The 72,089-nt window shown below is 36.2% G+C and overlaps 4 protein-coding genes across 4 annotated transcripts in view; 3 read left to right on the top strand and 1 right to left on the bottom strand.

The window, feature by feature from the left end:
* The window catches only part of LOC146159109 (ceramide glucosyltransferase-B-like), an 11,175-nt gene extending 357 nt beyond the window's left edge, over positions 1–10,818 (top strand). The window contains exons 2-8 of the mRNA XM_083384372.1: positions 237–375; positions 1,304–1,406; positions 2,587–2,801; positions 3,952–4,133; positions 4,584–4,670; positions 6,090–6,279; positions 8,617–10,818. Of these exons, the coding sequence (XP_083240498.1) occupies positions 237–375; positions 1,304–1,406; positions 2,587–2,801; positions 3,952–4,133; positions 4,584–4,670; positions 6,090–6,279; positions 8,617–8,790 (1,090 nt within the window). The 3' untranslated portion in view covers positions 8,791–10,818. The remainder of the gene's footprint in view (positions 1–236; positions 376–1,303; positions 1,407–2,586; positions 2,802–3,951; positions 4,134–4,583; positions 4,671–6,089; positions 6,280–8,616) is intronic.
* A 9,171-nt stretch (positions 10,819–19,989) lies between these two features.
* On the top strand, positions 19,990–31,453 carry LOC146159108 (CUGBP Elav-like family member 1). Its single transcript, XM_083384297.1, has 13 exons — positions 19,990–20,120; positions 20,532–20,598; positions 20,980–21,165; positions 21,412–21,494; positions 22,166–22,312; positions 23,987–24,097; positions 24,247–24,381; positions 24,624–24,681; positions 26,626–26,772; positions 27,524–27,727; positions 28,686–28,733; positions 29,539–29,682; positions 30,263–31,453. The coding sequence occupies exons 2-13, from the start codon at positions 20,580–20,582 to the stop codon at positions 30,388–30,390; spliced, it is 1,410 nt and encodes a 469-aa protein (XP_083240423.1). The 5' UTR covers positions 19,990–20,120; positions 20,532–20,579; the 3' UTR covers positions 30,391–31,453.
* Positions 31,454–38,263: 6,810 nt separating this feature from the next.
* LOC146159107 (2-acylglycerol O-acyltransferase 2-A-like) lies at positions 38,264–46,010 on the top strand. The gene is made up of 7 exons (XM_083385390.1): positions 38,264–38,354; positions 39,739–39,923; positions 41,314–41,518; positions 42,161–42,241; positions 42,937–43,030; positions 44,076–44,275; positions 45,859–46,010. Exons 1-7 carry the CDS (start codon positions 38,264–38,266, stop codon positions 46,008–46,010), a joined length of 1,008 nt encoding a protein of 335 aa, XP_083241516.1.
* Positions 46,011–47,307: 1,297 nt separating this feature from the next.
* On the bottom strand, positions 47,308–71,235 carry LOC146159106 (uncharacterized). The gene is made up of 15 exons (XM_083384863.1): positions 71,094–71,235; positions 69,281–69,456; positions 66,443–66,605; positions 64,855–65,037; positions 63,752–63,997; positions 61,940–62,032; positions 60,835–60,959; positions 60,227–60,283; positions 59,476–59,569; positions 56,627–56,721; positions 53,585–53,724; positions 52,902–53,033; positions 51,197–51,351; positions 49,580–49,731; positions 47,308–48,377 (listed from the first exon to the last, which is right to left on the bottom strand). The coding sequence occupies exons 1-15, from the start codon at positions 71,233–71,235 to the stop codon at positions 48,186–48,188; spliced, it is 2,145 nt and encodes a 714-aa protein (XP_083240989.1). The 3' UTR covers positions 47,308–48,185.
* Between the last annotated feature and the right edge of the window lie 854 nt (positions 71,236–72,089).

Genomic DNA, 72,089 nt, shown 5'->3' with positions numbered 1-72,089 from the left:
AATAGCTCAATTTTATCAACAAAAAAATACTTAAAAAAACATCTTATTTCAACCCAAGTCATTTGTCCAAACGACTTAAGTCAAGTCAAGTCATTTGTCCGAAAGACTTATGTCAAGTCAAGTTATTTTCCCCCAATGACTTAAGTCAATTAAAGTCATTTGAAAATGGTGACTTAAGTGCACTTAAGTCAAGTCGTTGACTTAAGTCATGACAACACTAGCTTTTATGTTTTCAGGAAATTTTACTTGAATCAACGGCCGCCGGAACTGATGAAAGCACAAATGGAAGGAGTCTCGCTTCTGAAACCCCTCAAAGGTGTCGATTCGAATTTGGAAGAAAATCTTGAGACCTTTTTTCAAATGGATTACCCTCAGGTAAAAAAACAATCCAGGAATTATAATCTCTCGTGTGTTTTAGCCAGCCGTAATTTGTTACAGAAATGGTTTACCGTAGTATGAATATCAAATCCCATGTGACATTTTAAACGTGTGTTGAAAGTGAACAAAGAGATATTCGAAATGTTCCCAATTCTGTTTGGGTTTTGATACTCCTATTACGTCTAACAAAAACCTCCAACCATTATGGCCCGGAGTGGTTTAAATGTTCGCCGACATTTTGTTCGCTTCTAGTTTTACTTTTTCCCGGTAATATCGCATATAGTAGGGATGTCTGAATGCTGTCATATCGGACCCGACACCCAAAAGTTTTTTTGTTTGTTTGTTTATAGGAAAGGCTCGGACGACAATATTGGGTTATACCGTGTCGATCCGATACCCAAATAATAGGAGCGTTTTAGCAATGTTAAGACAATTAAATGTGTCTTTTACCTGGAAAGTTTTTGCAATAAATCGTTTTTGGGCAAATATGTCGGTTCTTATCTTTTCAACAAAAACGGTTTGTCGTGGTTTTCACCTATATTTTAAGATATTTGAATCTTTGAACTTTGATTTTATTTTGGTTATTGATTGACTGTTTTCAATCAGCGGTTCTTCAAGTGGGGTCTGCGGACCCCCATGGGTCCGTTTTGGGGTCTACAAAGTGTGGGTGTTGTTTAAATAAACTCAAACGCTAAATAGTTTTATATTTTAACACCGACAGGTATAAGTTGATAAAAAAGGTTTTACCATCAACTTAATAAATCTCGATAACCACTGTTGCAAGTAATAAAGTATTATAGCATTAAACCAAAAAGGCCGTATGTTGATAACGGATACAGGGTTTCGGGCTTGAATTACAAAGTATCCGGCATTTGTATACCGAACTGATATGTGATAAGGCTAAAGGCTTTTGTTTTTATGACAGTTCGAAATGCTGTTTTGTATACAAGACAAAGAAGACCCAGCAATGGAGGTTTGCCGGAGATTAATACGAAAATATCCAAACGTGGACGCAAGAATAGTAGCAGGTAAATTTTCAAACGATCAGAAAACTGCTTCTTTGGTTGTTTTTATACACTGTGCCTTTCCAAACCTCTTAGTCGGTCATCTCTTCTAGTTTATAAAAAAATTTCGCCATCCTTTGTTTTAAAATACCTGCTTTTCAAAAGTGGGCCTAATGCGAAAGTCAGTAGGAAACTGTGTTTTACTTTCGTTTCAACTTTAGCTTATCGCCAATCAGAAAGCGTGCAATTTACATATCGAACAAATATAAAGGGTTCTTTTGATACGTTTATTTTAAATCGAGCGCTTGCCTTTGTTAACCGAATTAGCAACCTGCTCATATAATCTATTGTCCTATACCACAAAGTCCTATTTTATTTCAATTCTGTATTTGTAAGTCAAGGTCTGTTGTTTTTACTAGTTTACTGCGATAGAAAAAGAAAACTGTAATAATACTATGAAGGGTGCCTAACCTATTAATCTCTTCTGAAGGTTGCAGTTCAGATAATGTTTGCCTAAAAAGGTAGAAGATGGGTTGGGTCGCATACCATGGCTTAAGTGCAAAAAATAGGGGATCGGCAACGACAAGTCTAATATCGTAAGAATAGCGATGCCACCATTAGGATTCGGTTATAATCTAAAATTATGGGGTATCTCTTTAAACGGACTCCATCCATAAGACAGAAATAAGAACAACATCAACGTCGGAATAAAACACAGTTCGGAATAAGACCAAAATAGGAATAACACATAATGATCATAATAACGTTTAAATCGGAATAAGTCCTAAATCCTTCGGAATAAGACCAAAAAAAAACCCGGTGCCAAAACAGCGGCGCCGGTCAAACTATAGGGCGTCCAAATGTCGACATCAAAACGGCCGATGCCAGACCGACGGCCCCCGATCGTTTAAGAACATTTACCTACAGTTTCAGGCTTTATTTTGTCCATAGGCCTTATTGCGATGAATTTAGGACGTATTCCGGCTGGTTTAAGTCTTATTCAGACGTTTTAGATGTTTTTGTTGTGACGTGGATATTACTGTGTATTTGGCTTTATTATGTCGTTGACCCTAATACTATGCTATCAAAGATTATTCTTCTTTAGATGTTGTTGCTTGTGGGTCTTATTATGTGTTCCGTTTTTAACATTCGCAGACAAGTCATACGCAAATCAAACAACAGTCTATTCTAAATACGTTAACAGGGGGCGAAGGCATCGGTGCGAATCCAAAGATTAACAACATCACTCCGGCCTACAAGACCATGAAATACAACTACTTTTGGATCTGCGACTCGGGCATTAAGGTACGACCTTTGACCTTGCGTGACCTTGTGTCGAAGATGACCGACAAGGTCGCCCTCGTCCACGCCCCACCCTACGTCACAAACAGAAAGGGACTGTCCAGCGCCGTTGAAAAGGTTAAGATTAATTTTTGTCGCATGCACTGCTTGTTGTGTTGATATGATTGGCACTTTGTGTTGATAATAATGATTGGGGACAATCTAGGACAATCTACCTGAAAATAACTTAAATATTTATTCTGAAAAATAAACAAATATTGCAAACACAATGTCTTTATATTCTCACAGAAAAACAACAATTTATTCAATACCACACAAAAACAACCTCTCAGAATTAATACATCTTTCAGCCTTACGCAAGCATTTTACATAAATAAAACAAAAACAGCGTAAGATAAGATAACTGTTTACTTTTTTGCTACAAATGCGAACACATGAGCGAACCATAAAATAGTTATCGAGTGAGAATTGCAACAAGACTTATGTCTTAAATCAGGGGTCGGCAACCTTTTTGGCCATGCGGACCGGTTTGAAACTATTTTTTTTCCGCGGACCGGCCTTAAAAAAATACAAATGTTCAATAAAGTTAATGTATTACAACATTATTTTTTCAGTGAACCAATTAAAATGCATACGTTTGTTTAAAAAACTTTCCTGCCTGAACATCAAAATAATGATTCATTTTGCAATGCAATTCATATGTCCACTGCACACTGGTTTGAGATTTTTATTATATCAATCAACCATGGAGTATGTTTAAACGAAAGTTAATGTGTTTTGAATAGAAAACTAGATTTAATTTTAGTTTTTTTTATGTTTTTTTCTTTAAAAAATTTTAATCTGGCAACCCTGCAGCGGACCGGTAACGAACTCCTTGCGGACCTGCGGTTGCCGACCAGTGTCTTAAATGACACATAAATATTAACATTACTACAGTATCACAAAAATACTACTTGTTTGATTTTCCTCAAAAAAAATCAAATTCGAATTCGGACATTGAAGATGCTTTTAGTAGTGAAATATGTTTTTTATTTATAACATCCAAACAAACTGATTTTCGGTTTACTAAGTTCTGTAGTTTATCATTGACGTGCAACCAGAATCGTTGGTTTTTACCATTCGGATTCAGGTAGATTCTGTTATTCATAAAAAAAATTCTGATTATTTGAAAGGGGTGCGAGAATTGGTTGGTGGTTTGAAAGGGGTGCAGCAAGGAAAAGAAAGGTTAGAAATCCCCTGTTTTTTTTAAAACGTTCAAACATTACAGATCTACTTCGGGACGCAGCACGCGCGCGCTTACATATGCGCCAACCTACTGGGCATAATCTGCACAAGCGGGACTTCCATGCTGCTCAGGAAAGACTACTTCGAGCAGTCGACCGGTGGCATGGAGAACGTGTCGCAATACATGGCCGAGGACTATTTCATCGCCAAGTTTTTGTCGGACAGGTTCGTCAAATTTTGTTTTGCTTCACCTGCCCTTTTTTCAATTTGTAATAGTTCCAAAACTCTTCTTGGTGCCTGATGGGAAGTAATTACTCACGAATATGCGAGGTTGCATTTTAAGTGGTTATTAGGTCTATTGACTGTGCTTAATAATAGTACAATTTGTGAGTCATGCAGTGATCAACTTAAAATGTTATTTTAAAAGAAAAGTATTTAGTTCTACCCGGTTGTGCTATTATTGCGTGATTGTAACAAAATTACTGTTACATTTCAAAAGATAGGAAACTAACAGAAAAAAAAGTTTGATTACCGCTTTAAAACCTAGCGTAATATAATACATCGGTTCTATTTTCCCTGTGCATTTTATGTCTCATTTACTTTAGTGTATGTTGTGTATTTTCATTCTCAGTGCTGTTTTTTTGTGATTCGTAAAACTATGGTTAATTGTTCTAGCGGGTTCAAGACAACCATTTCATCGTACCCATCGCTACAAAACTCTGGAAACTACGGATTAGGAAATTTTGTGCAGCGTTCGGTCAGGTAAAACAAGCACTTCACGCATTTTTATTTTGTGTCAATTTTAGCGTTAGGCTACCGTATACATTTGGAAAAGATTGAGTGATAAAATATGGGAACCTGACAAGCTTTGGAGTCCAAATCGGCTGGTCAACTATGTAAAATTACCAAAATATCTCATCCACTTCAAATAACCTAATTCGGGTTTTTTTAACGAATACGATGCTACTAGCTTGCCTCAACCGTACACCTTTTCCACTTCTAGAACGTACGGTGAACCTAGTAAGCAAACTTTGTTTGGCTTATTACCGAACCCAAGCCGAGCTAGATTATCTAAAAATATCAATATATTTACCATAAACTGGACACTTTTATTTTACTTTCATCCAGGTCTGAGCGTAATTCAAACCACGAAAAATGTTGTGAACCCCGAAGTTGAAAGCAGATGTCACTTGAAATACAGTTAATTTGTTCCTATAGTAGGGCTAAATTATACAGAACACGAAAAACAATTTTTGATGTGGCGCTTAACCATTAACCGAAAAATACGATGCTTCCGAAAACGTACATTAAACGATTGCCGTTTTTTACGTAAATACCAGTGTTGACCTAAGACCAAGTCAAGTCTTTTGCAAAAATAACAAGTTCATTGCCTGTCCGTCATCGGTTACTCAAGTTAAATCCCAGTCAAGTCATTGTGGGAGCAAGTCAATTTCAAGTCATGTCATCGACATAACAGTAAACTGTTAAACTATTACAACTGGTAAACTCGTCTGATTGTAAGCAACAATTTAATTAAAAAATAACACGAAAATATACAGCAATTAAAGAGATTAATGTGCAAAACTTGAGATAAAAAACACTTAATTTAATCCCAAGGTATTTGACAAATTGACTTAAGTCAAAGTCAAGTCATTTGTCCAAAAGACTTAGGTCAAGTCAAGTCATTTAAAAACAGTGACTTCAGTGCACTTAGAAGTCATTATAACACTGATGAAAACCATAAAACAAACTTCGCAGTCAAGGTGATAATTTAAATAAGTTCAACAAAACCCAAAATGAATTTTCAGCAATTCGAGACTTGAGTTAATGCTTCTTCCTTATTCCGCTCCCATGGGTGGATGAAAACGTAAACTAACGTTTGCCCTTTTTCACTTATTTAATAAATATTAAAGTAAACCTTGCAGTCAAGGTGTTAATCGAAATATATTTGACAAATCCCAAAAAACTTTTAGCGATTTGAAACTTGAGTTTCTTCCGTGAAAAACGTACGTTAAACGATTAATTTTGTTCACTTTTATTTCACAAATCTCAAGAAATAAACTTCCCAGTCAAAATGATAATTTAAACACTTTTACATAAGTTTAACAAAACCCAACTTAATTTTCAGCAACTTGATTGAATTTTCAGCAATTTCTTCTTCCTTATTCTGCTCCTATATAGGTGGATGAAGATGCGACTCTTCATGGTTCCTCTGGTGGTGATTGTTGAGCCTCTGTCTGAGTGCTTCCTGGCCGGCCTGCTCTTCTCCTGGTCTTGCCTCCACTTTTTCGGCTGGAACATGCTGGCCGTCTTCCTCTTTCACGTCATGCTCTGGTGTATGTTCGACTACATGCTCTGCAAACAGTTCGAGGTGACTTTTGTTTTTCGTAAGTCGCTTCTGCAGAACTTAAAAGTAGAGTTAAAAACGATAGAAGTTGAATGGGTTGTTTCAGTTCAATTTATAGTGACATTTCAGTGAAATACTTAACGAAAATTCCAGTCGGGGTGCCGAAATTCTCTTTATTTTTTGGGGTGCCTAAGCCATGAAAGATAATCACTGCAATATAACGTTTTACCGGTGACACCAGCCGGTTTTCCACTTAAATCGATGCAGTGCTATCGGTAGGTAAATTTAGAGCGATATTTTACTTTGAAAATGTTATCTATAGCCGCTAGTTCAGGGTGCGGCAACCTACGGCCCGCGGGTAATTCATCCGGCCCGCCGCCTCTTTGACAAATTAGACACCATTTCACATACTTTTTGACTATTTTAACTACGTAAAGCGTATTTAAAAATATTGGACATATCTTTGTTAAGATTTTTTTATTTTTCATTTTAGGCAATGTAATAATAACTTGCAAGAAATTTAAAAGAAATGTCGGTAGGAAAAAAATCGCGCTCGCTTCGCTCGCCAGGTGTGCCTTCACTTCAAAACGTTTACAAACACAGAGCTATAGATTAACTTTAAATGTTATCGCGTTCCCCAAAGTAGTTTTATTTCACTTTTCATTAGTAGTATGGATGACGACGTGTGAACTCGAACTTTAAACCAAACAAACGCTTTAATCGCGCTTTGCACCAACACTTTACTGTCTCCTTAAATTTAATTAAACACGTTTTTTCCCGCCTGATTCACAGTTGTTCGAACATGTTAATAACACAATTTTAGTTAACATTTTGTGCGGCCGGCAGAGACCTTTCTCAGTTTGGTTTTGGCCCGCGACAATAAAAAGGTTACCGACCCCAGCGCTAGATAATACTAGCGTTTCTATGAGAACAACAATATTCCTATTTTTGAACTTTCAAAGTGACAATTTGTTTCATTTTTTCGTCGGACTGATTTAGGGCAGTGTTTGGGAAAATAATATCGGTCTATCGCCACTAAAAATGCAATGGCGTGGAATTTTACATGAGTTTATACAAATAAGCGGTAAGATATGGGTTGAGATAGTATCTCGCGGGGATCCACAGAGTTATTTGAACATTGGCATCGTTGTCAACAGACGAAAGTGAGAGGAAAATTCCTGCCTTGAGGCATTTCTTAACAAATTGATCTAAAAATTAAAAAAAAAATCAACAACATCAGTTTGCGAGGAGTTGCGCTTAATGTGAAATTATATTTAAATTAGTTGTAAAGCTGTGGGGAAAGCTTTGGCGCTTATTCTTGTATTTTAGGACTTATTCAAGACAAGGGGTCATCAAAAGACGGCCCGTCGGTTCTATTAACTGGCCCGCGGCATATTTCCTTTAAAATGAAGATGAATTACAGCTAAATTGTTGTCGAGTGCAATTTAAACTAATTTTGATAAGATTTTAAACTGGGCGACAACTCCTAAAGGCTTATTACAGTTTTTATTGCATAATTATTTATATTTCTTCCTTTAACAAAAATAAAGCTTATTAAGTTCGCCAAAAAATGTTATATCCAACCCGCGGTCGTAAATCCTTACAGTTATCAGGCCGATTAAAAAAAAATAGTGCCTGCTGTTTGGTTAGTGTTATTTCCAATGCTGTAAATAAGTCGTTTTAAAATGACTTAAGTCCCAGTCAAGTTATTTGTGAAATAACTTCAGTCCAGGTTAAGTCTTTTCAAAAGATAGCAAGTCAAGTTCCAGTCCAAGACTTCCGTTGCCAAAGTCAAGTCCAAGTGTTGTTTTTAGTCATCTCCGAGTCAAATCACTAATATAATATTAAAACGATAAACCATTAAAATTGTAAAACTCCTCCGATTATTATGAACAATAATTCAACTAAACAATAACAATAAACAACACGTAGCAATCTAATGCTTTCACGTGCAAAACTTAAGATTAAAAGCTCAATTTTTATGAAATGTTAAATATTCAACCCAAGTCAAAGTCAAGACAACTGTCGAAAATACCTAAGTCAAGTCAAGTCATTGAAACATGCACACACATATGTGTGTTTACAACTGTGATCTAGCCCTTCTGAAGCTGCTTTTTGACCCTGCCTTTTATTAGAAAAGCAACTAGCCTGCAGTGAGGTTCGAACTCAAGACCTCCGGTCATACTGGGACTGTCGTTCTTGTCAGTCAAGTCATTTGAAAACAGTAACTTAAGTTCACTTAAGTCAAGTCATTGGCGTAAGTCTTTTTATCACTGGTTATTCCAATATATTTGTCTTATATTGACGGCGTCTGATGGGGGTTACTATTATTTTTAAATCTTTTGCGTTTTTTCTTCACAGAACGGTCCAATGCCGATAAGCAGGAGCGACTTCCTTGCGGCTTGGCTCATCCGCGAGTCCCTTACTCCCTTGATCCTCGTCATGGCAACCTACGACCCCACGATTAGCTGGAGGACCCGGAGGTTTCGGCCTCGATGTGGTGGCAAAGCGGAGGAGGTGGTCCACATCGTTTGATCGCACTCGCTCCTTGAGGAGTTTTTTTGAAAGATGTTCCCTTCGCTTACTACGAGGTCGCGCCTAAGATCACTGTTCAAACCAGAGTTGGATAAATTACATTTGTTTAGTTCAATTACAATTACAATTATTCCCTTAAATGTTTCAAATACATTACAATTACAATTACATTAAAAACTCAATTACAATTTTTGATATTGAAACTTCAATTTTATGTCAATGTATTGTGTCAAAACTTTAGCAAATTACAATTACAATTAGAATTACACAGAATGAAAATGCCTTAATTACACTACAATTACATTAAAACTGTAATTATTTACATCTATTCAGTTACAAATTACAATTGATCCAACTCTGGTTGAAACCTTTTCATTTTTTTTCATTTTAAAAGGAAAACCTTCTCCATCTCAGGATGTAGTCTACATCAACTTTCAAAGTATTTCAATGATCTCTTCGCGTGTATCAGGTTGTCGCATTTTCCGGTTTGGTTTCATTGTGCTTTATTTATAAAGGGGACACTCCCAAGAATGTATATTCTACTCGCATCTCCCGAGGTCACTTAAAGGCCTTGTTGTTTTCGAAATCCGAATCTTCTTCAATTTTTGCAGATCATGTCTTCGATTGTTTTCTAGTTCTGATTAAAACATTCTTATTTTTGTGATAAAGTCCACGCTATTTAGCTCATGGAGAATTTCCGCAAGTCTTTAATGTCCTTTTATGTTTGCGATACTTGAAATCCGAATCTTCTAGATTTTTCTAAACAGCTCTGTTTTTGTTGTTTTATATTTAGTATGGAAGACTTATTATCCTTGAAATGTGGTCAACATTTTTATTTTGGTCTTCCAAGCAACTTGCAGGAGGTTGTTTATGTATAGAGCATTTTATCTTTCAGTTATTTGCGCATCTTTTACTACCTATCAAACTTTTGTACAAGATTCTTGTTGAATTGAAATTCCTTTCTTCTGGAAAAGATGTTGCACATCATCAGATCTACTTAACTTCTTTTGGAACTCCTATTGTAGTTTTTCAGGAGATTATCTCTAAATTAGAGGGTTATCAACTTAGCAGAATGTATCACTTTATCCTCAGGTTTGATTAATACTCAGAAGCTTTAAGCGTTGACAAAGGTCGCCAAGACAATGGTTTCCTTTCTTTATCTTTGTTTTACCATGACCCCTTACCTTTTGAATATGCAATCCATACCAAAATGTTATGGTTAATGTTCATGTAAGTTCCAAGATGTAGTGTTAACCTGGTGTTAGTAAGTAAATGTTACTATATTACCTTATAAGGCAAGCCGTGTTAACTATGATACATTTGTTACCTTGAATTATTTTGTACTGGTTTAAGTAGCGTCTATATGCAAACCCATCACTTCTTTATTATTTTACCTAGGTATTTTAAAATGACAAAGATCCTGTTTTAATCCTTTAAAGGTCATGCGTTTATTACACGATATTGTTTTCCTTTTATCCCAAAATACTATTTTTTACACATGCATTCGTTTGAGAAGGTCGAACTACGTATATGACATCTTCTCCTCCTCAATCCATTTCAGTTTACTGTCACCCTTTGAATCAGGGGTTCTTAATTTTTTTTTACCGCGGACCCTTAATTTTTTTTTGCTTTGCATGGACCCCGGTAGGCAAGAAATGCTCTAAAATGACGTCACAATGCAAATAGATTTCATAACTCTGTTTATTTCGGTCCGAAAAATGTGAAAGTTAAATGGAGTCTAACTATACATTCAGTGCAAAACCGTTTAATTTGTAATTAAAGTGTTTTCTTTGAAAAATTAATTACTTCTTAAGTATACCTTAGTTGTTTAATTAGGCCTTTATGGACCCCCTAAAACTAGTTCATGGACCCCCAAGGGATCCATGGACTCCAGTTTAAGAACCCCTGCTTTAAATGAATAGGATTTTCAACGCCCGAACGATGGAGTATCCAGTACTTTATCAATGATTGAGTATCCAGTACTTTTTTAATGATTGAGTATCCAGTACTTTTTTAATGATGGAGTATCCAGTACTTTTTTAATGATGGAGTATCCAGTACTTTTTTAATGATGGAGTATCCAGTAACGCGTTTAATTCGTGTCGGATCGCAACCGATAATACCGGTTGGTATCGCGTATCGTATTCGTTAAACGGGCATTTTCACCAAGGATATGTTGGCTTACAGCAGAATTGCAAAGCCCAGTATAGTTAGATATACTTTCTTGTTTTAAACGCAAAAGCGTGTGAATTATATATGTATAAGTCTAAGGTCAGGTCAAGTATTCTGTGAAATACAAAAAACAGAAAACATAATATTTTTTGACTTACCCTCTCTCAAAAAGTGTCATTGCTGTAATAAATTAGTGAAATTAAAGAAATTAAAAATACCTTAATACTTAAAAAAATTACCTTTAGGTTTTTGGGCAAAAATTTCGTTTATTCACACAGTTTGGCGTTTTATCGAAACCTATACCACCTCTTGGCATGGACATCGGTTCCGACCCCATATTATCGGAAACGCCTAGCCGTAGGTGTTTCAAGTCAAAAGATTTCGCTGGGCTTTTATAGTTGGCCTGTTTCTATTTTTGCACCAAACGATTTACCTCTGGTATGTGGGTATATGTGGGACAATTGCGAACGAGTGTGTGTGTGGTGCTGTTGTTATGCATAGTATATGGTTCGGACTTGAATTTTCACTCGCAACATTTTGGTACACAGTTCAGCTGAGTCTATTCACTTCCGTTTTTTTTCAATTTTTAACATCCCGGGCATTCGATATACATATCCACACTGTTACATATCGACGCATTTTGACCAATTTAGCCCGATCGCATTTTCGTTTTGATACACTTGTCTACACTTTGTCACATTTGTTTTCCTTTGTCGTTTGTGACGGTTTATTTTCATTTCCGTGTAGGCTATATCGCGTTTATTATTGCGCGACATGAAGCCTAAACGATATTATATAGGCTGATCGCTTTAATACTTGTATTTCGTGCATTTTACGCTCTATTGTAAAACCGGCGTTTCTCACAAAATCTTTGTCATAAATGCCAGGTAGAAACCTTTGAACTCTACAATTTAATTAAATATTTCACCGCCAAACAATATGTGCCGGGCAGCAAAAACGGCTGAATGTGTTCAAAGTACAACTTTAATTTTTGCAAAGCTAACAAGGAAAAACGCAAGGAAATTTAGCTTTTCGCAAGGAAATGTAATTTAATTTGTTTAAATTAATAAAACCCTATGTCCTATATGTTAACAACGTTTTTTTTTTTTAACAAAACGAGTGCTAAAGAAAAAAAGAGACGAGACCAAACACATGTCAGAAAGAGACGATTTAGTAGGGAGGCATTAAAATACAGCTGGGGATTCGGGCTTACGTGTACTGGGCTTTGAAAGAGCCCTGTCCGCTTGCAGAGAAAGTCATTCACTTTGTTATTTTTAGTGGCGATAAGATGTTCCGATTTTCGGACCGATTTGACCAAACTAAGGAACATATTTAAATAAGGCACGGATTCGGCGTAATTACAACGGTAAACTAGACAAGGTGTGCGGTTTTTGTATATTTTGCTAGGGGGGTATAGCGCGGTTCTACTATATTATACCAGGGGGGTATAGCGCAGTTCCGCTATACTTTACCAGGGTGAATTATACCTTGGTTATTCTATATTCTTTAAACGGGTCTTATTTGTCAGTGTCCATATACTCCCAATGTTGTGCTTCCAGTTTCGGTGCTTTAGCAGGCAAAAGCGGATGTGGCCCGAAGTTGCAAAAAAGCGGATGTGGCCCGAAGCGTGTTATAGGTTGGACATGGTACACTTTTACAAGATTGATTGCCAGTGGTCTTAGTATAAATTTTGCTGCGAAGCAAACCTAAAACTTCTCTTTATAATTAAAAATATTTGACATTTTTATCTTGCACGCCTCTCATTGGGGACAAAAGTCAATAGTGTGACGTAATCGATTTAGGTCTTAACAGCTATCTACTCCAATCTAGCGGCAGAAAACCTTCAATAGAGAATTCGTTCATATCGCTTGCTTTATTCTGGCCGCGAAGCGGCTGGCTCCCTGCTGTGCTTTTTTTGTCCAACGCGTGCAACATTCATTGTGCAAAGTGTCTCGTCTTAGTGAAACTAAGCGCGTGCGACTTGCCTTTTAGAAAGAGGCTTCTCTTATTAAAATAACTTATTGATCTTACAAAACAACATATTTCACCGCCGCAAGTTTAAATGAAAAATTTGCCAGGCAGTGTACACCACTCTGCTTGCAATTTTTTTTCCATCAAAAAATCACTTTAATTTCTATATTTTTGGTTAATTATTTTCCCCCATGTGTTAATTATTTTGAGTTGAACGTCAAAATTTTGCTGTGAAGCAACCTAAAATTTGTCTTTATAATTGAAAACTATTTAACAATGTTTTCTTTAGTTTTTAAGATACCTCCAAACACAAAAACGGCCGAATTTTAATTTTACCCCTCTAAAATACTCCCCCTTTTTCAAAAGGTAAAAGTTTATTTTAACATCAACTTTAAATGGTTCTCTAACATTTCTGAAATATCAGATTTTTATGTCATTTCCTTCCAGTGTAAATATATCATTGAAATTTCCTAAAGTGTTTTGCATTTTGACCCCCAGGATGGACAGTTCAGGGGTAAGGTTTAAAATTTTGTTACTTAGTATTGTATATGTTATGTATCCATCATCCGTAAATAGATCAGATTTTTTTTACATTTTTTTATCTCTGAAAAGTGCTTAAAACCAAAATTAACAAGAAATGTTTTGCCCCCCTTAAAAACCACCCCTTAGAACCGGGGCAAATTTTTTTATATTAAAAACAACTTTGGTAGGGTATTTAACAGTTGTGAAAATTTCATGTTCCAACTATGTTTTTTTCCTTGTCAAAAGTGAGCCACAAAAAAATTGACAGGAAAAAAAAAAAATTTTTTTCGGGCCACATAATAACGAAACGCGCACACAACAACAAACTATTCAATAGAGTTTCTGAATGTTCCGCCGCAATACCAAACAATGGATTCCAGCCATAAGACCAAAAGAACAACGTCAGCGTTAGAATAAAACACACTATAGCACTAATACCAAATAGTCGTAAAAAACATACGGATTAAGACCTAAACCTGTCGGAATAATACCTAAATTGCCAGAATCAGGCCTATACAACATTTTACCTAACAGCAAAACCCACCCTTAAGTTCATCACTAGCTCCCCTAATATTTTTTACGACACCAACCCATTACCCAACAATAACCCCAAACAGCCCAAAATATCCGGTGCCAAAACAGCGGCGCCATTCAAACTAGGGCGCCTAAACGTCGACACCACAACGGCCAATGCCAGACCCATGGCCTCCGATCGTCCCATACCCTCTTCCTACAGTTTCAGCCGTTATTTTGGCCTTTTAGGCCTTATTCCGATGAATTTAGGACTTATTTCGCAGACGATTAAGTTCCTATTTTGTCACGGATATACGACGTATTTGGCATTACTCTCGTTAGTTTTAATAATATGGTTTTATAGATTTTTCTGCTTCAGGTATTATTGCTTTTTTTAGGTCTTACCGTGTGTTCCCCAAACAACATATGAACAGAATACGGACTACGTTTAACACAAGTTTTACCGATATGTTAAAAACGCTTGATTTCCGGTTAAACTAACAACATATTTCGAGCGACACCCTACAGATAAATTTTTTTTGACAAAAACAACATGTTTACTTATTTAAAAACGTTTCGTGTCATGTAGGATACATATATGTATAGTGTATAGCCAAATGATGGACCATTTATGGTTTATTCAACACCCGACTAGATCTATCTATGGTTCCAACAAATGACTAATAGACAGCAAGCCAAGTTAATAGCAAGTTTTATTTTATGTTTAAAACCCGAATTTAGTAATTAGGAGTATTAAAACGACGATAAAACGAAGTGAGCGTACTTGGAGCTGCAAATTTGCTCAAGTGTAATTGAAACACATAAGACTTTACGTTGTAAATTTTTGACACCAGACCCAGGGATCACAACGAAACTAATGCAAACGCATTTGATCGCCACTATAATACCGTTTTCAGCACGAAAAGCGACTTTAGATCCCAAACATATGATCTCAAATTTTTAATCCTATCACGTGAAGGGTAAGTGTGTCTATTCATTTAAGAAAATTCCATATAGCAGCTCATGCCTTACTGCGCTCGAAACATATTATAGATAATCGATAAAGTCGCTAAGACAAATTTAAGCTGTTCGTTATTGCATGTAACTGACGGATTGCATGTTTGAAGGAATAAACCAGCAGTGAAGGACAACGTTATTGGGACATGTTTGTAAGAGATTTCCGACTTTTACGAATCGTAAGGCGAAACTCGATATAAATTCTCTCATATTGGTAGTTGTCAGATACAACGTTGGTGTGGTTTACCAAACTGCTATGGCCTAGAGTAGACCTAGACAAGGGGTTCCCAACCGGGGGTACCCGTACCCCTTGGGGGTACGAGATTGAACATCAAGAGGTACGAAGATCCTTGGGCCACAGAACAGCTTTTCAAACAAATTTCACAGTACAGTTTTATTTTGAAATTGTTAATGATTGTATGCCATTATAATATAGGCTTTAAAAAATCAACAACAATTATCTACAAATACTTGTTGTTATTTAGTAAGAAATCTCATTGTTTTGTAACAATGCGTTTTTTACCTGCAGATGATTTACGCGTTGCCTTGAGTATAATCGAACCATCGTTTGAGCGAATTTTATCAATGAAGCAGCAACAAATATCTCGCTGAGAAGTGACAAACAAAATAACTGCATTTAATTTATTTCTGATTTTTTTGAATTGTTTAGTAAAGTACCAGTTTAACTTTTAATTGAGCTATAAAAGCAAAGTCATTTAGCACTAGCCTATATAGCTGAAAAATTCCATCAGAATTTTTTTGGGGGTACGAAGAACGCTCTGACCTGACAAAAAGGTACGAGAAGCCAAAAAGGTTGGGAACCCCTGACCTAGACATTTCAGGCATGACGTGCAACAAACCGAAATATTTGCTACTTTAAAACATAACAAATTTGCACTCGGAGGTAGTCACTTAACATCTTTATGATATTGCAAAATGTGGCTCAACAAACGGATTAACATAGTTTTTGTACGCTTCAGTTATATTAATATAGCGATTTTGTGAAATTAGCCTACTTGCAATTTTAGTTTAGCTGTAAGCAGGGATGAACGTAGATTCGTAGAATAACTTTCTTACCGAAACGCATGGAAATTTTTTAGAGATGACTTAATGCAAGTAAACTTTACTTAGCAACTGAAAACTAAAGTTGCTTTTTTTAGTTTTTACCATCTTGTTTTACTAATCCTGGTTGGTCTGGTACAAAAGCATTTTTGTCCACGTTTCAATAACCGGAACGCCGTTTCAACAGCAATTCTTAGTACCAGAACGCTGTTCCGTACGGTTACACCGTATTTTCGCCACTGGATATAAAAGAATAGCTTCCTGCCTTAATATCTTTTTTTCTTTTTTGTACATAGCGCTATTCAGTTTCTTTGCATGGCTGAAAAGAATGACAAATTCAAAGCCATATACCTTATGTGGGTGTTTATTTTCTTTAACCAAACCAAGAGTTTTGTTTAACGGATTTATGGTTTGCTTTTACGAGTGACTGCTTTTTTCAAAATACTATATTGGAACATAACACACTTCGGCCTTACTTTTACCCTGTTTCAACTTGCTTAATGAATCTAACCAAACTGAAAATCGCCCTCCAACCTCCAAACTATATATCTGACTGGTCAAAAGTACATTTGTAAAGAGAGCTGGTATGTTTTATTTATGGCTTCTCCAAAAGGCTGCAAACCTCTATTGGCGTCGAATTTGGTACCTCTTGGGATCTGTAAAATTGTCGGACAGTCAGGAATTTGAATAACTTGAGGGCCTAATGTACTCTATATATAGACAGTAATTGAAAAATATCTACAGATTTTGTGCTTGCAGACTGTTAAAGAACTTACACGGACTGTAATGATTCCGCGGAAATTCATGAAAAATACACAACACAAATAAAACCAAGCTATATAAATATCTACTAGATTTACGGAAAAACGAAAAACAACAGAAAACGACGTGCCTGCATTTTCCAGAGGACAATACAAGCGGAGATACACACGTCTCGGGCAAGCAACGGACACAAAACGACAGGTCGATGATAAAAGTGAAGGCTGCGAGAAAGATAGAGAAAAAGAGAAAGAGAAAGAAAAAAGGACGGTTTGTGGGAAAAAGTTTGCCTAATGAATATGGAGGAAAAATTGAGGGTCAGGGTTTCGGGGATATATATAGATAAAGAGCATTGCTATTGGAATAAGGTATTGAAGTCAGTTTGGCCATTTCGCGTAATCTCATAAAAAGAAGTAAAAAGTATGTGGACCGGGTAAAATTTCCTCTCGCGAAGGCTTTAGCTACTTAGCCAATCAAAACAGTCGGTGAATACATATATTTTTTACGACATCGCAGAGGTAAAAACGAAAAAGAACACGCCGCCTTTATACGAAAGAAAATCGAAAACAACAAACGAACAATCAAACGAACGCCGATTAAAACCGAAAGATAAACAACACCGCGCTTGTTAGTGTTTGGGGTTTGGTGAGATTGCAAAGCGAAAGAATAAGTGGTTTTCGATGTGCCAAGAACGCCGCCGATAAACCGGGCTTATGCACCAACTGACAAAGTGGCTTGAAAGAACTGCCTTTCGCGACAGACGAGAGAAAACGTCTGCACACACACACTACAGTGACCTGCTTGGAACGAGGCTTTTAAAATAAATATTACAGAAACAAATGTTAGATAGATAGAGATGAGATATATGTATATCGCTCTGTATAGATAAACGGCTAAATTTTTTTCTGCACGTAGAGTATAGTAGCATTAGTGGGTTGTTTGCAAAAGTTAAAGCAAGAATGAAAACAATTTTCTACTGGCGGAGTCAAACACACAGAGAGATACACGGGAAATTTCACTACGAACAAAAAACGATAAAACCAACCACACTGAAAAGAAAACTATAACGCCATTGATGCAATATCAAACCGGTAAAATAAAATTGGGCCATATTCAGTGACGCGTGGAGATTTTGTAGGGAGCTATAAGAAGGCTGCTGACCCTATAGACGAGGGCCGACGGCTGCCTAAGTCTCTTACAAATTCTTAATCCGACACCAAAGGAGCAGGCCGCTAGAATACCTGTTAACTTCTTGTACTCTAGGCAAAGACAATCCACTCAGTAGATAGTTGCTCTTTGAGTATATTCACAAATCTCAGAAACACAGCGATAAACAGAGCGGTGATTCAAGCCGCTAATCAGTAATACGTATAAAATAGAATGAATGCGAAACGATCAAAGCGCACGATTCGGCGTTAGGTCACGCGTCAGTGGACAACGGTCACGTGTATAGTGACGTAAAAGTAGGCTAACTGCTACATTCAGATTGCTAATTTTCAGTACTCAAAGAATTATGTAGCTATTCATTATCACATCTTTTTTTTAAACGTATAGCAGTACCCAATCGCATCTACATAAAATGGGATCTTTGGTGTCAAATTAATGATAAGAAGTTCTTATTCCTTTTAAAATAGGAAACAATTTGGTAAAACCCGAGCGCATTCGGAAAAGTATACTTTAAAAAGCGTTTTTTAAATCTAAATCTAAATCGGATATTTAAACAAATTTTCCCTATAGATCCAATTATAAGTCACGAATCACTGAGCAGAAGTGTACTGCTATCAATATCCTTCGGTGCCTGTCGTGTTTATAATAATTTTGCTACAATAATTGGATAAAGTGTTTAAAATAAACAAATAATTAAGAACATCATATTACAGCAATTAATCTCAATATAAATTTGGTTTAACTTCTTGCATTTATCTGTTTCTTCATTTCAAATTTAAATTTAGTATTTCGAGTTTTCCGTTTCTATTTTTCCATTGTTTCGCAATAGAGACTTCTGTTAGTGATAATTGTTGGTAATGTTACCTTTCTGTGGAGATCACCGTCAACAGAGCGTAAAGAGAGGAAATAGTGTCGTTTTTGTCCAAAACAGTACACTTTTTGTGATTTAGTTCTGTTCCAATACAACTTAATGTCGTAAATTTAAAGTAAATTCGTTCTTTTCATGTTTGTTAGTTGCTTGATTCAGTACGAAAGGTCTTTGCGGCGACAGCCTTCCTGCTTAGGTGTTGAGGTCAAAGTTCGAAATGATAATCTCAATATGTATTTTGATAATTCGAGATAAGTGTTTCGCCACTTTGCAACAGAACCTAATGTATACATCTTATTGATTTGCAGAAAACGTTGACTTGGTTTTAAATCAATTTTTAAATTTTATTTTGAGATAATTAAGATTGATTGAATGTATGTCACTGTGGACCTTAGAGTATCTTAAAACTAATATTTCAGGTTCTGAAAAGCTTAGTATGAGACGTATAAATAAAATGTTTTTTTATTTAAACTGTGGTTTGCCGTGAAAATTTTGGAAGGTTACTTTTAATACTCCTTGGTTGACATACTGTAAAGAACACCAAATATATGCAAAATACCAATAAATATTCGTGGTCGTTTTTTTTTGCTAAGTGCCTGAACATTGTTTTGCCACTTTTAATTTAGATTTATATATTGTAAAATGTTGTCAATTTTGCACCCAGATCCCTGAACTATATTGTATAGTGTAAATTTTAGTTGATGCTATCAAAAGTCACCCAAAAGCCCTCAGCCTTGTAACATTAAATTGTAGTGGTGCAGTCTACATACTTTGGCGTTTTTATGGCCTTGTGCAAGTTTTTTTGTAACAAATATACCAGAGTTGTTTTAGCTGAGATTGAGGTGTGCAATTACTAACTCCACTTTACACACAAGTTTATTTAGAAAAATATGCAGGTGTGTACCTGCCATATAATGTAGACTGGGTAATTGGGGTGCACACCTAACAGCTTGGCTAAAAGTGTTTTAAGAAAAAAAGACTGAATGATGCTCATGTTTTAAGTACAATTTGTATTGCATATATATATATGATTTAAACTTAAATATTAATAATAGTCAGTGCTATTGGATTTTATGTTTCTTATTTCATTATAAGGAACATTAAATAAACTTAAATAGTGTCATTGATTGCACAAATATGTTCTTTCAGGGGTAAAGGTTTAGTTTTGGTGTCCTTTTTTCTGACTAGTTCATTATGGATATGGCTGGACTTGTTTAGTAGCACTTGGGCCTAAATGAAGCTTACATCCCTACTGTGTTCAATTATCAAATAAACCCAGGTGTGTATAAGTTGTATAATTACACCATTGAAACCAGTGTTTGTTGATTATAGAAAACTAAATGCTTCTTGAAGATTTAAATTTAAAAAGCTATTTTATAAATCTTTTGACCATTTAGACATTTACTATCTATAACTATTTATGAAGTCAATTAGTGTCTCCATTCTGAACTTAAAGAAGATTGACAGACTGACAGTATATAAAAAATTGACTGTACAGATTTGGAAATATGATGCTTAATAACAGAGCGCTTACATGACCTTTCCCTAATGAAATAATTTTTCCATATTTTCCCTCTGAGAGACTTTCTCTACGAGAAAAAAAATTAACCTTTGCTTGATAAAATTTAAAAATTACATATATATATATATATATATATATATATATAAATACTATTATTTTAATACGCAGACTGATCAGCATAAAATTCTACAACAAAGCCCAACAAAAAGCATCATTATGATGAATGGTCCTTCAGGTGATACATTTATTAGTTCTGCAAAAAATTGCTTGTTTTGCAAAAAGAGATTATTTAACAAAAGATCAAGAATTGCATAAATAAAGTCCTTTCTGAAATTCAATAAAAGCTATTATTTATTGCTTCATTTACTTTCCGCATTAAAAAAGCATTGTTATGTCGAAACATAAGCTCATATAAAAATAGGTATATATATATATATATACATAAGACTTTTAATCAAATAAACAACATTATTTGTAATTAAAGCGTTCTAATTTTGTAATTCATCAACAGGTTTAAAGTCTATATATAGGCAATCTATATTTAAGTCACTGGAAAGTAAATACACTGCAAATAATAAATTCAAATAGTAAAACAACCTGTTTGTTTTTGGGCCAGATTACCTAAACCAGGGACCGTCAAATGCAGCACACTGTGACCAACCTGACCCTGACGCTATCAAAATGTTCATCGGCCAAATTCCGAAAGCGTGGACCGAAAGTCAAGTCCGTGACCTTCTCGAAGTATATGGACCTATTTTCCAGCTAAACATTCTACGCGAGAAGGGCAGTGTGCTTAGCAAAGGTAGGCAAGCTAACTTTTTATACTTTCAATTGCAAGTTATGCGATGTAGTACAGAAAGTAACTTTTTGAAGTCGCCCCTTTTTTGTTTTTTAAGAAAAACAATAAGGACAATGTTTTTCAAGATGGTTATCAAAAAGACAATGGTTGTATCCCCTTTTTTAAGGTTTAACAGTTTATCATGAGATATAAAAAACTATAAACAAACATTCACAACTTGTGTCACGTTTATGAGTATGACTTTTCTAGGATGCTGTTTTGTTACATTTTACACAAGGAAGGCTGCATTAGATGCACAGAATGCTTTACACAACATCAAAACTTTACCTGGTGTAAGTAAAATTTAATATTTTATAGTCAATCTGTATTACCTCATTCCAATCTGAATTTTGACTTGTAGATGTTAAGCATCAAAAGGTTAAGTGGTTTTGTTATGAAAAAATGCAGATTGCTTGTATTGACATTTCTTAATTGAAATAATGTATCTGAAAATAGTAATTTGTTTAGATAATGGATCCTTTTAAAGCTGTGCGTATCCTGTAAAGGTTTATGAGTTCAGTTTAAAGCACTATATCAATGTCTTAGTTAAATTGTTTTATTGCAAAGGGTCTTTATCAATGCATTTACTCAGCGACTATCGTAAATTAGGTCAACATTAATACCAGCATATAACTGTAACACTTAAATGCATATGGCTGTTTTACATTCAAAGCAACGGTAAATCACTATCTTTTGTGCTGATTATTTTAGCGCCGCACAATGTACATTTAATCTTATTGCATTCTGCTAGATATTAAACTTGTCAGTAAATTTTATTTAGGATTCTATATGTTTTCCCTTTTACTGAGATACAGTTGGTGTTTCTTATTGTCAAAATCTTTTGTTTCGGTCAAATGAATGGTTAGTTGTTTTCTGAGGTTTAATCTGAAACTAGTAAGGAATTAAGGTATAAATATAGTTTTTTTATAAAAATAGAATTTAATATGATCCTTTGATTAACCAGATGCACCACTGTGTACAAATGAAACCGGCCGATTCGGAGAACAAATGTGAAGATCGAAAGTTGTTTGTGGGCATGATAAGTAAGAAGTTAACTGAACATGACGTTCGGATGATGTTTTCACAGTTTGGAAATGTTGAAGAATGTCGGGTAAGGCTTTCAGAATTTTTAAGCTGACTTTGCCTTTTTAAGAGCTAGTCATTATTATTATTTATTTTCAATTTAAGTGATGTAATTGCTTTTAGGTAATGATTTACAATACAAAATACAAAATACATGAAAAGATCAGTTCATAAGTTTAATGGTGAAAATAACGGCCCAAATAGACATAAAAAGTGACATGCTTTATTTTCAAACGTTTCGGCAAATTTATTCGGGCCGTTATTTTCACCATTAAACTTATGATCACTGATGATGGCATTAGAAATTGCCGAAACGTTTGAAAATAAAGCATGTCACTTTTAACGTCTATTTGGGCCGTTATTTTCACCATTAAACTCATGAAAAGATATATTTGCTTATCTGTTGTAAATTGTTATATATATATTATATACAATTATCCAGTATATATTTTGTAAAAACATACTTTGTTTGGTTGGTAGAATACATAAAAAAACATTTATCAAGTCTTTAAATTATGTTTTATAACCTGCAATGAAATAAAAAATAAGTTAGTATTTTGTACTGGACATTACAATAGTACCATCGAGCACACATTAGTTTTTCTAAAAAAGTGATTGCCACAAGTGTAAATATTGTTGTAAAAACACTCCAAGGAGTAAGGTGGTGGTCCAAAGTGCAACTAATGAGTAAATAAATGGGTCAATGTGCAAGTGATATCCACCAATCAGCAGAATCAGCACATGGCCTGGATGTCATTTAACACTTCATCTGAGAGTAAATTGATTTTGCTGCCTTGTCGTTGTGGCATTGTAGTGCTGGTTTTAATCATATCTTGTTGGTTTTAAGACTAAAAACATATTGTTTTGTTAAATTATATGAAACACTATTTTGCTTGTCATTTGTCACAACAGGAATTTCAATTAATGAAAAGAAAGTTCTGAATTTTGCCCCTAGCTTATGCAGAACTATTTATATTTTGCAAAATGTGCAACAAATTCCCTAACTAAATTTTGTTTCAATATTTTTGTTAAAAAATTATACATGTTTATTATTGAGCCAACTTCCAGAAAGCAAATATTTTGTCATTTAAGAAAGTATATATATACATATATATATAATGTAAATGAAAATTGTTGCTTTAAAAAAATAAAGGACATTTCATTTTTACTTTAATAAGTAAGAGCTAGGTTTTTGTTGAACTACTAGCAACTACAGGCCTGACATTTTAAAATATTAATTAGCCTTTCTGGTTGAAACAATTTTGAACATCTTCTACAGCCATTGGACTCCTATTAGGACAAACAAATTAGGGATTTAGTATTAGACTGCCTAAAAGCTTTCCATTAGGGTTATTATTTGTTCTTGAAATGATTCAATTTTTCACCATGATTTTTTAATTGTATCTAGACATTGTCCAAATTAAATTTGCATGTTGAATATATATTTGATTATGGTTAAAATAAATAAAAAACTGAAACAACATCTACTACTTCGGACTCGGGAGGCGGACTCGGGTTATTTTTAGCAGACTCCACAGCCCTGATATATACTATAGGAATGGTGTAGAAATTTTGTTAAACATGTTTACTCATTTTTCTTGTTTGGCATTACTTGGTTTATTTTCAATACTATTTCCAAAAAGAGTTGCCATTAGTGAGATTCATATTATAAGCCTTTGATCATTTTTAAATAATCCATCAGGTTTTGGTCAGTGCAGAAGGCATGAGCAAAGGCTGTGCATTCGTGACATTCAGCAAACGAATTTCGGCACACAACGCAATGCGACACATGCACCAATCTACAACCATGGAGGTTTGATTGTATTTTTAAACGTTGCTCGCAATCTTAATATTATTACATAACTTTCACCTGAAAGAAAATATTAATAAACAATGTTTTACCTGTATTCGTTTTGAAACATTTAAAGAGACATAACAGATTTTCTGATTTTGCCATGGTAGGGTTGCTCTGCTCCTATCGTTGTAAAAATCGCTGACTCACCGAAAGACAAGGAAAGAAAAAAAATGCAGTCGCAAATGGCTCAACAGCTCAACCAGTTCTCTAATCAGTTTAAAAACCTTGCTGGTATTGCTGCAGTAAGTGCTAACAATAATGCTGTATTTTTTCCCATACTGTATTACTGTAAGTTTTATTTCATTATCATTGTTTAATATTGATATTCAAATTTAGATTGGAAGTGATTTGTTACAGTGTCAGATATATTTTTCAAGAGTTATTTTTTTTTTTTGCTTAACTTTCAGTAATTTTGTTGTTAATGTAGAACGTAAACTTCCACACTATTATAATTCCAAAAGAATCTTTGTATTTTGCCTTGCAGCTTTTCGCATCGTGCAGTATTAGTCCAAACACCCCTGGTATGAACCATCACCCACCTAGTAAGTACTTTCACTTGGCTTTTCCAATGTGCCTACCTGCTAACACATTTTCCCTATGTAAATGTGTTTAAGTTTTACAGCCGAAATAGATGGTAATTTTGCACCAAGTCGCAGTTTTGTTGTTTATTTGGCAGCTAGGGATATCTGGTACATTTTAACCAGATACAGATCCCCGATAGTTTGGACAAAAAGAATCGCGATCTGATCTGATACCAAATGACACCCTTGCTATACAGAAACAAGTAAACTCGACTGAAATGTCCAATGTTAATTTTCCCAGGTTATTGAGCGAAACTTTGCTTTAGGGTTCAGAAGTTTAACCAGCTCAAATTGTTACCTTTCTAGTCCAGGAACAACATTAATACCACCCTTGGCATCGTATCTGATCCAATATTATTGAACATTCCAATTTACATGTTAACAATTAAACTGCAACATGACAGATTTTCAAAAGTAAATAATACAAACTTTAAAAAATGGTTTGGATAGGATTTAAGTTCATGATGTTAGTTTGGCTGCACAAGATAGGCAGATTGTTTATGATAGTATTATCCAGGGTTGGGATTTAAACTCTGACAACAACTGATTTAGGCTTAAGGCAGTCACTAGTCGGGCGAGTGGGCGTCAATCAGCAATCGCATAAAGCTAATGGACTCGCCTGCTTGCAAATATGAGTGCAATTAGCTTTATGCGAGTGCTGATTGACGCCCACTCACCGACTGGTGACTGCCTTATGCCTAAATCAGTTGTTGTTAGACTTGTTGGACTAAATTTGAGACGAATTGTGATAACTGCCGCAAATTAAAGGCCAATTATTTCATCAATCGCTATGATATATGCTTCGCATTTAGAGAATTGACAAGTGTATCGCACATGGTATAAGTCCTATGCAATTATTACTCTGATGTAATTATACCCAAATAGAAAAGCAGGTTAAATTATGTTAGAAAAACAATTTGGTTGCACAAAATTCTCAAATGACATGCCAACATTTGGGGCGGATGTAATAATGCTCAGGCAAGTGCTGATTGGTTAAGGTCGTCCGCCGACGAGTGTTATTTTGAATTTAAGGCCAATCCTGTCATCAATACTTATTAATATTATTATAATAAACATTCTATTACCGATAACAATTGCGTCCCATCTCTTATAAGTGATGCTTAATGTGCTTCTCAGCCACATCAACTGAAGATGATACAAGCTCGTATCTAAACGTCTTAAATCAAGATGCTGTCGATCTACTCGACCTTTTTGGCTTTGCAATTTATTATAAAGCTACATTACAGATCCGTGCATAGTGTACCCAAACATTCTATTTTTATATCAATATAAGACTAAACACATCGGATTACTTTTTGTACTTGGTCCAACCGAATTTACTGAATGTGCAACTAGAATCTTTTCACACAATGCGGTGTTTTTGGAAAAGTAATGGATCCGATCCGATACTGAAGTCTTTATCAGTGTACAGAAATTTATTAAAACACAAAGGCTTACAGAAGTGAACTCTTGTCCTTAATTTAAATGAATACAAAACAATGTTATTTAAACAGAAACAGCAGCAGTGTAAGTTAAACATCATTGCCAAACACATACAAATAACTATGTTTGGCTGCTGCAAAAGTGAGCTCCTACCACGACAAGGTAGTAACACCAACTGTCGAAGCGACAAAGTTACATGTCAAGGCACCATGTGCTCAGTGACCTTTGACCGTATAACCGCAAGTAATAGAATGCTTACACAATTAAATAGGTCATAAAGCGCTTACATCAATATTAGGTTTAGCAAACTCAGTGTTAATCTTAACATTTTTTATTTTCAAAAACTTCTGTAAATATGTTAAGGCCCTGCAAAACAAAGCACTGCAATAATGGTGGCTCAAGCACTTAGTTAATCTCACAAGAACCCTGGTACTAATCCCCTGGTTTTGCTTTGCAACATAGGCACCCTCACACCGTCTCAGATCCAGCAAGCACTAGCAACTGCTCTGTGCAGCAACAGCCTTCCAACTAGCAATAACATGCCCTCCCCCTGTCCTGTGTCTAATTCATACGGAATGCCGTTCAGCTCCAATCTGAGTTCGAGTCCTTGTAAGTAAAAAACAACCATATGTTATCTTTCAACGTGTAGTTTCCAGTCGTGTCTTAGTTTTTTTAAATTTTAAGATTGTTGATTGCACTTCCTTTGGACGTGGCGTTTGCAACTAGCCTTATATCAAATAGAATATATTTTAAAAATAAACTGATGATGCCTATTCAAAAGGTGACATGTATATTTCTGTAACAATTTTAAGAAACAATTTTTTGTTTTATACCTGTTTTTATAAATAATCTTAACATCATGTGATTCTAAGGCGATGTTTTATTTACATTTTACTGTCTCGGTGGATTTCTTACTTAAAAAGTGTTTTAGAACATAATATGTTGAACTTAGCTTAAGCTTCTAAACAAAGTGCAATGCCGACAGATTTTTTCCACACATAATTTCTTACTTGTTAGGTAAAGTGATTTAAAGCTTGAAAAATAGAATCCAGTCTGACATTATAAATATATAAAAATATATGTCACCCTTTTGTTATTGAATAATTTTATATTTGCATGAGACTACCACTGTTTTTACTTGAATTGTGTCCTAAAACAATGCAATTTGCCTAAATATAAATTTAAACTCTTTTTTGGTTGTTTGGTATATCCAGGTCTTTAACTTTTAAGCCAAGCAACTGCTGCTTTAGTGCGTTTCTATAATGTTTGAATTCAAGCAATATTGCTCCGGGACACCCAATCAATAATAATAATGGATTACTCCAGTAGCATTTATTCTTTAATCCCGACTTCTGCCCAGCACCTTTCCCGAGCGCTGGAGTAACCAATGGGGGCTGTTCTCGAACAGGCAGCAATGCCTTGGATCAGGTCAGTTTAGCCCTGACATCGCACTCCAACTCGGAAATGGGGCTTGACATCATCCAAACGCCCCCTCCGACTTTAAACGGACCCCATCACCCAGGAAACCTGCTCTCCAACATGGCATCGCTCACTTCACCAAGTTGTAAGAGTTTGTTTTACCATTTTCATTACTTCTAAGTTGAATTAGTTTTGTCGAATTTGTACAATAGTGGTCAGTACTTTTACCTTTTCTCTGATTCTAAGTTAAATTTGTAGAATAGGGGTCAATACTTTTTACCTTTTTTTACTTCTAAGTTGAATTAGTTTTGTTAAAGTAGTAGTCAGTACTCAGTACATTTACCGTTTTTTTACTTTTAAGTTGAATTTGTACAATAGTGGTCAGTACTTTTAAGTTGATTTAGTTTTGTAAAAGTAGTAGTACTTAGACTTGTGAATTCAATAACTGATATTGTGGGCTATTAACAAATGTTGATTAGGTTAAGGTGAATTCATGACTATTTTGTGAGTTTAAAGGTGAAAATGTTATTTTATTGATTTTAGTCTGCAAACATAAGGTAACTTATTTTAAACTTTTCAGTTTAGCTTTAGGGAAGGTAATTAAATGAAAACTTACAGTGAAACAAAGAACTATTACAATCTGACTGGTTTAATAGTAGCTGTGTTTTTGCTGTGTCCATGTACTGTACATACTTTTGACTGTACAACTGTTTACCTAAAAAATAGTTTCCATGATATTTTTTCATGTTGTTTTGTATTATCCACATCACGGCACTGTTCGTTTTCAATAGTTTAGTTATATTGTAAGCACTCCACAAACAGTTTTTTTTTTAACTCTGATTTGCACAATGAATGTCAAAGCCTATGCAGAAGGACTTGTATTTTTGTGACCAATTTAAGTAGTTTTTTATTTATTTATTTTCAACATTCCAATATTATATGAAACGTTTACAAAATATTACCTTTCTATGGGCTTTGATATTCATTCCATATCAGAATGATCGATAATTATCCACCCATGTTTATTATTCTTTATTAACACTAGCTCTAGTTCTTCAAAAGTTTGGCTACTGGATGTTGACAATCATTTATGTTTTTTGTAGATTCACTTGACCAACAGCCATATTCAGCTGCTGGAAGTCACAAAGAAGGTAATGTTATCCTAGTTTTATTATGCATTGAATCTTAATGTCGAATCTGTGCTTCATTAACCGCTTAATCAACCCTTGCCAAAAGATTGTTTGAAAGTTGTGTGATTGATTGTGCAATCACTTGGTGCACCTTAGCTAAGTGCTTTTTTAATTGTGCAAAATTGTTAAAAAGGCACAATCGTTTATAAATGCTTAGCATTATCAAAATTTTATGGAATGCTAACTATGTCATGACTAGTGATATCTTATATCTTAACCTTTTAAAATTAAACACAGCTGTTTTGCTTCATCTATATTATATATATATATATAATTATATATACACTAAGCTATATCAGTCAGCCATGTAAATGAAAGCAAAAGACAAAATTGCAATCCCAAAAATAGCGAATTTGTTTACTAGATAATATATCGACAAACATATTATCTTACTAAAACCGATATAGCAATACAAGTGGAATATTGTATGATATTATTGGTAAAACGATATATATAGTGCTGCCGTTATATAATATGGTCAAATAAACGAAGTTTAATATAATGAAATGTGCAAAATTGATACAACTCCCCAAAAAATCTATAGTGCTTGGAATGTTGGATACTTAGTTTATTAGTTACCTTTATTGCTAATGTACTATTTAATAAAAAAACTACCATTTAATGATTTATTTCTCAGTTAGATCATGTATTTGGTATCAGAGTGGGCCATTTAAAGCTAATATTGTAAGTAAGGGTATACTACCACTTGGATGTTAGCTGCAATACAAATAACAATCACTTTCACTAATAAACTGATGTTTTTTAGGCCCAGAGGGCTCCAACCTTTTCATCTACCACCTGCCCACTCACTTCACCGATCATGATCTTCTTCAGCTTTTTCTGCCTTTCGGATCAGTCGTCTCCGCTAAGGTCTTCATCGATAAACAGACCAACCTCAGCAAATGCTTTGGTGCGTTTCTGCTGTGTTCTTAGTTTTGTCCCGGCCAAATGGGATTACGATTTTTAATGTTTTATTAATGCGTATTGCTGTGTTGAATTCCTGCTTTGGTAAATTAGTTTCAATTTTTTTTATAGTTTATTTTATTGTGTAGTTTTAAAGTGTTTTTTTTTTTATTAGGGACCGATTCCTGTTTAACCTTAATATTAACCTAATGCGTATTGCTGTACTTAAAAAATAAGAAAGCAATTATTCTTGTTGAAAGCCATTAACGTTCCCTAAAAAGTGGCGGATCAAACCATGTTCTCGATTCGCGTTTCTGAAAAGCCACACCATTTTTTTCGGAAAACAAAAAATCTTGTGTTTTCATTTTCATTTTTTAGTTTAGAAGCTTACCTAAAGTCATACGCATCATCCAAGATTTATTTGTGTTCAAGGATAGACATTAGTTGACGTTGACTTTTGCAACAAAATTGATTGACGAAACCAAGCAAGAAAGGCACCCCCGAAATAATAAACTTAAATTTAACCCCCACGCCCCCCACACCATTTTTTTCAGCAAACAAAAAATCTTGTCTTTTCATTTTTTCAGGTTTCGTAAGCTACAGTAACGCGCTATCGGCGCAGCACGCCATTCAGGCAATGCACGGCTATCAGATCGCAATGAAGCGACTCAAGGTGCAGCTCAAGCGGCCCAAGGTGGACGGCAAGGCTTACTAGGGTAAAACGCAGTCGACGGCGTGAGGAAGGCAGTTAGAGACGAAACCAGCCGCCTGCGGTGATAATTTTGCACATTTTTTTAGTCTCAGTATTATTGTTAGAAAGAAAACGTAAGAAAGGCTGCTCTGAACAGCGATTTCTAAACTACCCGCGTTTTTGACTTTCTAACCAAACTTGGCTAAACACGGCCCATCTTTATGTATACGCGTTGTCACAATACAGAAATAGCACCTTAAAACCGACTAAAACAGTGTTTTTTGCTCCCTCTGGAAAGTTCTTTGTCTTTTCGTTGTTGTGGTTAAAGCCGACTCCTCGTTCGTGTGTGTTTTTGTGAGTATAGAATTTTGTTGTGCATGTTGACGGATAGGCAGTTCTGTATTGCGGTTGTTTAATAGCAGGAATTTACTTGAGCGGTACTGCGGTCTCGGTAAAAAAGTAAAAAGTTTGTCAAATTCAGAGTCGGTTATTACGTGCAGAAAAAGGAGCCTCTATGGCTAACAAAAGGTGTCGCTATTTCTTGTCACAGCAATATGCCGCACTTGTGACCCGTTGCTTTTGCTTAAAGGGCATTATATTTCACATTAATGTGCGAAATTTTCTAGGTTGTAATTGAGCTTTGCGGTCTTTTATAATTCACCTAACAAAAAAATCATCAAGTTTATTTATCTCTTTAAGATATGTTCAACAATAGAATCGTTCAACAGTCCCATTGCGTGTGCGTTATGTTCCCCGGTAAAAAGCGAGCTATTTGCGTTTTCATTTTCTTGCAACGCGCGTAACTTTCAGCAACCAGAAGCATACCCCGTCCGTTTTTATGTTTGAGCATCAGTGTTACGACCACACCTTGTATATGTGCGTGTGCGTTTCTGTGTTTTTATTTTGTATTTTCGCTTCGGGAAAGTTTTTAGAAGAGCAGCTGCTATGCTGTACGTTGCTGACGCTTAAAAAGCACTGTGTTGTATCATTAGAACATTTTGCGCTGCTTGTTTTCTGGTAGGTTTGTCAAACTGAAGGAACATTTTATGGCATTCATCGGTTTTTAAGAGATCGCTTTTTAAAGTGTTCTTTTTCGGAATGCGCTTTGGTTCTGCTAAATTTTGTGCTATTTTAACAAAAAATAAGAACTTCTTAATTTGACACCAAACATTTAATTTTATGTAGATTTGTACTGCTATACGTGTTAAAACAAGATGTGATAATAAGTAGCTACAAAAAAAAATTAAGTTAGCAATCTGAATATGGCCCATTTTTATTTGCCAGGTCTGATGGCTGCATGAATGGCGTTATAGTTTTGTTTTCAGTGTGGTTGGTTTTATCGTTTTTTGTTCGTAGTGAAATTTCCCGTGTATCTCTCTGTGTGTTTTATGTCCGCCAGTAGAAAATTGTTTTCATTCTTGCTTCAACATTTGCAAACAACCCACTAATGCTACTACTATTCGTCTAGGAAATTATCTATACAGAGCGATCTACATATATACAAATATCTCTATCTATTTAACGCGTTCTATTCTATACATTTCTTTCTGTAATATTTATTTTAAAAACCTCGTTCCAAGCAGGTCACTGTAGTGTGTGTGTGCAGACGTTTTCTCCCGTCTGTCGCGAAAGGCAGTTCTTTCAAGCCACTTTGTCAGTTGGTGCATAAGCCCGGTTTATCGGCGGCGTTCTTGGCATATCGAAAACCACTTATTCTTTCGCTTTGCAATCTCACCAAGCCCCAAACACTGTAACAAGCGCGGTGTTGTTTATCTTTCGGTTTTAATCGGCGTTCGTTTGATTGTTCGTTTGTTGTTTTCGATTTTCTTTCGTATAAAGGCGGCCTGTTCTTTTTCGTTTTTACCTCTGCGATGTCGTAAAAAATATATGTATTCACCGACTGTTTTGATTGGCTAAGTAGCTAAAGCCTTCGCGAGAGGAAATTTTACCCGGTCCACATACTTTTTACTTCTTTTTATGAGATTACGCGAAATGGCCAAACTGACTTCAATACCTTATTCCAATAGCAATGCTCTTTATCTATATATATCCCCGAAACCCTGACCCTCAATTTTTCCTCCATATTCATTAGGCAAACTTTTTCCCCAAACCGTCCTGTTTCTTTTTTTCCTCTTTCTCTTTCTCTTTTTCTCTATCTCTCTCGCAGCCTCCACTTTTATTATCGACCTGTCGTTTTGTGTCCGTTGCTTGCCCGAGACGTGTGTATCTCCGCTTGTATTGTCCTCTGGAAAATGCAGGCACGTCGTTTTCTGTTGTTTTTCCTTTTGCCGCAAAAAAATTTATATACCTTCGCGTTCAATGTTGTTCTTCGTTATTAATCTAAAATATACGTATTTGTTTTTTTGTTTTTTCTTGTTTCGTTTCGGTATCCCCGTTTATCTTTTTCTCTCTAGTAGATATTTATATAGCTTGGTTTTATTTGTGTTGTGTATTTTCAGTGTGTTATGTGTTGTTGGAAAATAACTAAATCCTACCTACTCCGTTGTATTTTTTTGATTGTCAAAGAAAGGCATTAGAGCTTTTGATTGATATGCAGAATAAGTTTGGGCATGATTTTTGAGGTACCAGTGTTTCTCAAACCCTAGTTCGAGGAATCATTTTAGTGCGTGTAAGTTCTGAAAGAGTCTGCAAGCACAACATCTGTACATTTTTTTCAATTACTGTCTGTATGGAGTACATAGGCCTACAAGTTATTCAAATTCCTGACTGACAGACACTTTTACAGATCCCAAGAGGTACCAAATTCAATCCAAATATAGTTTTGCAGCCTTTTGCAATCTTGTGGTTTATAGCGCCATAAATAAAACATACCAGCTCTCTTTACAAATGTACTTTCAACCAATCAGATATATGGTTTGGTGGTTGAAGGGGTTATTAGTTATAGCCTATAGCAAGTTGAAACAGCGTGAAGCATTCACGTTTTCGGAGAACAGGTACAGTACGGTCAAGTGCGCTGTGTTCCAATATTGAGCTTAGCATTCTGAAAAAAGAAAAAATTCGCCGTCACGTATAAAAGCAAGTCATAATAGGAAATGTTAAAATCATATTAGGAGGCAGGAATATATTCTTTCATAGCCAGTGGTAAAAGTAAGGTTGAACGTTCCGAAACGGCACTCTCTGGTAAGTGTAATTGCTACCGGAATCAGCGTTCCGATTAAATAATTTTGCAGGTACGCCGTACCAGTAAAAATTGTTTTTTTGCACCAGGCCAACCTGCGATCTCCTTGGATATGGTAACTAGGGTTTCAGTTGTTTCGTTTTGCACGACAACCTCAGGTTTCTAACTTTATTTGTTTAAGACGTGTCATTATAACGTAACTTCGCATAAGTCATCTCTGACATTTTTCGTGCGGTTCCGTAAAAAATTAAAAAAATTTTCGATAAAAAATAAAAATTATTCTACTTTCACCCTTGCTTATAGAGAAAATAAAATTGCAAGTAAATCCATAAAATTGCTTTTAAGGGTCACACCTCTTGTGATTAGGGAGCTCATGGGCTAAAACCTTGAGAACAACCATTTTGGACAAAACGTGACGAAAATGTTCATTTTATCGCTTGTTTATTTTATACTGCTGAATGGCTTCGTTGCATTAGCCAGAGGTGCAGATTCACTGACCTTACTTACTGTATAGTATGTGTTGGATGTAGGAAATAATAACAACTGAAGCGTACAAAAACTTTGTAATAATCAGTTGTTAAGACACATTTTACAATATCAAAAAGATGTTTAGTTACTACCTAAATATTTCGTTTTGTTGCACGCTACGCCCAAAATGCCTATAGGCTATATCAGTTCGGTGTATTACATCAACGTTGTACCGGCCAACTACCAAGTCAGAAATCCCCTATAAATTTCGTATGTACGAGATGTTGTCTTTCACACGTTTATTCTTTAAAGTTTAAACCATGCTGTCTTTTAGATCGGGGGTTCTTAACCTTTTTTGTATGTTTTAGCCTTTCAACAAGGATGAATATCAGATTTACCCCCAATATAAAAATGGTGCTCACGTAGTAAAGACAAAAGTAACAAATTACATCAGTTATTAATAATAAATTCCAAAGCCAAAAAGGTGTAGATCGACAGCATTCTAAAGAAGTAGATCGACAGCATTCTACTCGACCTTTTTGGCTTTGAAATTTATTATTAAGCTACATTACAGATCCGTGCATAGTGTACCCAACTACATCAGTTATATTCAATGCGTCGGCTGCCCTTGCTCTTTGGCAGCGAGTTGTTCAACGTCTGGTAAAGTACTAGACTAGATAATGTACAAAGTATGTCAGATTCAACATGAAGTCGGTTTTGTGCTTTATAAGTTGAAGAAAACGGAACCATAGGCCTACTACTTAAACTAAACTTAAAAAACACACTGTCTGCTCGCAGACACGTTACGCTGATGACTTCAAACAGCAAATGATGTAACAATGAAGTAACTATAGAGGAAGTTGCCAATAAACTAAAATAAAATAATTAGCGAAGCACAATATTACCGACACTTCTTATAATATAGACGATATGGGGGCGCCAAAAAAAAAAAAAAATTCGAGCTTGAGAATGTACTTTAAACTTTAAGGTATAGGAAAAAGGTTAAGAACCGCTGGTCTAGAATATTGTTTACAACAAAGACATTTGTGTATCAAATACAGGGTGTCCATAAAGTCTCTTTACAATTTAAAGAATTATTAAAAAGTGAAATGATGAGATATCGCAATGAGGTTGGTTTTATGTTATTCAGTATTTTATAAAGATTTTATTGACACATTAAATGCACTTCTAAACATTTAATCAACATTTAATTAAAAATAATTAAAAATATCATTACTTTAATATTGAATACACTTTTATATGGGCACCATTAGTTGCACGAAGCACATCTAAACGGTTAATTTAGAAATTTTGTCTAAAACAATAAATTTTAGTGGCAATAAAAACTTCATGAAATACTGATTAACATAAAACAAACCTTATTGCGATATCTCATCATTTCATTTTTCAATAATTTTTTTAAGTTGTAAAGAGACTTTATGACACCCTGTACTATTGCGCGAATTTACAGCTTGAAATACATTCAGTTCATTGTCATTTCGATTTAAAGTTCTGTACCTAATTGGCATTTCCTTGCTATCGCCATGGCTTGCTCTCTATCGGTCAATCGTTGGCACCTGTATATAGTTAACTACCGCCTTTCACATAAACTATAAACAGTCCACCATTTAGCTCAGGGTGGTCCAAGGTTGACAGCATCGCGGGCCACAATATTTCTTGCATATTCTTTGCGGGCCACATAAAGTTCAAGGGGCGGATTAATGCTTATCGTTTGGTCGGGGCATGAAACGTTTAAAGATGACTCCACAAAGCATCGTCAAAAAGTAACTTCGAAAGACATATAAGCTCCATAAATGTGCTGCTCTCGTCGAAGTTGTGCGCAAATGAAATCGAATGAAAATGAGACTGGCAAAATCGTGCGCGCGAAGCATGAAAAAATTGCGGATAAAAATACAAAATTTTTAATATAGAAGACTGCATTTTACAAGCGTGGAAACGTTAGTCTTTATTCACAGCAAAAACCTGTTAAAACAATTTCCAGAACCGCGATGCATTTTATGGTTCATTTACTTTAAAGTTGCAAAAATTTTAATTTACATACGGTCGTACTTTTTATGTTATGTTCATATTAAAAAGACGGAAAACAAAACGCAAACATAACTTATAATTTCGCAAAATAGCCATTTTGAAAAGTTCCGTATAGGCTTACTTCGACTTTCAAACCGGTCTAACACAAATTAGTCTTTCTTGCCACCCCTGGATCCGAACTTGGTAAGCGATAGTAAACTGGTTTATTTAATGGTATATCCGGACAAATGTAATCATAACCTAACGATTCGAACGTGCTTGTTGTTCGTTGGTCACCTATATTTCTTTTATTCCAGCGTTTAGCAACCTTTTTCAGCTTGCGGCGCTCTACAGAAGTTATAAATAGTTCTAGACACCCATACCTCGTATTTTTGCTGAGTGAATAACTGTAATGTTACAATAAACGAGATTGTAACAGGACATTAACTGTACAACAAGGTCGATAACCCTTTTTAATTTTCGGCACTTTTATCGTACACTTATACATATTGTATCAAGAAGCTTAGATATACCAATAGAGCAATAAAATGGACCCGGCACCCTTAAGCGTTAAAAATGGCCCCCAGAGTGCCACGTAACCCGGTTGAGAACCACTGGGGATTTAGAGATACGCATTAAAACGCTTTTGAATTTCAAATTTCACATTAGGTTAAAACAAGTTTGTATAAATGTACAGCCGCCGACACTTATATTTTCCTAAACATGTGCACGGCGGCAAAAAATAATTAAACGGCTGCAGGTTGTGCACCCCTGGGGTAGGTCATTATGGTAGCCTAGTTATTATCAGTGTGCGATATTGTTGGTCATACGCCAATGAGTTTCAAATTTCATTTTTCGACTTGATGTTTGCATGTTCGTTTTACGCACATTACTAACCCCTTTAAATGTATAGTTTACACGGGAAATAGCGGGCTTTTTAAAAAAATTCGAGGTATTGGATCATGCTCTAATGTAAACAAAGTCTAGGAGAGAATAAAAAACACGGTTTGTTAATGATTATCCCAATGATTCTCGAACTGTGTGCAACTGCAGTGTGCCGTAAGCAGAGATCTCCAAGTTTGTCCAGAAACTTTTTGTAATTGTTCAAAATAAACTATTTGTACTTCTCAGCCTATGCGGGCGTTCAGGCCAGTTAGTGATACATGAATGTAACTATTTAGTTTTAGTTACTAATCATTCTATATGGTATTTAGGACTTTGTTGTGTTAAATATTGGTCGTAAATTGTTATTATTGTATGATTTTTTGAAAAGGGAGGCGCAAATTTTTAGGCCTACTACTATTTGATAGGCTTCACTATTCTTATTCGGCACAAGGCTTTACCATTGTTATCGCGATGCAAACTGTGTAGATTTGTCTGGAGAGTTCAAATGTACGCCAATCGCTGATTAAGCAACAACATGCTAGCCTAATTAGCTGACAAGGATATAATGATTTCATTTTTGTCAAGCTTTTCAATAGAACGCGGAGAGGGTTTATAAGCTGTGTAAACGGGTTGCATGTTAAGATGATCGCATGTATTGGTATACGGTTTGACAGGTTGGCTATCGCATTACACAAGTTAAGTCTTACCATTTTTAATAGCGCTACTAGCAGTTATGTTTGTTGTCCGCTTGTTATGCCCCAAGAAGCTTTGTTTTGATTCGGCTAATTATTAGGAGCGCTCCATTAAACAATTAAGCGCCTGGTTTAACAAGTCAAAGGCTAGCGTTCAACTATAGTTAAAATCAAATCCTAAGGCAACAGTTTCCAAGCAGAATGGCTACGTATGCGGACGCTAAGTTAGTTTAAGTTTAAAAGTCCTGAGTCCTGCAAGCGATTAGATAGGTTATTTATTCAAATTGCTACTAATGCAGTCAGCAATATCTGTATATATTTCGCAAACTGTCAAAATCATTGGAAGGCAAATGGTGTTGGATTGTTTTTAACCTAAAAACATAGTTTTATCCAGCCATTATTTGTATATAAAATCAATCAAGTAGATACAGGCACCACAGTCTTTATAAATCTTGCTGAAACTGTCGGTTTACAAAAGGTAAAGGTCGCTATAAAAGATATGGTTGAGTTGTAACTTGCATTTTAAGTGCCGCAATTCCAAAGTCCATTTTGCTTGTTTGTGGTAGAGCTTAACGAAGTCATCGTTTGCAGTAGGTCTGAAATGTGTACTTTTACTAAGCAGTAGCCAAAGTGCGTACGTTTTTTTATGTTTTTTATGTTTAGGTACGCTGTTATAAGTTTAAAAATGGTTGTATTCGCGCCTTTTCGAATTCCTATTGAAAGAAGATTGCAGACCTTTGCAGTTTCGCATTTCCTGTTCTGCTTTTTGGCGATGGGTAAGATTTCTTTGTTTACATTTGTATAAATGTAATATAGGCTATGTATGAAAATTCGTTGAAGGATTTTGCTTCATAGAAAAGTTTAAACCTTATTTGTTTACAATTTAGCATATTCACAGTGTTGTAAACAGGTCGTTTTGAAATGTATATAACAAGTATATTTTTTTAAATAACAAGTTTTTTTTTTCCCATTCTAAGTCATCGGTTGCTCAAGTCAAGTCATAATTGCAGCAAATATACTCAAAGTCAAGTCCTTGTCATAAAAATAAATCGTTTTTAACTATTAAAATTGGTCAACTTGTCCTATTATGTGTCATTCATAACACAACTAAAAATAACAAAAACACAACATACAGAAAGTAAAATTGATATACAAAAATTAGGATAAATAACAGATTTTTGCAAAGCAATTACCTAATGAAACACCTTAATTGGAACCCGAGTCATTTCTCCGAAAGACTTAAAGTAAGTAAAGTCATTTAAAAACAGTGACCTACGTGCACTTAAGTCACTTCAACTAACACTACTATTATATGACTAACATTAAAAATTGCAAGATAGGTTTGTTATGATTCAAATATTTTGCCATTTAACCTAGTACTTCTCAACCCATGGTTCGCCACCCAAAATTGAGCCGTCAGTCGATTCGGTTTATTAAAATCTGTGAAAGTAGAATGATTTCTTACCAAAACAATATGATTTTTTTTTACGGGAACGCCTAAAAAAATTCAGAGATGACGTCAAAAAGTTACGTTATAACGGACCCTCGTAAAACAAGTAACATTAGGAAAACTGTTATCGTTCGATGCAGTGCGCAAATATTTAAGTAAAGCATAGTTCACATACATTTAGATGTCGGAATAGCCTGGTAAAAATAACATAACACCGAGCCCGGAAAACAATATTTTACCGGTCTCCGTTCCGGACCGTTCGGGCTTACTTTAACATTTTACTGACTCCATATTTTACTTGAAGAGAAATTATAGCCATGATTTGCCTTCAAAAATTATGTTCAGCTGACCGTAAAGTCGTGATTTTATTTGCTATGAGACCCCGGACACTTCTGCCTAAACTATCGTATAATTGTTTAATTAGGATAAAATACAAAGCGTCAGAAATCCTTATAATTGAAAATTTTTCCACAAACTTTACAACAGTTTTATCGAGTTTGCATAAACGCGCTATTGATCATTATTTTTGACAATATAAATGCGAAAAGGCCGCGACAATTTTACCTCAAATAACCTTTATGGAAATTAGGTCGCGTTGCTGATTAAGTAAATTGCCGGACGGCTCCGTAGTTTGTCCACTAAATTTCCAGGTCTGCAACAAAGGTTCTGCTCGGCCCTTTAACAAATGCCCGTTGAACTTTTCGTCGCAGCGCTGAGCTGCATTCTCCTGTGCGCCTACATCGTACTGTTCACCGGCTACTGGTGGTTGCTGCTGCCCTACGCCGTCTTCTACTTCTACGATTGGGACACACCCATCAACGGAGGCAAGAACCGAAACAACTGGTGCCGAAACTGGAAGATCTGGCAGCACATGAGCGATTACTTTCCAACCAGGGTTCGAAATTAGTTTCCATTCAAATGAGTTCTGTTTTGTAAGGCGGTATACCACCGCCTATGTTAAGTTGTCTCTGGAATCGACTAAGACCGCGTAAAATTACCGAGTCCGAAGTGCGCATGCACTAATTTCGAAACTAATATGGTTGGCTGTCAACTGTAAATTGTAAAGGTTAAATAGAGCATTTGGTGAATATGTCCAACCAAGTATTGTGAGTGAATAAATAATATGACAACCCTGTATAAGTGGATTGCTGAAAATCCACCCTAATTTACTTACGTAATTGGGTGAAATACAAGCCGGACTCCAGACTTTCAATGACTCCGCCGCCCTGGTAACGAATAAGTTTGTTAGGCAGTAGCACTGGGGAGTCGGCCACATGCGGATCGCTGGAACATTTTGCTCGCGTTAAAAGTTCAACAACGTATACAATACAGAATAAAACACTTTTAATCAGGGGTAGAAGTAAGCCCCAACTGTCCGGAACGGCCTTCCGGTAAAACATATTTTGCAGGTACACCTTAAAAAGTAGTTATCATATTCCCACCTTTGCTTTTAATGTTTGTGTTATGATAATCCTCGCACTACTGGGCGGTTTTAGCGATTTGTGTTCAATTAAATTATTTAAAATCGCAATGATGACTAAATCTCTTAAAAATTGCCACACGTTTTATTTGATCTTTTTTATTTCGATAAGTTTATTTGATCTAGCACTCAATAGCGATTACCGTTATCGTTTTTTTTTGTCAAATACTATAGATGGTTTTATTCGAGCTTCGTGTGATAAACTTGGCAGGATTTTGTCAAGAGGTTGCACGAAGAATTTTCATAACATTTTAGCTAAAATTTTAAAATCGTGCAACAGGTAAAGTATGATAACATATTCAAAACAACAATATATATTTATTTTCCCTAAAATACTTGACCGAAAATGTCTGTTTGGAACGGATACGCGATACTAAGTTATGTTGTCGTTGCTCGGCCGATACTATGGTAGTATCGCTGTTGATCCGAGACCAAATTAACATAGAAATTTCAGACTTTATTTACGGTCCAACGCAGTGATATCTACCTTGTAATGTAACTTATCAAAATATATACTACAGTATGAGTGCAGGAAAATGAAGTTCTTGACACTAGAACAAATTTCGGCCAAATAACTAGCAAAGCAACATTTTAACTTTTAACTTCACTTATTTTGCTTATTTTGCTTATTTGACCATGGCAATGACGTCATTTGGTATCGGACACCTGGTATTGACATCGGAATAAAATGGCAACTAGCGGACGTCCTAAGAAAAAAACAACTCTCACCGAGAAACTTTCTTGTGTCGGAAAGCCCAACTCGAAAAAAGCTTCAAACTAAACCGAAACATGCCGATTTTTGCAGCTTCACAAAACGGTTGACCTGGATCCGTCGCGGAACTACATTTTCGGGGTTCACCCACATGGGGTCCTCTGCATAAGCGCCTTCACCCACTTCTGCTCCAACGGCTCGGGGTTCGACAGCTTGTTTCCTGGCTTCAACTCTTACCTAGCGATGTTGCCCGTCTGGTTCAGGGTGCCCTTCTACAGGGATTACATTATGAGCGGAGGTGAAGTAATTATAATATAGATGGTTGTCGAAACTTCAAGGACAGATAACCTAACGTCGCTATTCTGTACTGGCAAACTTTAAACATGTATAGCAGAAACTGTTTATGTTAACCTTAACGTAGTTTATGTCGATTGTAGAATAACACGGTATGCCTTGCCACAAAATGAAGTAACAAAAACGGCGTATACTGCAGGTCAACTATAGTTGTACGATAATTTACAACAATAAGTATATTACTTGAATGGCAGACGGCATTTTAACACAACGCCAGGTCTTCCAAACCAGCTCATACAGGGATAATGCTGTTTGTGACACTGTTTCTCAACATTTTATATAGCCTTTATAAAAAAGTTTTTTATTATTCCGTAAATGATTTTTCTATTATTCTTAAAACTAAAAAAATAAACTAAACGGTTATCTCGCCACTTGTTTGTCCCGAGGCTTGTAATTGCTTTAGGTTGACCATTCTTTCACAAAATCGGTAAAACAATAATAAATTGACTTTAGAAACTCTTCGATTGTTTCATTACAGTCCATTGCTAATACTTTTAACAAAGCATATATATGGGCTTGTTGCAATGTTGGCCTGACGTAAGAACCAAGTTAGGTCACTTGCATTTCAGTTGGCTATTTTATATAGGTTTGGTTCCATCATCCAAAAAGGGCCTTCAGGCTGTTCTGGAGAGAAAGGGGGGCGGCAACATTTGCTGCATCATTCCAGGTGAACGTTTAACTAGTATACGCTGCACTCATCTTATAACTAATAAGCGATCAACAAGATATTGTCAGGTGCGAAATTTGTCTTTTCCCAAAAAATTTATTTATCATCGTTTTTTTATCAATGGGCAAATGATTGCAACAGTTTAGGATGGGCGCCGCCCCTATATTACTGGTAAACCATTTCACCAAACAATTTAAGCAGCTTCAAAATTCAACGTTAAAAATCTCTGTATATTTCAACGTTAAAAATTTCAGTAGTACATCCATTGAGTTAGAAAACCTTTGCACGTTAATAAAAGTAACACAATCTGTTCACCAAGCATTTATTTCTGATTATGTAAGTTCGAGTTGCAGCCGGTTAAGTTAATTTTTGGTCTTATGTTTAACTGTATGGTACTTTATTAATTGTTTTTTGTTGGTTTGCAAGATTTTTATAATATAAATAGTTTGCCATACCACGTAAAATATAAAAAAAACACCACGCAAAATAATATTAAAATAACAAAAAGCTTGTTAGAATTGTGCGAGGAATGCCTAGCCATACCACTAAAATAGAAATTAAAAAAAAAACTGTTTTTCGATAAATGGTTTACATTCAATTGTAATTGTTCAGTGAATGGTCCGCACTATTTATTCAATTAAACCAGATTTAAAATAACTGACAAGGGAATTTGCATCTCATTATTTTTTACGTAGGTGGCGCTCCAGAGACCCTGCTGGCAAGACCGGGTGACGTCAAGATTATCTTAAAACCGCGGATGGGATTCCTCAAGCTGGCAATCACCAACGGGTGAGGCTTACAATTAGAGTAGCAGCTAGTCAGTTACCGCAAATGCATTCCTCAGTCACTGAGGTTGCGAGTGACTCACAAATGGGCGCAGTCGGACCTGTGGTTTCATAGGTACACACCGGAACCAATTAGTTACGAAAGAATGTTAAAACCTCACAACTAGAGGCTTTGCGGAACGCGATAAGAAGTTTGACTTTAAAACAGGTAAATCAGGTTGTGTGCAATGATTGAACTGCGAGGATAGTTAAATGACGAATAAAATTTATTAGCTGAAAACACACCGACCAAGTTCCGCGCTGTTTATCAGGCAAATATAAAAAAATTGAAAATGGATTTTTTATATTAAAAATATTTTTTTTGGATTTTTTATATTACAAATATTTTCTCACTAAACTATAGGTCTAAAATACGCTAATATACTCTATTTATAAAAAAATAATTGGTAACTTTTCCAGATTTGCGTAGTATTACAAACAGCATGCTTATTTGAAACTCAGTTTAAGAAAAAACGATTTTACGATAGATTTCTGACACCATCTAAGGAGGAATTTTTACCTGCACACCGGGTGTGCCTTCCATCCTTTTATATAAAATTAATGTTAGGGTTATTCTGACTGTCGTTTGTGTTACCTGAAGTCTTAGCTGGACTCGAGAGTTAGACTCGATGTTGTTTTCTTAGCCTTTATATTTCTTAATTCGGATTCGAGCCGTTTCAAGCCGCCATGACTAAAGGTGCCATTATTATACTTGTACTTTTGAGATTTTGAATGCTGATACTCGATATTTTGAGCCAAAACTATCGCGATCATGTCAAAATCCAAACTATACGCAATGCTATGCCAAAACAGACAAAATGGATTAATTTTGAAGTGTTAAGCAGTTAAGTTATCAAAGGTGTTAATAATTAAAAAAAATCATTTTTTAGGAGATAATAGCTGCTATAAATCACAAACCATAGCTACCGATCCGATATCTTCGGTCATCACTGTAATCAAAACACTCAACTGAATAGCGATCGCTTTGACCCAGTCAATTTAACCTGTAGAGTGCCACTGGTTCCAGTCATTTCGTACAACGACCAGAACGTTTGGGAACAAGACGAGTACGTGGAGGGCAGCTTCAAGCACAAAATGGAGCAGTTCTTCCTTAAGTACGCCACCTTCTGCATGCCGATCTTCCACGCCAGGGGAATGTTCCAGTACAACTACGGCATTTTCCCCTATCGTAAACCGCTGCATACAGTCGGTAGGTACCATCTTGCTTTATTGTGACTTGTTCTTTGGGTTGTTGCAGGATTTACCGAATATAAACATACATGGTCGCGCTATACGGATGCCCTATATTATGTATTTTTTCGATACCGATACCCCACAGTTCTGACAAGTGTTGCGATCCAATCTGATATCAAATTTCGACATTACTATATAGTCAAATAAGCAAAGTTGATCTAATGGATAAATTCAATCGTAATGATTTGTAGGTTATCACGCTAAAAACTAATTGTATTTTTTAAATTAATTTTTTTTCTTAAAATAGAAGAGTTTGACCTTAAAAAATGCTGAAATGCACAGATTAAATCAATCGGACTGGTACTGATACCACGCCGATATCGGTCGACTACCGACACTACATTGGCATAGGGTATCGGCTCCGATCCATTATTATCGAACATTCCTTTTGCGGGCTATTTAGAAACCGCTTTTTCGTCTTGAGTTGTTTACCTATATGTAGAGAACTACCGGTACTAAGTTTTTGTGTCTTTATACGATAAATACTAGCCAAGTAACGGCATCATCCCTGTATTAGTGGACATACGACAAAAAATAAATTTTCTCACACACCACACATAGCTATTTCAACAATGATACGATCTGTTTTTTTTTAATGTTTGCCCTTCAGTCGTGGCACAAAACTCTACAAAAACAGTTAAAAAGAATGCGACACCCTAACTAGCATTATTGATGCAGGTAGGAGGTTACTGGTGATATATGACAATAAACGCAATTGAAAGAACAAACCTGAACTGCGCAAAATGTGGGAAGTTACTTCTTGAAATATTGCACACGCATTAAATGTACACACAAATAATTGTAGAAAAGTGTACCCATTAGGCAAAAATTTAAATCCTCATCTCAAAAAGAACATCTCTCGGTGCACCTTAGGATTGCCAATGAAAATTTGAGGCAAAAGTCCTGTCCTACACCCAGTGCCGGATTACCCATTAGCAGTGTTGTAATGACTTAAGTCAATGACTTGACTTAAGTGCACTTAAGTCACTGTTTTAAAACGACTTGACTTGACTTAAGTCTTTCGGACAAATGACTTGACTTGACTTAAGTCATTTGGTCACATTTTAGTTGAGTTATTGCTCATAATCATACAAATTTAAAAAGTTTAATATTTAAAAATTTTATTTTTTAACAAGGACATGACTTAAAGTTGACTTGCTCTAATTATGACTTGACTGGGACTTGACTTGCGCAACTGATGACTTGGACTATTCAAAAACACTTGATTTGGACTTAAGTTGTTTTACAAATGACTTGACTGGGACTTAAGTCAATTCAAAATGACTTGTTTACAACACTGCCCATTAGGCTTAGGCCCTTGAAAAAGTCGACCCTTAATTTTTATTAGGTTAATAAATTTTGTTAAGGTTGAAAGTGATACTATTTTTCATGTATGTATTTTTATTACTCTTTGTAGCTTGGTGTGCAAAATTAGGCCCTTCTCTAGTAAACCGCCTTGGGCCTGTACAGTATACCCTTAAACCGGCCCTGCCTATTCCCGAAAGTACCAGAAGTTGATTTTCGCTATTTTTCTTTCAGTCGGAAAGCCGATTTCTGTTGAGAAGAATCCGAATCCGAACGGAGACGACCTTAGGAAGTTACAGGCGACCTACATCGAGGAGCTGCAAGCTCTCTTCGACGAGCATAAGTCCAAGTACGCTGACGAATCGTGCAAACTCATCATTACGTAACGAATAAAATTTGCCCGATCATCAAATTGAGCTGTTCGTTTGAATTGATCTCTCACCGGACCTATTTATAAGCAGCAGGGGACGTGGGGTTGTTTTGCACAATGTGCGCGAAAATGTGCGAAAAATGTGCGCACATGTTACAATGCCTTCAAAAATGTGCGCACATTTTAAAATGCTTTCAAAACTGTGCGTACTTTTTTCACATTTTTAAGGCATTTTAAAATGTGCGCACAATGTGAAAAAACTGTTCGCATCCCCGTCTCTATATCTAAGGCTTTAATACAATATAGTTCGAGCTTATAAGGAAAGTTTGTCGTTTAAATTTTTGCTTTGTTATAGTTAATGATTATGTATTCTTCGAATTTTGGGGTTACATACTTCGGTCTACGCTTATTGTGGAATCTCTCGTAAGTGAGTAAACCTAGATTTTTGAATGAAGTTTTATTCCACTGATACATTCACACAAGTGTGTACAACTGCGGTCTGACATTTCAGAAGTCGGACTGACCAACCATAACGCCACACATCATATAGTACATGGTAAGTATCCAGAGAGGCTATAAAGGCTAAACCGTATATCAGAAAAGCAAAGGAATTTAGTTATGGCGAGTCCGAACTTCACTGCAGGCTATAGTTGTTTTTATTCTGACCTTGCTTGCACGATTTCCTAATTGATCAACCGATTCAGTTAACCTCTCTGAAGTTCCCAATGTAAGCTTTATTCCACTAAGACATTTAATTTTTGTTTTTGTTCAGTTAGATTTAGGTATAAGGTGTTGCAATGACCGAATAGTGACTGCAGTCTTGTAGTGCATCTGACTTTTTGTTTTAAGTCACCGAAGTTTTTCTATAAAAAGTTTAGTAGGAACAAAATATGCGGAATTCGCACTTTTTTGAAATTCAAATAAAAAACCCACATGTTCAATTTTCTGCCGTTAGCTAATTGGATAAGCCTTTAACAACCGGCAGACAATATACCTTTTTAGCAAAATGGTGCAGTCTGCCCGTTTAACAATCTAGCTTGGATATCGCTTAAGGCAGAACGAGTCCAACCCGAATTCTTGAATTGACACAAGATTTTTAAAGGCGGTATACGCCTTAAATATTAACCTATATGTTATATATTATGACTGCAATATTTATCCGTAATGCTCTCTTAAGCATAAAAAGCAAAAGGCCATAATATCACTGTATTATATAAATACTTAACGATCTTTGCGCTTAAAAGAATAGATATTCACTGGGAAACAGAAAAGCACAGCATTTCCCAACATTTGCCATATCAAAACAAACGTTCGAACTCAACAATACAAACGATCTACGCAAAATCCGTAGAAGGAATAAAGCAAATACGGAAAAAAATAGTCGAAAAAAAAGATGGCAAACGTATAAAAGAAGGTAAACCAAAACTACATACAAAATAAGCGACAGAAATGGCTTGTAAACGGTGTGGTGGAGGCTGTACCACACTCAATTGGCAAAAACGGGTATTCCGCAAGAGGCAAGACTCAAATATATGAAGAACAACATATCGGACAAAAGTATAGAGTTCGGAAATAAATAGACGAGGCTTTGACTGATTACTTGCGAAAATCAGAGGCAGAATCTTGTTAGGAGAAAACATATTGAAAACTGTAAATTACACTTAGTTCTGGACTGAAACCGTAAACATGTTTTTATTAAAATAAGCTATTGCTGCCAGGCATAATATATAACAGAGTGTTGCTCTTCTTTTTGCACGATACGTCAGTATCCTGATGAAGACGTTCTGCATAGCACGTCGAAACGTCGATTATATATACTGCTGGAAGAGCAACACTGTGTTACATGTTTTTATTAGTTTTTATCAAACACGAAGAAACGAAAGCATGCCAGAATATATCTAATTTTTTAGAAAAAAATGGGAAAAAATTGTAATACGTCATTATGCGGCCGCAATCGACTCGTTGCAGTTGTGCCGACTTGAATATTGCAGTACGACTTGATCGACAAGATATACGTTAAAAATATACAAATCTTTTATTGAGCACATGTATAGGTTCGCAAAGTGTCTACCATATGGCTCTTGCGACGGAATGAAGAAAAATCAGAAATCAAGAACAACAACAAAACAATGCCTACCGCGCACAAAAACAACAAAGAAATAAGTTAAAACAAAAACAAACGTAAAAAAGCTCAACCGGCGTACGACTCCATGTGTTCAATTGTCCGGTAAATCCACGGCTGGTAGTACGATACAGCCACGTATACACTGGGGGCCGCGACACCCCCGCATGTGGCTTTCCCAAACGAGGTAATTCCGGCTAGGAACCAGGAACACCGGGCCGTGCCCCCGCTCTTGCAGGCCAATGAGCCCCCAGAGTCGCCCTGCAGAACAATAGATGCTTTGACTTATGACATCGCAACCTTAGTGACGGTTCGTGTTGATAAAGTGAACAAGTCATTTGCAATATAGTTTATGTCTAAGTCAGGGGTTGGTAACCCGTGGCTCTTTTCATGATTTAATCTTTTCTCGCAGATATCTAAGGTATCATGATAAAACTGCCTTTTGCCTATATACTACATAAGGTCCTGTTCGTACCATGGTGCTTCGTAATCAGAGTTTGGTAAACTTAGCCAGTCCATATTTTAGCGATTACTGTGCTGTCTTCTTAAAGCGCTAAATTTAAATTACCGGTACTATTTTTGCCAAGTTAAAGTATAGATGTTGAAAAACATATAATATGGCGGCTCTCATGGAAATACAACCAAAAACATTCGGTATGTATGGCTCCCTAAGCTGGAAAGGTTTCCGACCCCTGGTGTAAGTCAAGTTGCTTTTCAGAAAAATAGTTTTATCAATCAGAGGAATAGAAGAAATAGCAAATCCTGTAGAGAAGTATGGCTAACTTTATGTGAACACTACGAGTAAACGTTGGGTTTTTCTAAATTTAAATAAAATATTTTCGAAGATGCAAGAGATGGCAAGATTTAATCAAGGTGAATTATGAAAATCTCGGTCGCTTGAAACATAAGCAATGTATTTTACATTTCATTTTAGTGTGGCCGTATTTTTATAAAAAAAAAAAAAAGACTTGTTTTGTTTCACTTCATAGACGTAATCATGTTTACTTAAAAAATAAATTAAATCTGATAAGATGAAACGTTCAATGGCATCTTGCCGCAGTAAAATTTTGTTTTGAGCTGTTTGTATTAATAAAAAGTTTTACTAAAAAAGCGAACCAAGTGGGATAATTACGGCGAAAAAGCGATAAGTATAGGAAAAATTAGGCTTTCGCACGATTGAAAAGAATATGAGATTTTTTAAATTGCTTAAAACAACAAATAGTATTGTCTGTGACTTCATTTTTTTACTTTTTTCGAATAATTTTATGGTCTTAATATATTTAGTTAATTGAAATATGGCTGAAGTAATGATAACCTGATATTATTTTTTGTTACCTTGACATTCAATCCCCGTACACCAGCTGTAGTCTGACACATTAAAGAAAAACGCCGCACCCATTGCTTTAGTAAGCAAAAAAAAACTTTTATAAATTGTACACTGAATTTATAAGCTGTATACTGACCCTGCATGTGTCCGCCGAACCGGGCTTGTTCGAACCGGCGCAGATATTCTGGCCTGAAACTAGATAGTCGGGATAGTATGTTCTGCACTGCAGCAGGGTCACAAGTGGAATCGAGGCCGCCTGGAGCACTTTGGCCGACTGCGTCGTGTCAGCTGAAAAGCAAATTGAAAATCCTTTTAACGAAAGTCACCGAAAACCAAAAAAATTACATTTCCATTGGAAAGGGCGAATCCAGAGTTTTGTTGGAGATCACATAGTAGTGACGCATTAGGCATTTAATAGGGACTCGCATATCGCTCGTTATGAGTGACGTAATGCTAATTAGTAAGAAATTGTACTTAATATATAGTTTATGAGTCCAAACCGAGTAACATGCCAATGTAAGCGCGACGCATAAGGCCAATCAGACTCATTTAAAACGTAAAATATTTTAAGATTTACAAAAATCGAATTAGAAAAAAATCGTAAAAAGGCAAATGCGTAGGCAAGAGTTTCTTAACCAGGGGTGCCAGTGTAGCGCACGGCTATTTACCGACTAAGAGATTTTGTGTTTATTGTGCAATTTACGCTGTAACGGCTTATGCCCCAGATTTATTGTTTACTCGCACCAAAGTGTAAATGCTAAATGTGCTGTTCCGCGATTATCTCGGCGGTCAGCAGTTTGATTGTCTGTGGCTACTTAGGCCGCTGTCCGCTTGTAAATGGGGCCACTTCTCAGTTAACGTGTTGTGCGGTTGACAGCGCTGTGCTGTTAAGCACTTCTACAATGGGATGCGAAAATTAGTCGAGAACTAGTTTGTTTGAGTGCAGCAAGCAAAAATGTTAATAACCACTGGCTTAGGCCTTCTGACCAAACACATTGCAACATAAAAGTTAACCATTAAGTGCTAAAGTGGAATATAAAAATCACTATAGAGTTTGGTTTTCAGCAGTAACCTAAATACCTGATGAATATACTGTTACTGCCAGATATTGAATGAATCATAAAATTGTTTTTATATAGAAATTTGTTGTTTATATACAAGCAAATATATCTATTTTTCATTATTGATAAAGGTGCCGACGTTTTGATAACCTATATACTGGAGTCTTCATCAGGGCAATGATATATAGCGGCCAAACTAAATGCCTAATTATGGTTGCTCTGGAAACAGTTAAACAAAATAACCAAGCCTATATGTGGGGCGTTATGCGAGCTTCATCCTGGTATACGTTCGAGCTAGAGCATAGGACGGGATTATGGCGCCTATGTTCTATGTTTAAAGGCTTTGGTACCAGTGTTTTAAACAAGTCATCTTGAAATGACTTAAGTCCAAGTCAAGTCATCGTTTGCCATAGTCAAGTCCCAGTCAAGTCATTATGAGAGCAAGTCATTTTCAGGTCATATCATTGACATAAACTAATAAAATTGGTAAACTCGTCCGACTATAGGCAACAACTTAACTAAAAAAAACAAAACACAAACGCAATATACACCAATAAAGTGTTTAATGTGCAAAACTTGAGATAATTTTAATGAAAAACATTTCATTTACTCCCAAGTTAGCCTATTTGTCCAAAATACTTAAGTCAAGTCAAAGACTTAAGTCATTACAACACTGATGGGTACACACTTACAGGTTTCTCCGAAACCCATAATCACACATTCGTCTTCCACAGTGGGCCGTCTGTTGTAAGGCATGCAGAGTGGGGACACGGTGGAGGTCATGGTTACCGGTTCGTTCATCTTAATCACGGCAATATCGTTCGTCGAATGCCCCGTGTTGGTTAACCTGAGCGTAAGAAAAATCAACTTTTTGAAAGTCAAACCTTATAAAATCGCAAGATCCAAACAGAATCACAGAGGGTATGTAAAAGATCTAAAACAACTTCATTCAAACAACTTCAATGGACGGAATTGCTGGAATGCACTGTATAGTAATTCATTCTGGTTTTGGTATTTTATAGTTGTGATTGTGAATGTTGTTTAAAATATTGTTTTGTATTTTTGTTGTGAATGTAGTTTTTAGGCAAAGCTGATGATGCATTTTGCGTAAGTATAGTATTCTGCTCTTTTTGAATAAAATTGTTTTAGATCATATTTAAACCCTTTGTGGTTTATTTGGATCTAAGACATGGATAAAACATCAAAAACTGGCAGTGTTGGAACAGGGTTGAATCACGATATAAACAATAAAACAAATTATAATATAATTATTTTATGAACTTATAAAATCGAAGGTTTATGTCAAAAATGTTACGTGGTCTCTTTATACAGACCAACTTGAAATAGGGGGTATCCACATAGAGAGTCGAATAAATTGTGTTTTAGGCCACACGGTAGACCATTCAAAGATTATCAAAATTATTTTAAAGCTTTGTCCGGTTCTGCCTTGGTTTTACAAAAGAATACTAAAGCCCATGTATTTTTAGTATGTTTTTTTTTTTAGTAAACGTGGCCTGTGATTTGTAAATTGTTACAGGCCATGTAACGAGAGCACAACCTATCAACAGTTTAGAAACAAGTTTTAATATTTTGCCGGTCTGTGTGGAATAATGGAGAGTATGATTTGGCTAAATTATTTTAGGAAACTATGTCATTTCTCCTTTCAAATCTTATGATAAATTAGTTTTTAAGATCATATCCTAAAACCTTCCAATAGGAAAATAGTTACATGGGCAAACAAAACAGGTATAACTGCGTTATCTAAATAAATAAAATAGTATACAAAAACGATTAAACAACATGAAACATTCATAAGGTTTCTATGTAGAACCTTAAAAATACAATGTAAAGTTAAATTATTAGTTACATTATGTTTCCTGGTTAACCAACAAACGAGTTCCTATATTCGATACAATTAACCTTTGGTTGAAAAAATACCAGTGTTGTAAACAAGCATTTAAAGAATAACTTAAGGCAAGTCTTTTGCAAATATAATTAAGTCAAGTCACAGTCCAAGCCACTATAGTTGCGTAAACTTCAAGTAAAGTCATTCACATAAAAATGAAACATCAAACTTTTAAAACCATATAAGTCGTCCGATAATGAGCATTACCTAACTAAAAAAACGTAACAAACAGCGAGCAAATTGTTTTACGTGCAAAAATTGATAAAAAAACAACTGTATTGCTAAAACGTTACATAAAAATATTTAATTTTAACCAGTGTTTTTTGACAAAATAATTTAAATCCAAGTCAAGTGATTTGTCCAAAAGCAAAGCAAAGTCATTTGAACACAGTGACTTAAGTGCACTTTACGCCAAGTCACTGACTTAAGTCATTACAAAACAGCAAAATACCGCCGAAAAATAGGCAACTAAAAACAGGGCTTAAACTTACGTAAAGTTTGGATGCCTGTAGTAAAAGCTGATACTTCTGACTTGAGTGCGTGAGTTGTCCGGGTCACTCGTGTTTGAAAGGCCAAAGAAAAGATAGTTATTTCGGATTTTCGATATGTCTCCTTGAAAGTCTCTGTCGGGAAAAACGAACTAAGTAATTATAGGCGCTATATAGCGGCATGAAGGTTGAGAAAAGTGCTGCAAAAAGTAATTTTACAACATTGAATACTTTAATACTTTCCTAGTCATTTCGCCAGCAAAAATGAGGAAATGAAGTAAAGGCGCAGTCGACGCAAGTTATGTCCCAAGTTAACAACCCCTATGTCAAAATTTTAAAGGATAAAATATTTTGATAAGCGAAAGTAAAACATAAAACTTATGAAAAGCAAAGAGTTTGCCGTGCAAAACGTAAAGGGAATAAACTAAACTTTAAAACCAGCATTTACTTAATTCAAAGCCAAGTCATTGGCCTTAAAGACGTAAGACCAAGTTATTTTGCCCAAAATTGTTAATCCAAGTCGATCCATTTGAAAACAAGGACTTATCAAGTCATTGGCATATAGACCATATCTATAGCGCTACATGAAGTATTTAGTCACTGCATCCTTATTCGTTGGTCACACTGATAACTTAAGAATCGCACTGTTGTGTCAGCCCCTAAATAATTGTGGTTACGACACTCACCTGATGCAGTGACCGGCCGTGAGCACGTACTTTTCCGCCACCAGAGTTCCGCCGCAAATATTGTTCTGGAAGTAGATGAGCACGTTCCAGGGAAAGGTGGAGGCCTTGGCGTTCTGGCCGCAAAAAACCCGCCGGAATCCCTAAAGTAAAACATACAGTCTGTATAGAAATCTTGCGTGTGGAAGCCTATCCTATTATAAAGCTAAAAATTAGGGTTCAGCTATCATGTAGTCGCCCGACTATATAGATTTCAAAGCAGATAAGGCTGAAAAGACCTTTACCGCGGTGAGTTTGAATTCACGACCTTGGGCAAATGTTTAAGTTTATTGAAATCGGTTCTGAGCCATGTTTCTGTTATACTGAAATTTTGGAAATACAAAGATAAAAGACGTATTACTAAACGTGAACTGATTTATTCTAATGTCTTATGTTTTGTTCTCTTAGGACACGCTTATAGTGAATAGAATTGTTTCGCTGTTATATTTACGCTTGGTATTTGGGTTGCCGAGAAAAAAGTTAAGAAACACTGATCTAAAATCAAAACTTGCCCTTCAACAAAGCCAGGACTTGTATTTCAATGTGATGATGAGGTTTAAAGCCAAATCCAATAAGTGACAGATTGAAATTAAGAATGGTTGGCTTCGATCAGAAGTGCTAGTTTTACGAAAGCTTTTGAATTGTGTAACTTGTCTTTCAATATCGTTCACCTAATATAAAGTTAATGCGGTACGCCCTGGTAGGTGTGGAGGACACATGCGAGCCCAAATAGATGTAAACAGTAGGAGATAAGATGTTTAAGTTTAAAATACAGATGTTTTGGTTAAGGTGGCATTATACCTCAACTCAAACGCCGCATTCGTCATTTTAGTCTTTATTGTACTTAATAGAATGGGCGTACACTGCCATGTTCAACAATAGGGAGTAGCTTTACGAGTTACGGAGCAAATACGTATCGACACAGGTTTGACCGAGTTATAAACTTCCAAGTTTATTTGCTTATATATGCCTGTCATGTTTTACCACATGGGCGGCAACCTTACGTGTGGGTGGCCCGTGACTTTTCTTCTTTGTAAAGAGGTTAAATCAAGTGTAAATTTGTAAGCTTAGGCAGGCGACATTGAACAACATGGTGTGACTCCATAATTATCCATGTAAGGGTGACGCGCATAGACAATACTACACATTTTGAGCCATGACGATCAGTTTTTAAAAGCGCGTGATGTAACACATTTGGTTAGACCATTCTTTTAAAATACCATTACCTTGTAAGCTATCACAAATAAGGCAATATAGATTGGTTCTGAGCAAGCCATCTCCATAGAAGTGCGAATACATGCCTAATTTTAATTAAAATTGAGCTAACTACTGCTGATTTCCTACGGTTTGTTCGCCTATACCGGCGTTTCTCAACCGTTGTCCTCGCCCCTCAGGGGGCGACAGAACAGTCTTTACGGGGCCAAGAGCATATCTCATTTAATTATTATCCAGTTAAAGTCAATTTATGTCGTTTTCTTTGTGACAGTTTTACGGCACCGGAGTGTTTAGTGTCATTTGAAGGGGGCCACGACTCATAAAAGGTTAAAAACCACTGGTCTACACAATGTTTCATAAAAAAAAGTTCGAACCTTTGCTGGTATAATTACTCTTAATATTTAAGTCGTCGCGAAAACTCTCAAGAAACATAGGTCACGTTAATCACACTTTAAGGAACGCAATGTAAGCCTAACAGCTTTAGGACTTGAGCAGCCCTATAATTAATTGAGAAACGAGTGTCAAAAATGAGTTTTTGCATGCTCGACACGAAAATCGCGAAACGAAATAAATGCCAAGAGCCGTTTGGCAAAAACAATCTTTTTCGGCGACACAGATAGGACCGAACACAGCAAACGCCGAACACAAAAGGCAAAAGCGGTCTGCTTGTCTTACAAAGCAATTAGGTCCGCAGGAATGTCACAAAATTTCGCGAATTAAGCGGACGGGCGTTGTCTGTGCCACTCGAACTTCGTTTGTACTTCGAACCGATAAAGCGCTGTAATTTTTGAACATGTGTTGCGCAATTGAACGCTGGACGAGCAACATATATTTTGTGGCGTGTAACACGTGTAGAAAAGCGGGCCGGAGACAATTTTCGAAGTACCTCGGTCCTCGGGTCGAACGTATTCCCTATAGGAGTTTTTATATGCACTTAAAATGACTGGGAGTTTCCAGCAATTTGCTGGCGCTCGTTTAAATTTTAAGGATATCAGCAACAAATTTACAGAAAGAAATTCAGTGGCCAGAAATACTTCTCGACGCTTTTCCATTAGTTTAAACTTTTACCCAAACGACACGAGCACACTGTTGCCGTTAACAACACTGTATTGTGTTACGAGCAAAGTTCACCATTAGAGAACTACTAAATTCCCCCCTCGGGGTCAAATTATCATTGGATAAAAAATAGCGTTGCACATCACACAAGAAAACGCACACATGCCAGCCACACACAAACAGACAGAAACACACAGAAACATACCTACACACGCACACACACACACTCACACACACACACACACACACACGCTCGCACATATACACTCACACAGACAAACACACATCACACACACATATACATACACACACACACACACACACACACACACACACACACACACACACACACACACACACACACACACACACACACACACACACACACACACACACACACACACACACACACACACACACACACACACACACACACACACACACACACACACACACACACACACACACACACACACGCTTACACACTCACACAGACAAACACACACACACACACACTCACATACACACACATACACACACACACACACACACGAACATGCACAAACACAAACACACCCAAATCAATGGAACAAGGAAATTCGGCTGATTTTAAAATACGATTCTTGTCGAATAAACTTAATTTTCTGCCATTTATTGCAAGACGGCGAACCTTAAGTCGCGGTTATAAGTTGCAAATCGTAAAAGGCCGACAGCTTATTTAGCGTTGTGACTTACGGCGTTGCATCGCCCCCAGATGTCGTCGGCGCATCCGCACGGGTGCTTGGTGAAGGGATGTGGTCGCAGTTGCATTCCCGGTAAGCCTGGGCCGTCTGCGAAATAAAAAAAAACTGCACTGTAACTGTTTTGTCAAAATGTTTAATGAAAATAGTTATGGCTTTTGTCTAAACAAATTAATACATACACTGACTTGGAGGTGGTAATAATCCATTTTGGTGATGGAAATTTGTAAAAAACGGTGTTAAATTCCACCATCAAGTGAAAAAAGGTGGAAATCAAACTCCTAAGCGAAGAATTTTCCACAGACACAATAGCGTAAGATTTATGCGTGGAAATCTCCACCCTGTGATTTTAAAAGCGTGGCGAAAGTCGCTAGTCATTTTGCCCCTAATAACTTGGGTCACATCGTCGTGGCTTCTGCATAGTTGTTGCCATTTTAGAGAAATTAACAAGTTCTTCTATCAGTCGCTGTAACAGCCAACCCCAAATTACTAACCATGAAAGCATTTTACCACATTTCATACTTTGCGAATATTTTGTCTTTCACTTACATACGGATATGCGACATAATAGACAAAACGTTCGACCACCAAATCCGATACTAAATACAATAGTTAATTACTACGGTTATGCTCCTCACAAAAAATAACGGTTTTAGGATTGAACAAAACCTAACATCGGTCGCCAAGACACTCCATCGCATCACACTGAAGCCCTGGAACAATTTGGACCGCTTTGAGGAAGTCAAACACAGCGATATTGCTGAAAATTGTTCGGTCGGCTTGGCAACTGTGTAAATTCTCGCTAATTCGCCTCACAAAACCACTGAAAAAAAAATCACGCTGAGGTTGGCAATTATTAAGGCCGTCGAAAAAAGTAGTGAAATTACTTCTCGCTTGAGATGAGGTGAAAGCGGACCTGGTTCCAAATAATTTCATTACAAAGAGCGAATGAAACTAGACCACAGCCCCCTCCAAATTATATTTGCTTGCTAGCTTTCGATTTCAAAGTAAAAACATTTTTGCGAATGTAATCTAAATCTACGCAGATTGTTTCGCGCTTCCAGCAATTAGACAGGATTTTAGCGGCATGTTTACACATTCAACTATATGGAGAACAATATGTGTTATAAAAATATGGTTTAATGACGTCACATAGCTTACTTTGTAACGTCATCCTTCACTCCTTTCTTCCCAGGTGCTTTTTCGTTTTTTTTTGTTATTTAGGCAACAATATACTTTTACTTACAAACGCAAGCTGGAAAACCTTCGACGGTAAATTTAGTAATTGTTATTTAGAAAAAGTGGAATATAAAATCTGACACAAATAGAGTCTTTTGGTGAGGGTTGGACATCGTATCGGACGAGTACTTATCCTATAACGTGGTATCGGGCAATTTGCGGGGTAATTTAAATTAGCTTTTATTGTGACATTTCTATGATCGTTTAAGTGTCCTGGTGTTTGTAGTACAGTAGCCTGTGATTGTTTCAGATTACAGTGTTCTAGGAATAGGTATAATTTGTCAATGAAAGCGTAAAACTATTGCCTCCAAAAAACGAAGTTACAAACAAAGTAGTTTAATTTTACAATTGTAACGTATGGTTCCTTTGAACAACCTCATAGTATGATATGTTTTAATACTGACTCAGGAAAGTCATAGGCTATGAAACCGAGAAAACTCAAGCAGCATGAGTCTTGTCATGGCGAATTAGCGGAAAAAACGGTCGAATATTTTTGGCAAAAAGAGCATTTGAAAAAGCTTCCACGTATAGTTACACTTTTAATGGACATTCGATTTTAAATTATGACATCATTTTTGTCTTTTTTATTAGTTGATTAAAAACTGTAATTTGTTGTTTTTTGAAAAGGTGTTTAATTGAAATCAATCATGTTCTTCTTAGGGTCAACGATATTAAAAAGGCTAAGAACCACTGAACTTCGCTAACAATGGACATCGCTGAACGACAAGCGCCATTAAAGAGTCACACAGGGGTCGTCATTGTTTTCGAGGTTCAAATCACCGTCTTTTGACCGGTTCGTGCAGTTTATGAACCCATTGCTCTCCGGGATTACCGCGACATGTCGAGCCACGAAAGCCGCCGGATACCCAGGCTTAACGTGTCGCTGTCGCAAGGTTTGGCCGACAAATTACCGGGCTGGCAAAAAAACGACGACAGGGTGGTTAATGTGACTCACTCGTTTCCGCGATTTAAAATTGTTGAAGTCGCGATTTGCTAAAGTCTGTCTGCAAACTTTTTTGGGGCTTTCCTTGGTTGGTTCGTCACATTGGATGAGAAATGTAAAACTAAAACCCGAAAATTAAGTAATAGTAGCCGGAACTGAAATTAGAAATGATCCGCAAGAAATACGAGACATCTAAAACAACTTTAGTTAGAAACAGAATAGTGTACAGTACAGTACAGTATACAGTACAGTATATAGTAGTTTTCTCCAAAGATGGCTTTATTAACTCTTGTTCTCAATGAAAATTTAAGTTTTTAAAGTGTTCCGGTGGAAGTGCAATATTGGGCAGTACAGTACAGTATACAGTACAGTATATAGTAGTTTTCTCCAAAGATGGCTTTATTAACTCTTGTTCTCAATGAAAATTTAAGTTTTTAAAGTGTTCCGGTGGAAGTGCAATATTGGGTATATAACTTAACCGTTATCATTAGAATGTCTTCAGTATTTACTCGCCTACATGGTTAAACTGTGAGTAAAACGGTAAACTAGAAATAGCTTAGTATAAAATAGTAAAAGTGTACGTTTTTCATTAAAAATGTAAAGCAGCAGTTTAAAATTTATCCGATTTCCATCTCGTTTAACCAACTATTAAAAAATCTTACTCGGGAAGTAGTTTCCGCTTGAGGGCAATCGAGACGCGGAAATGGTCGTGGGAGACATGGGTCGCTGCTGATTTCCGGTGCTGAGAGCTCCTGGCTGTGACAATAGAAATTTGTTAGGAATTGACTTGTCGCTTTACACCAATCGAATAAGTGGAGTCGGCTCATTACCCTAGATCGGCATTTCACTTAAATTAAGTTTAAGTTCAGTCGTATGCGCGACCAAACAGAAAAAAAATCTCTTAAATCCATAACAAAATTTTTTATAGGCTAACAAAAAAAATGTTCAGGTATTTCAAAAACGAAATCAAATTTAATGAGCATATCAACTTGGATCCTGAATAAGTCATTTGTGCAAACGGAAGCCAAGTCGTTTTGCCCAAACACATTTCATTTAACAACATTGACCTAAGTAATTAAAACAATAAAGTATACTACTACTTGGGCTGCAACTTTTATGATTTTTACTCAATATCTGCCAAGAGACATTTAAATGAGATTTTCTTCAAACAATGCACTCATCTCTGAACGGCTCAAACAAACTACCAATGCGTCGAGATCAACGTTTTCATCTCGCAGTACTCTTTCTCTTAGAACCGCAAAAACGCGCTAAGAAACGCAAAATTTTAATTGATACGTTATAACTGCCGGTAGACGGGAATTGTCCGCGTTTTAAGACCTGTCCCGAAATCTGAACATTTTCATTGCGACGCTATTGATATGAGTTTCAGCCCGAGTTAGGCCACTGACGTACCTTGACTGCTTCGTTTGCAGGATTTGAAGACGTTTTGTAGCACCATGGTACGTTCTCCTGGTAACACAAAAATATAAAATTTTAAAAACTCCCAGTTAGGAACGATTACTGGTTGGAAAGGATTATTCCCAGCCGCTGCACGATATATTTTATAAATTTTTCTTAGTCGTATTGTGTTGATTTGTATCTACTCTGGGTAACATAAACGTAATTTGATTAATTAACGAATATAATGATGGGAGATGTTAATTGACGGCAAAGCCTTTTTCGTTTTCATGCCTTTTTGAGTAAAAAGCAAGTCAAGTCACAGTTACAGCAAGTCAAGACCTTGACATAAAAAGTTAAGCTATTAATATTGGTAAGCTCTTCCGAATATGAGCAACACCCAAATAAACAACAAACGCAATTTACAGCAAGCAAATTGTTTTTTTAAAATAGGATAAATAAACCAATTTTACAAAAAAGTGCCTAATGAAAACCTTTCGTTTCAACCCAAGCCATTTGTCTAAAAGACTCAGCTCAAGTAAAGTAATTTTACACAAAGACTTAAGTCATTTAAAAAGAGTGTCCAGTCATTAACTTTGAGTAATTACAATACTGTAATTTACCTGCGTTGAGTCCCAGCAGCACATGTTGTTTTCGCAACGCGACTGAGAAACGCCCCGATGTCCGCAGTCGACCCGTTGGTTTGGCTGCACATCGCAAACGTCGAACCTCTTCAAGATGTAGGTGGCTACCGGAAAAAGCGAGATACAAGGTAAGTGTTCTGTTTTCTTTTTAGCAGCTCTAATTTCGTTTGACCTGATATGTCTATTACTATAACAATTTGTGTGTTTTAAATGAAGCATGTTTGGCACTCGCCTTCGCGTTTTGCCCTTATTTAGTTTAGTGTCTGAATGGAATTAATTTGAAATTGTTTTGTTTTCACTGTAAAAATTTAAAGTTTTAAGTTAACTTATCTGGGCGTTTTGATAAAAAAAAATCGCATAATTCTTGTTTTATTAATATTATTTTTCGGAAAAATATTAAATTCACGAAGCGTTTTCACTTTAGGCATGTTTATTTCTGATTCCAGCATAAACCTTTTCTTTTTAGTTGTGGAAATATTTCTTGCCTAGAAGTGTTAAGGTGCGAATGCGGTAAAACACTATGGTCAGCAAATTGTATTGATTGTGTTCCGCACCCCTTAGGCCTACAGCGGAAACCGCAGCCTTAAATTAAACCAAGCCTTTTGAATAATCCGCTCTTTGCGGCGTAGTCTTCTGTTGCCGCAAACATGGCTAAGCACGTCAAATGCGCGCGAAGGGTGCCAAAATATGCGGTTGTATTTACCGCGACATTTGAAGATTTTAATAAGTCTTTCTTTCTCAAGGTATTTGCGATATAGTATGTGGGAAGCTTGTGGTTTTGCAATTGGACGGAATGACTGTGCACCGAAATCTCACCAAGTATAAGGTAAAATTTGCATTGTCCAAGTTTTATTTCGGCTTGTAATTCCTATAGGAAAATAATTACTACATTTATGATAAAGTTTTCCAAAAGAATTCTTATCTGTATGTCAAACCCCTCGAAGCTTTAATCACCTTATTTTATTACTCAAAGATGCAAAAATGACAAGCATTTAAATAAAGTTTAAATCTTGATAATTTTTTTACTGTTTTTTTTTGCAATTCTGACTTTTGGATCTAATTAGGAGACCACATTTGGACTCACCATTTTGACTGATTTCTTCTCTTTTATTTTCCCGGTCCTCTATGTTGTTGGAATTTGTTGGTGGCGGATTTTGCTTGTTTCCGTAAACCATTGCTGCGATTAAAACACAGTTACTTAATGGGACCTACTTGCTACATCGTATACAGTGATATTTCGCAGCACTAATCGTGCAACGAGAGCTATATTACCAGTTAATCACATGTTTGATATTGATACTGTTCGGCTGGGGTGACTGTTGAGAAATTTTAATTGAAGGCAATGATCCGCTTATTAAGACTATACTCGGGGGTCGGTAATTATTTCTCACTAAGGGCCGCGTGAGGAATAAAAAAGGCGGGTCAAACTGGAGATCTGAAATACAAATAACATAAAGCAGGTGCGGATCTACAATTTTTGATAAGGGGGCATGAAAAGAAATCCACGAATGACGTCACAAAGTTACGTGAAAACGTGACTTTACATTTTACGTCATATTGCAACGTCACAAAGTTACACCTAAACGTAGCTACATAAGGAGGTATAATCTTAAGAATACACATTTATATAAAGTTCGTTTATATTAAGATTTAGGTTGGGAAGGTTTTACTTTCAATACAAAAGCTATATACAAAGATGTTATCGATTCACACAAAGCGAAAAAACACCTTTTTAAATAAAATGTTAGCTTATAGATGGTGATTCCCGCGGAGCTTAAAACATTTTTGCATTTACCAAAAACAACTGCCTTCGAATTGATCGTGTTTAAGGTTTCGCGAACAAGTCCGTATAAATTTTCATACAAAGTGTAACATCTTTAAAATTGTTTTGCTTATGCTGTTTGATATTCTAATGGAAAACCGAATGCAAAACAAAAACCTTAAATCCCATTACTTCAACCACTGTGATAAGGCAGACAAAGCGAAATGCTATGTTTTATCCCAGTGGTTCTCAACCGTGGTGCCGCGACACTCTAGCCCAGGGGTGTCCAACAAGCGGCACGCGTGCCAAATGTGGCACGCGACCAAATAAAAAATGGCACGCAAGCCCCCCTAAATTACTTAATTTGCTATTCATTCAATTGTAAAAAAAATACCTAATTTTTTATGCAGTAAATTGCCATTGGTTATTCACAATATAAAACAATCACGACAACTAACAATTACTTCTAATACTATAACATTATATTGTAGTGGAGGCTAGCATTCACATAACTATAAAGTTTGGTGTGAAGAAACAAAAAGCAAAAGTCAGCTCACCGACGGACATTTAGATGCAGTAATGCGCACTGCTAACTACACGATTTTATTATTTGTACAAAAAACGCTTTTATTATTAGAAAAAATTATATTACTAAACTTTGGCACGGGAAGAAGTTATAGGATAAAAATTGGCACGCCGGCACGTTTGAGTTGGACACCCCTGCTCTAGTCATTTCTAACGATTATTTAAAATTCTTTGGTATTCCGATTTTTGCTCTATTGGTAACCCCATAGATACAATATTTTGATGTACGAATAAAGTGCCAAAAATACAAAGGTGTTTTAAACCTTGTTGCACAGTTAATGTAGGCTACTGTTTCAATATCGTTTTTGGTAACGTTACAGTTAACCACTCAGCAAAAATCGAGCAAGGGTGCCGCGAACTATTTATGATTTCTTTAGGGTGTCGCATTTAAAAAAGGTTGCAAATACTGTTAAACCTGTAGGGAGTCGCTGCAATTTTTAATACCAAGCCCAGCCACAACTCGCATCTGCACTCAAAAACACACACAGCAAAAACATTGGTCGACAATTTCAATTTAAATCAATTTGTCAACAGAAAAAAAAAGCTCACGTCTGCACTCGGGTCTTCCCCCGAATCGCGACGTGACCGCGGTGCCGTTGGTTCCGTTCCGGCTCGGCATGTACCAGACTAGGTGCTCCCCGCTGTCGGGCAGGCACCACTGGACCAGGGGTCCCACGTGCGTGTGACCACTCTGACATGTGAGGGCGCAGCGCGACAGCAGGTGGTTGCCATGGGAGCAGTACAGGCGTCCGTTGCGCACTGAAGGAAGGCGGTGGCAGGACGGCACTTTAACAGCTGAAATGGAAAGGCAAAGGTTTTGTTGATTGTTCTTTTTGTTGATTGTTCTTTCAGCTTGTTACCGTTGGCTTCCATGTGGTGTTACTGGTTCGGATTTGATCCAGATTTGTAAATATAAGACAATTAAAATGATTAAGTCCCAGTCAAGTCATGTCATTGTTTGAATGACTGAGGTCAATGATTGGACTGAAGGGCACTTAAGTCACTGCTTATACAAAAGACTTGATCTGACGTAAGTCGTTTGGAGCAATGACTTGACTACAAGAGCCCCGAGTCCAGCCCTGACTATACAACCTATATTCCAATTTACGTAACTAAAATAACGTGGATATTCAGCAATCCACTTATAGGGGTCTCATATATAATTAATTCACTCACAATACATGGTTGGAAAATATTCAATAATATGCTATTCCACCTTTACAATTCGTGGCCATACTAGTTTTGATATTTGGTACTGCGTATGCGCATGTGGGACTCGGGACTTAGTTTTTGGTAGTTTTACGTGGTCTTACTCGAGTCACGAGTCCGACTTCGGCAAAACAAACCGACTCCTTGAGTCCCGAGTCGTGAGTCCGACTCCGACTCCGCAGCCCTGGTTTTAACCATTTGAAACAAACGAAACGAAGCAACCATATAGTTTAACACCTAAAAATTGTTTTATCAAATTTTACCTTAAAGTTTTTAAATCTGTTGAAAATAACCTGGCTAAGTTTACTTCTCTTCCGTTATGCTAACTGGCCATTAAAGTCAAAGTCAATTTATTTGTCAGGTCGTTGACAGTTACTTCTTAACACTGCTGCAGACTTCTGCTTATAACTTTCGCTACAGGCGATCGTCAACACGTGGCTTACCTTCGCAAGCAAACGGCTGCTCAGGTTGCCATTTGTTGGTGGCGGGATGGCAAAGTCGGGTGTCGGATCCTACAGCTTGAAAGTGAACCCGGCAGGAAAGCTTGCATTCCGACCCGGTGAAGGTGCCACCCGTGCATATTACGTTGCCGTTCGGTACGTTAAAGATATTCGAGGGACACGAGGCTGAAAGAAATACCCAAGTTAAGGAATCACCAGCTTAAACTTTGATCAGTTAAAACAGGCCATTGTTGTGTATCAATAAAGACAGATATCTTCCACAAGCTAATTTTAATGTGCCAATATTACTCTTCAACGATTCCAATATGTAATAAACTAGATAATTAAAAGTTGTCATGCCTAATACTGCATAGCATTTGGCTTTACCGTGATTGAAATAAAATCAAAAAGGCACACAATGTCATTTTTAGCGAAACAATGTTTAATAGCAATTAAGTTTTAACAATGTAACAGTATACAGTTAATTATATTCGCCTAAGAATAGTAGTCATAGGTATTACTCAAACTTCTAACTTATGACAACTTTCCAGAGTTTGAACTTTACCGAAGGTTAAGAATAGCTTAAATTCTATTCTGGGAAAATAAGATAGAAACAATGAGTTAACTTTAGAATAATTTGTTTGTTCTATATGTGGGACATAAGAACATTTTAGGTGGGCCACAGACCAATTTTAAAAAGCTATAGATTTGGTTTCATTTGTGTCACTATATTTAATTTTACAGAAATAATGGCTTGGGGAGGAACAAAAAAGGAACGTAAATTCATTGTATAGCCGCAAGTATGTTATAATGCACTGTTAAATAGATAATCTGTTTTAAAACATGCTCTGTTGTGTTTTGTTCTAAACCTATTTTACAGTTTTTTGTTTTATAAAAATTATATTGTGCCACATAATTTCTTTTCAACGTAAATGGGCCACGAAAGAAAAAAGGTTGAGAACCACTGCTCTAATTGGTGATTTTTACTAAGACTATCGGCGATTATCAGTAATGAACATCAGTTAATTCCATTAGGGACAGGAAAACAATTTCCCAAATAACAGGTGCTGGTGGAACAGACTCTAGCCACAAATAGAGACTTTTAAAACACCAACAGTGTTGTAATCATTTAAACGACCTTACTCCACTGCACTTTTTTTAAAGACTTGTCTTGAGCATTTTAGGCAAAATAACTTTACTTGACTTAAATCATTGCAAATAATTGTATTCAACTTGAATTTTTGGGCATCTAGCTTTTAGTATTTATCAAAAAATAGGTTTTTAGACGACTAATCTGTTAGCTAATTGTATCTTTTTTAATGTTTGCTGCATTCAAAATAATGCCTATCGGTTGAATATACAAATTTTATTATAATAATCGTGATTTTTATTGATAATGAGACAACTTGGTTGTGACTTGCCATGGCAATGACTTGGACTTCACTTTTTTTATTAAAACATACTTTACTTTGATCTTAACTTATATTAGTTGGGCCTTGACTGTGGCTTTGGTTTTTTGAAAATGACTCGTTTAGGACACCGTCAAATGACAGTAGATTCTACAAAAGGGCCTTAAAGCAGAACTTGTTACCTTTGCACTGCATGTTCTGCCAGTCTCTGCAGCCCACGTTGACTGCGTCCGGTTCACGCCTTGAGCCTCCAAAGCTGTACCGGGGTGCGGGCACGCCCACTGTACACTTGAGGGCACACACCGACACGAACATGTCCCGGTCCAGTTTGTTAACGGCCGAAGTCTGAAATGACCAGTATATCAGATTTGTTGATAAAGATAGCTAACGAGTTATCGACTCGCGGTCGTATCACTAAAGTATAAAATTATCGTCCAAACTTTTCAAACTTTTTTGGGTCGCAACACACTAAAAATATCTTAAATATTTCGCGGCACACTTTTAACAGAACAACAATAGAGTCACTTTACAATCGCCCTTAACACACGACAAATTAAATGTAAATGTCTCAATATGTTTAATTTGTAATGAATAGTGCGTATTCAAGTCTGAAATGCTAGCATGTTTGCCTATTGGTAATGCAAATACTCTATTTTCCGAAATTACAAAAAGTTTCCCGGCAGACTGGGCTATCTCTCGAGGCACACTAGTGTGCCGCGGCACACAGTTTGAGAATAACTGGTCCAAACCATCAGTCGCGAAACCACGCTTTATGTTGCACTGAGCCGACGTGCATAACATTGCAGCTACAGCAGATAATGTCGTCTGTGAAAACAGTAGGAGCTCACAAGAAGGTAAACAGTTGACAGGTTTTTTGCACGACGCTTAAAAATGTTATTATTTCATTCCTTTTTGTGCCCGTTTGGCGCCTGTTTTCGAAGCAGCCATCCGAACTATAGTTGGATGTGTCACAAAACGTGATCAATAAGAGTAAGCCAAGCGCTCTTTAAATAGCAACAAGGATTCTAATTGATATTTTAAAAACATTCTACCTTATTATGCGGAAAAGCACTATGGGGACGAAAGAAAAACTTGAGTTTCTATTAAAAGGACTTGATCATACTTTTTGTGATTTATAAATTCGGAAGGAATATTTATTACGTATATCCAATTTTGTACGTGCGATTTTGTCCAAATCCAGTTACGTCCGTAGCCGCAGGGCCATTACGGTTGCGCCTTGCGTCACACGAAATAGCTAGTAAATAGTGAAACGTGATGCGAGCCAATTGGATTCGTAAAACCAAGCTCAATTCCGCCATAGCTCTTGGTTATTTATGTTTTGTCGATGATGAAGTCATACAGTATTGGTCGGTTTCTATTTGCGAATGGTTTCCTTTCATTTCCGCCACGTCCTATGACAAACCCCGGTTTAAGTAAATCGCCGACCATTTGTGGATAGTATATTGTTCTCGACTGTTGTAAAAAAATGACGCTAACAGACTGGAATACTACAAATTGAGATTTTCGTAGCAATGTTTCCGGTACGTTGTCTAGGAAATGCTCCATCTTTTAGGCAACTAACAGCGTACAATCAAACTAATGAGGACCTCCCTTTGGAACGTGCAGCCAGAAAATCGGGGATTTACCCATCAGTACGGTCGCGAGACTATAATTAGGTCATTACGCAAGTAGATCAAAAGAGACGTAAACATGTGGCGTTTGGCCGTCGTCATGTTAATCTGGCAAACCTTGAACAAGAGATGCGGTGAAAAACAAGGTGTTGCTCTTGTGCCCACATTTAAATGTATAGGACTCTCTTTTAGGCCAAAGTAGCCAGCCTCGAGCTCTGTACAAACTTGTCGCAAAGCCACATGTCGAAACACGAATTTCAGTGTTTGTGGTTCAACTTCACTTTTACTCGATAACAACGTGCTTCGATCTGTAGGTTTCACTGCGTAATTCGGTTTATTTTTAGGTGGCCAAAGTTCCAGGTTAAAAACACCTTTCCAAACAACAGATTTTTTATCAGAAATAACATTTTTTGTCCCGCTGAACGAGGCCTTTAGGTTTTAAAATAAACGGTAATGAACTGCACGTTTATTTCATTTCGGGCAATATTTAACATAAAAGACATTCTAAATTGAACATATAGCCATTGAATTGTTACCGTGAAATAAATAAAAAAATAAGTCGTTTATTTTCATATATATTTAACGCAAAGTAGGCAAAAAGTCAATCTTTATCATAAAGAATTCAGCTCATGTCAATCCTAAAACAATTAAATCAAAATCAGGCTTATTCGACAAAAAGACTTTTTCGTTTAATCAACACTCAAAATCTAAAAAAAACTTCAACACGCCTTGTTTGTCAATTTACTAAGCTGTACGCATTACAGTCCAAAACTACTGTGGTATCGGTGCCAAACCCAAAAGTTCAAGTGACATGGGTGACATCTAATTTAAGTTTTTTAATAAAGCTTTTTTTAATAGTCTTGTCCGTTGTTACCTTACTAAGCTGTACGCATTACAGTCCGAAACTACGGTGGTATCGGTGCCGATCCGAATCCAAATTAATAAAAACAATGTAACAACAAATCGTTTTCACCCAGAAGTTTAAATGATATGCGTGAAATCTAAGTTAATTTTTCATAATTACTAAGTACGCAAAATGTTGCACTGAATATGTGATACCGTAATAGAAATCACCTTGACCCTTTCAAGATAAATGTCGACCTTAATTCCTGATCAGTAACAGTTCAAAATACTAGCACAGCTATCAATTCAGGTCAGACACAGTTAACAGATCTTAAAAGATATATATATATATATATATATCGCCAACAAAGGCATCGTCAGTATATCTTATTCAAATAGAATGACGATTCATGCTCAGGTTTCAAGGAATATCGATCCGGATAATCTATGTTGCACTAAATATGTGATAATTGAAATAACCTTGACCCTTGCAAGATAAATGTCAATCTTAATAAGTACGCATAAGTCAAATATTAACTCGATTACCCATATTTCCGACTGCTGCTCGGCCTCTGCTATCTTGTGATTTTTCGGAAGGAGATTATAAGCCACGTTAAAAGCCTGCCTGGCGTTCCATACACAGTAGATGTGGAGACGCCCGTTGGTCACCAGTTTGATGTGCCAGCCCGACACTCGCATACAGTCGAACTTGAAGAGCGAAGCTAAAAACAGATACACAGCATATTTCGAACAGGTGGGTAACAAACTAAGGGTCTCAAAAAAACATTATTTATGTGCTTGAAAAAATCTCGAATAACACATGATTGACTCGATAGGTATTTTTTTGATTAGTTTTATAAATATATATACTTTAGATAAGACAAGTGGTAAAACAGTGAGCCAGTAGTTAATATTAGCTACTACTGGGCAAGAGTTGCGTTAAAAAAACAAATACTTTAACTTGGAGGTTTGGAGCAAATGTGACCTCCAAGAAAATTTCGCAAAGGCAAGATGTTTAATTTGATGAGAACGACACTTTAGTGCTGGGTTAGTGATATCGTGAATTAATTACAAACTTAATTAGTAAAATTTGTTCAAAATTGTACCAAAAATACTAACGAAGTGCACATATAATTTACGTTAATTTTCTTGTGTTTCATGCTTTTTGAATGTCAAGGCGCTACATTGTTTAAGGCTAATCATATGATATAGCTCTCCGGCACGAAAAGCACATTGTACTGCGCGTTTAGTGAGCACTCGTTCATTTCATCAGTGACTAAAATTAGAAAAAAACACGCGATCGTAAGCTAAAATAATTATGTGATTTGTTGAGGTTAATATTTACAGTATCTTAAAATTCCTTGAAAGGCAATTTGCAAGATCACGTTTCAAAGAGTGTCTGCGTGTGGCGCGAAGCTTTTTTAAATATTACGGTATTTCTGGATACTTACGAACGTCGTAGTAGTGCAATCACCTAAAATACTTCCACGTTTCATAATTTTTTGCGACGTTTGTTTTTGTGACGTTGGTAAAACAACATTTTTCTTTAAAGTTCATTTTAGATTAAATTTAACCACGTTTTGGGTGTGATTTTAAACTTCTTTATTTAAAGTGTGGTATAAACTAAAAATATATACAGTAAAAGGGATAAACTTAATGAAGTCCAAAATCATTGGCAGCAGATTTTTCCTTATCAATCAATGTTCTGCTGCCGCGTTTATAAACAACAAATCTCAAAGTTTAAAAAACAGAGTAAAACCAGGATCAGACATTTGTTAAAAGCCTGTGTTGAAAATCGTCAGTTACTCTAACTAAGTTAAGTAAAATATATACTGTACATAGCATTTTATTACCGTATATATTTTATTGATAAATTTATTGTTACTTTGCTATGTTATATGTATTTTACTTAACTTATAAGAGATAACAACCTTGTTAGCGTTTCTATAACCCTTCACTTGGCTTAAACTTTACAAAAGCGGTGTTTAACGCCGAACGTTTGTTGAGCTGCATGTTTGTTGTTGGCCTTAATGTTTAGAGTTTGTAGTTCAAAGTTTAAATTCGAAAAAAAAATAATAATAATAATACTTGACCCACCCAAACCCAAACGGTAACTCGCACTCCAACCCAATAATGTTAGCAATACAAACGCCCAGGCTAAAATGTGGTAGCACTATAGACCAAAGTCGGTTTAAACCGTATTACGAACAGATCCACTCTGATTTATGTTTCATTAGGTTGTCTTTTGAGATATTCAGTCTATTTTCCTTGAGTTGCGGTCGTTTTAATGCAATGAGTGATGAAGAAAGGGTGTTAATTGGCAAGGTTAGGAACATCTTAAATGTAAAACTGGACTCACAGGAAGCAGTAAGTTTGGGTTTTGGCAGGTTCGGAGTTGGGTTGTTTCGGTTCTGGTAATTTCCCGGCGGTTGAGCGGCCGACAGCTGATCGGAACAGACGATAAGAAAAAGAAGAAAAAACAAGGTAATCCGCGAATCCATCGTGCCGCTGTATTTTTGCTTTGAAATGTTTCCAAAACTCCAGATCAAAACACGATTAGTCGATTACTGGCCTAAGGACAAAAGAACAGCTGACGCAGATACCTGCAAAACAACGATATTAATTTGTTGTTTACACAGAGCAGCCGACCAAATTCGCTTTTGGGAAGTCCTTATCTTAAATCCGCCGCTTTGCGATGACTTGAGATATTGCAGTTTGTTTATGCGAAAGATTACCTCAACAGCTTGGAAATTACCGCTGACTTGAAGAGACTAACCAACCTCACCTTTTTGCACAGCGCAGCACAATGCAGGGTAACTGTGTAACGGTAGGTTAAAAGTCATACGCCAGTTAACCTCATTATCTTTAAATTTCGCTGCTGTATCTTCCAACGTGGCGCGTTTATGCGATACTGCGACAGTTATTCAATTATTACCCCTGTTTAAAGTGCTTTTTTTAGTGTTGGACAAATAATGTTTTGCAATACACCGCCTTTCATTAGCTCGGAATATTTCGAGAAGTTTACCTGCCGCAAAAATGAAACAACAGCCTGTAAGCTAACTGCAAAGATTTTTGCCGTCATTTTTCCTTTAAAGTGACAAATGCGGATAAAAAAGAACAGAAAACATATTGACGCTTCCATGCGGTTTTCACATTCGACTTTGCTGCGATAAAATCAGAATTCGATTTAAGACGCCCTATTATGACGTAATTTTGAAGTCATACCTCCCAAATATCTTGCCTTTGGGCTACCCAAATCCCAGACATGACAGTATATATATGGCTTATCAACAACTCCAAACTTTTTATTTATCCCTTCCCTTTCTCTATACTAATTTACCATTCAACCCACTAG

The sequence above is a fragment of the Ascidiella aspersa genome, chromosome 3 (genome assembly GCF_963924565.1).
Source record: "Ascidiella aspersa chromosome 3, kaAscAspe10.2, whole genome shotgun sequence".
NCBI classification, from domain to species: Eukaryota; Metazoa; Chordata; class Ascidiacea; order Phlebobranchia; family Ascidiidae; genus Ascidiella; species Ascidiella aspersa.
Note: the sequence above shows the minus strand (reverse complement) of the source record. Positions and strands in the feature narration are given on the sequence as shown.

Bases quoted from the DNA above. Each gene is read 5' to 3' on its own strand.
- LOC146159108 (XM_083384297.1), top strand. The intron at 22,313-23,986 runs GTAAGGCTTTCA...ATAATCCATCAG, and splicing joins GAAATGTTGAAGAATGTCGG to GTTTTGGTCAGTGCAGAAGG. The intron at 27,728-28,685 runs GTAAGAGTTTGT...TGTTTTTTGTAG, and splicing joins ATCGCTCACTTCACCAAGTT to ATTCACTTGACCAACAGCCA.
- LOC146159107 (XM_083385390.1), top strand. From the start codon at position 38,264: ATGGTTGTATTCGCGCCTTTTCGAATTCCTATTGAAAGAAGATTGCAG. The intron at 39,924-41,313 runs GTTCGAAATTAG...CGATTTTTGCAG, and splicing joins GCGATTACTTTCCAACCAGG to CTTCACAAAACGGTTGACCT. The intron at 44,276-45,858 runs GTAGGTACCATC...TTTTTCTTTCAG, and splicing joins TAAACCGCTGCATACAGTCG to TCGGAAAGCCGATTTCTGTT.
- LOC146159106 (XM_083384863.1), bottom strand. From the start codon at position 71,235: ATGGATTCGCGGATTACCTTGTTTTTTCTTCTTTTTCTTATCGTCTGT. The intron at 60,284-60,834 runs GTAAATTACAGT...TTGTGTTACCAG, and splicing joins GCTGCTGGGACTCAACGCAG to GAGAACGTACCATGGTGCTA. The intron at 53,725-56,626 runs GTAAGTCACAAC...GTTTTACTTTAG, and splicing joins TCTGGGGGCGATGCAACGCC to GGATTCCGGCGGGTTTTTTG.